This window comes from Diabrotica undecimpunctata, chromosome 7 (assembly GCF_040954645.1).
Source record: "Diabrotica undecimpunctata isolate CICGRU chromosome 7, icDiaUnde3, whole genome shotgun sequence".
NCBI lineage: Eukaryota > Metazoa > Arthropoda > Insecta > Coleoptera > Chrysomelidae > Diabrotica > Diabrotica undecimpunctata.
In genome coordinates, this window is record NC_092809.1 from 147,046,029 (window position 1) to 147,118,117 (window position 72,089).

A 72,089-nucleotide genomic window follows, 5' to 3' on the forward strand; every position below is an offset into this window, starting at 1 on the left:
GTTCTTGCAATTTTTCCTTTGACATTATATTTTCTTGGGGCTGTAAGTTCCCAGTGTCTTTGACGATTTTGATTTCTCGAGTTTTTTGGCCTTCTATAGATTTGTACCTCTGGGCTAAATCTTACAATTTCTTTAAATCTTAAAAGAATCGGAGGTGTAATATAAAGCAGCAGCATATTTTTAAATATTTGTTCCAGTTCTTGAATTCTGGTCAATTATCCTTCTCGTCTAATTAATGTTTGAATATCCGTTAACAAGCCAATATCCGCTGGCTCGTCTACTCTTAACTCTTAACATTGTGTTCTTGTGTAAATCATTCTGTAACTCTGTGCATTCTTAGTAAAACGTCCTTGTTTTATAACCTGGTCAAATTTTCTTACAGGTAGGCGAGAGTCCACAACTGAACTTCGTATAACAGTATAGGAAAGATATAACATCGTAGTAGCCTGATTTTTATGAGTATTAATAAATCGTGGCATTTGAAAAGCTTAGCCATTTTTTGAAATGCAGATCTTGCTTTCTCTATCCTACATTTTATTTCTAGGGAATGCTCCTAATTTTTATTGATGTTCATATCAAGGTAGGTGTATGTTTTTCCTCTTTCTGTTGGTTAACCATTTACACTGATTCTTTCAATTTGCTGTTCTTTTTTAGAGATCATCATACATTTTGTTTTCTTAATGTTTAGTAATGTTTAGTAAATAGTTTATCATTGATTACACTATACTTAATAATATTTGTACTGAAAATTATTACAAATATGCGATTTTTTTGATAGATTTATTGTTCAGATAATTATCCTTCTTAAATCGATACACGAAATTTCAATATTTTCTTTAATACTCTGTCCTTTCACATGGTACGTCGCGCTGAGAATAAAAAGTAGAAAATAAAAGTGATATAGTTCAGAGTGTGTGCAATAGTAAGTCTATCTGAAGTCCGTTTAAATTGATTCACAGTGCATGAGGGGTCGGACTGAAATTAAATTACAAAATCTAACAAATGACAGGCATTTCAGAGACCGTCATGTTGCATTAATGGGCCAATATTGTGATTATATTTGCCAGATATTAAACTAGGATTACGATGAAACATGGAACCAAATCGTTTTTTGTATAGGCCATAACTATTCAGGGACGGTTTTAAACAGAAAAAAAAAAAAAAAATAAACGCAAAAAAGGCGTTATAATACAGAAAACACTTTAAAATATTTAAGTGATAACTATACGAAAGGATGTAAAAGTTTATAGAAAACCAAATATGGATCATCATCTATTCTATTAATGGAAAAATTTCAAAATAGTGCTTTAAAAAAGCAACAAACATTGTAGTTAATGTATAAGAAGTAAAAAAACAGCGTCTACACAGTAGAATTAGAAGCAAAGCAATATTCCACGATAAGAAGATTAATTAAATTAATAACTAGATCTAAGTACTTATTGTAAATAGATTTAATAAGCTGAAATTTGACCTATTCCACTGTGACCTCTTTAGATCTACTGTGATCCTCTTATCCTAGATTACATTCTCTAACCTGACCCTTTTTAAAAGGTCTAATAACTTCGAGGCTTAACCTTTTTGCTGGTGACTTTTCTTAGCCTAATGTAATAAAGCGCACATTTGGCAGGCTGACATAAAATGTGCTTTGCTCTTTCTTCTTCGGGATGAGAGAATCTGTATAGTATAGATCATCATCTTCCAATTACATTAGCTTCAACTGCCTATTTAGCTTACAGTGCGTTGCTAGTAGATCTACTATGGTTTTGACTGGTCTTCTGTCTTTGCTTATTAGGTCTGTCGTAAATTTTGGCAAATGTTCTGTAATGAACTTAATCGCCTGTCTTTGTCCTGGTAAATTCCTCCACCATTCCAGATATTTGTTTTTCTACTCATTTCTTTGTAGCTGTTTTTGTTACTGGCTTTGCAAGAAGGATTCCGATTTAAGGAATGGTATTAGTGAGCCTTGTTTTACCACTTTATCTGCTTTTTCATTGCCTTTATGACCTTCATTTCCCGGTACCCAGGTTACTTTAACTTTGCTAAGGTCTCTTAATTTATTTATCCACATATTAGCTTAGAATTGACCTCTACAGAATTGAGTGCCTTAAACGCTACCTGACTGTGTGAAGATGGCAATTGAACAGTACCATCTTTTTTGCTTTTGGAGGAGCTTCCATATATGTAGTATTAATACCTCCAATCTAATATGCTAATATATTGGATATATGCCATCTGCCCTCGGAGACATATATAGCTGAAATTTATTTAGAGCCCATCTAATTCTGCTTGGTATTGCAATTTCCCAATCTGTAGAACTTAACGTAGATTTGGTCTATGTTAGTTCACCTATCTGCATCATTCAGAACTGCTGAGGCCAGAAAGTGCGTTTTAATGAGTTCTCTAAGACTTTTCTCTTTGGTCTCCGTAAAGTTGCCATTAGCATAGGAAACCTACCTCTTTAATGGCAAGACCATATTTTACCAGCAATTTATGGATTTGGGATCTGTAATTTCATCACAAAACTCTCTCCACGAATTCCTTTTGGCTTTCCAAATTGCTTTATTGTATGGCGTTAGGTTATACCAGTGGGCATCCCAATCTTAATTACTTTTGGCTTTGTTAAATAGGCTGCGGACATCCGATCTTAGCTTCTTTAAGCCGTTGTCCACCAGACTGTATTACTCTTCTTTGCATGTCCTAGTGACAAAATTTAGTTTGTTTTCTATATTGGAATAAACCTTCAGATAAGATGAAATTCAAAATAGACTCACCCCTTGCGCTAATGTTTATGCTGCCCTATATGGTGTGATGTGAGTTGGCATCACATCCTATAATAAGCTTGAATTAGGTTCCTAGAAAATGTGCGACTGTGTCGCTAATAATGCTTGGTGGACTTAGAGCCTCATCACTTGGAAAGTAGGCTAAACACACCACCAGTTTGTTCTCTCATACTTCTACTAAAAGAAATGAGAGGTAGACACGAAAAGAGACAAGCAACAATATTAAAAAAATGATGATAACGAAATAATTATGGGTACAAAAGACAAAAGCAACGCACAAGAACTACAAAATATAATAAATGAAATAATTCACCACAGCGAAATGTTCGGTTTACATCTAAACATTTCCAAAACTAAAACTTTAGTATTTTCAAAGACACCAATTAACGTACATGTGTATGCCAAGGGTCAAATAATAGAACAGGTAAAGTCCATAAAACATTTGGGAGCAAATATCAATAGTTAGTGTAATCCAAAAAATGAAATCCTATCAAGAATCGAACAAGCAAGGAAAGCATTCATCAGCATGAAAACATTTTTTACAAGATCAGACCTTAGTCTGCAGCTTAGAATCCGAATGATCAGATGTTACGTTTTTTCTGTCTTACTGTATGACTGTGAAAGTTGGACAATGGATTCTGAAATGGAAAAAAGAATAGATACCTGTGAGATATACAAACGAATGTTGAGAATTCCATGGGTACAAATAGTTACTAATGTTGAGGTACTTCGTCGCATGTGTAAATAAAAAGAATTACTAAGAATAATCAAAAAGAGGAAAATGCAATACTTGGGTCATGTGTTAAGAGGCGAAAGATACGAATTACTTCAAGTTGTACTGGAAGTAAAAGTACAGGGCAAGAGATCAGTAGGAAGACGCCAGAACTCGTGGCTGAAAGACCTGAGGAGATGGTTCGACCGCTCATCCGCAGAAATCTTTCGCGCAGGGGCTTGAAGATTATGCTAAATGCATGTGAATACAACCTTTAAACAATCATATTAATTTTAGTCTATAGAAATAAAAAATCAAAATTGTTAGTTGTTGAGTTATTTTGACAAAGACTTCACTTTAAACTCGGATACCAGTTAAACTTTCAGAATGTAATGTTTGTACAAAAATGAAGTAAATTGTATATGAACAACGAATAGTTTCAACCAGAGTGGTTTTGGCGGGGTGTTTTTGTTACTTATTTTCTGTGCCACAAACAATATAAGCGGGCATAATTTTAGTAAAAACTTACGTCCAAACTTATAATGTCTGTAATATTGTTTTAATATTATGTTTGGATTTTTGTACTTGATGATTAAAAGTCTACTTTCGAACAGCCATAACTTTGTTAATGTTGAGTTTACGGTAATAATAAAAAACTAATATTTTTGTTTTATAAGCTTTATTTTATATCCAAGCAGTTTTTCCGATAAAATTTAAATCTTTGGAGTTATTCGCGAAAAATTTGTCTGAAAAGCATGCTGTTTTCACTTGTAATTTATTAACTTTCAGTCACGAATAACTCCAAAAATATTGACTTTTCGAAAAACCATAAAAACATTTTTGTCTTAAAATTCAATGTTCTAGCGATAATCCATGTTTTTTTGATTTTCCACGCCCCTAGTTGGGATGGTAACCACCCCCCAGCGAAAAAGCACATATATTTGAACTATTTTTAATTACTGTCAAAATTTCAAGCAGATCGATGCATATAAAAAATTCAGAGGTTTACTGTCTCATATTTTTACTGTCATATCTTGAGTTAAAAACATTTCTTGTATTTTAATATCGAAAATGCAGGTATCTGCAATGTATACTGATTTGTATCATCGTTCATAAGCTTTTTATCAATAACAAAATGCTACTAACTTACAAACTACGATTTTAAATTCATTCTGATTATTTGCGTACATTATTGAAACCGTTCTCTTTAGCTGAGTATTCGATTACCCGTCCAACTTTAATAAGGACTCCTTCCTCAATGGATGCTGCAAACGTTCTCATCGCGACAATAATGTCACCCCTGTATCGAGAAGCGATCACAAAAGACTCAGCAGGCCGTGAAATTCGATGAAATGTGACAGGGGACACACATGTGACCGCCACCATCCGCCGCGTTACCAATCAACTATACTGATTTTTAGCGACGATGATTAAAGCCCGATTCAGCTGATTTTGTCGCAGATTTCCAGGCTTTGGGCTCGGCCGCTTTTTCGTTTTTAATTTTTGCTTGTCACCCTTAGCTGCCTGTACTAAATTATTGCTACTATAGCCACGGAAAGTATACGTCAGGCTTAAGTATATACATGAACGACGACTATTTTATTATAGATTTCGAATAGAAGTACATGTTTTCTTTGTTCATGGGATTTCTCATAAACGTAAATTGAAAATTATTGTTTTATGTTCATTTACTTTATGAAAAATAAATTATTGTTTATTCTTAGTTTTTTCTTTTGTTACTCATGTAATTTTTATTAATACTAATTATCATCTTCATCATCTTCATCATCATCTTTCTGTATAGCCATACTTACCAGTTTATTCTTGGGATCATTCATTATTTTGGTAAATTATCTTACCATCGTTTTCTTGTCCTTTTCGTTAGCCTCCTTCTAGTAAGTGATTTGTCTTTCTCTATGTTTGTTACTCTATCTTTACTTCCTTTAAAATATCATGGTCAAATTGAACAAAGACTCAAGAAGTCATCTTTTCCGTAAGTTTGTCGAACGCAATTAGTGTATTTCACCCCCTCTCCTACTTACTGTGTGGTCCTTGTATATGTTTTCTATCTTTTTTATAATGCTTATCGGTATGCTTGTGTCATAGAGTCGTAAGTGTATCACATCCGGTATTCAATTTTTATTTTCCTTACAAAGAATATGTGTTATATCTTTGCTGTTCTTCTTTTAATGTCTTTCGCTATTTTTTGTTGTAATTCTTCATAATTTTATAATAGGGTCTAGTAAATTTATACCTTTGTATGGATTCGTGTCTTATTGTTCTTCTTTATGTACCATATAATTTGAGAAAGTTGGTAACCATGATAGCTATCTTAATTTTATTTGATTTACTGTCACCACAAATAATATGCTTGTACCAATACCGATCTTGCAAGGTCTTCACACATGAAGTATTTTTTTGTCCTGGACTGCATTTTCCTATAGAATATTTTGTAACAACCTATATTTGGGATATCCAATTACAGGACAGTCCAAAGTAATCCAGATTTCTCTTTTTGATGCTTTTTATAATCCCAGTAGTCTTGCTGAGGTGTTCTAGTATTGTGCAGTTTAGAATCTTCTAAACCCAAGAAACTTTTAAAATTCTTCTATAGCACCATATTTTGAAAGCCTCAAGGCAATTGAAATTGCTTTTATTCAAAGTCCAAGACTCAACACCAATTAGTAAGATCAAGAAAATGTAGCAAAGAATTAGGTAAAACCGGAATGCCAATTTTAGGTCTCTGTTATATAATACCTTGGACTTCCTTTTAAAAGCGGCTCTGGTGTGCTCAATTCTGGGTCTTATTTCATCCTGACTCTCTGCGTTACAATTTAACTGATATCCAAGGTAAACAATTTGATCAACTTGCTTAAGTTTGGTACTATTTCTGTAAATTATTGATAACTTTACCGATCACAATTATTCCTTCTTGTTTTTCAGAAAGTAAATTTTTTTAAATTCTTTCGGAGTAAACGTTGAAAACCAGGGGCGACAAGAGGTATTCCCGCCTTTTTGCCGTACTCCTTTTTTAATATTAAGAGCCTGTGATTTCAAACCGTCTACTAAAACTGATGTTCGATTAAAATACAAATTTGCAATTATGCGAACGTCTCTGCCATCCAAGCCAATGTCTCCTAAAACCTCGATCAATGTAGAGTGCTTAACATAATCAAATGCTTTTTGGAAGTCAACAAAAAAACAGTATATGTCTACAGATATATCATTACATCTTTAAACAAGTATGTATCATGCATAGACCACATATATACACTGGAACAACTGTTGGAAAAGAAAAAAGTTAAAAATAGAGATATACACTTGGCATTTGTGGACCTGAGAAAGGCGTATGACTCTGTACCAAGGTCAGAACTATGGGAGGCAATGTACAAATTAGAAATACAGACGGAACTCATAGAAGCTACAAAAGCTCTGTATAAAGAAAATAAAGTGTCCATTAAAATGGGAACAAGAATCATAGGAGACTTCACCACAACAAAAGGGCTCCTGCAGGGTTGTTCTACATCTCCAACCCTATTCAAAATATACTTAGAAAAAGCCTTGACTACATGGAAAAGAAAATGCGAAGTCATGGGAATACCGGTACGGAACGAATACCTATATACGTTAAGTTTTGCAGACGATCAAGTAGTGATTGCACAAGACCAAGACGACCTCAGCTACATGATGAAGAAACTACAAGAAGAATATACCAAGGCTGGCCTAGATATTAACCTCGCGAAAACAGAGTACCTATCTACAAGTGAAGAAGACATAGAAGATCTACAGATCGATGACAACGTAACAATCAAAGGAAAGGATAAATTCAAATACCTGGGGTTTATAATCACGAAAAAGGCAACAACAGAGGAAGAAATTACACCAAGATTAGGACAAACAAGAACAGCAATCCGACAACTTAACTCAGTATGGTGGGATAGACACCTAAATATGAAGACAAAAACGCAGATTTATAAAACGTTAGTGCGAAGTATTATAACATATGGGGCTGAAAATTGGATCATAAACAAGAAAAATAGCAGCAAGATAGTAGCAACAGAGATGGAATGCCTGCGAAGATGTTGCAGAGTAACAAGAATGGATAGGAAAAGTAATGACGAAATAAAGCAAAGAACATCAATAGAAACAGACATACTAACATTATATAGAACAAAAAAGACTAAAGTGGTGTGGACATGTAAGAAGAACTAGCGACAGCAGATGGATAAAGAGAATATCCGAATGGAGCCCCATAGGAAGGAGGAAAAGAGGATGACCCCGAAAATCCTGGAGGAACGAGGTAGACGACGCCATGAGTAAGAGAGGACTAAACGATGGAGAATGGAACAACAGAGAGAGATGGAAACGGTTGAGCGAGGGAAGGCAGTGAATACTGTAGAATCCCTAAATATATATAAACAAGTATGTCCATTCCAAGCAATGCCTCTCACGGTCCAAACCCGTTACGGAAAGCAAACTGTGTGTCATTTAGATTTTCCTCAAATTTATTATAGATACGGCCATGTAATAACTTTAGAAACATTTTTAATAAATGGCAACCAACTGATGGTTCTATAATCAGTACAGATTTTTGCTGTTGTCTTCTTAGAAAGAGCTATGAACAATGAATTAGACTAATCATTAGGTAGGTTTCCGCTGGTATAAATGGTATTAAAAAACGAAGTTTATAGCCTCTACAACATTGCTATCATTTTTTATAAGTTTATAGATTTCACTTGGAATTTTATCAGGACCTGTCGCTTTGCCATTTTTTGGTGATTATATGGCTTGTATTAGTATGATGATTGTATCGCAATTAGTAATATTCGTGTCTATGCTATCTTAAAAAACAATAACATAATATTGTTCTTTTCCATTCATCAGGAATTCTATTTTGTACAGTGATTTTTTGTAGTAAAATCTTGTTTTGCATTTTTGTGCTTTGATCGGTTGGTACACTTAGTGTTTCTAGTTTAAAAGACGTATGGTGAAAAGGCTCCACCTAACCTATTTGATGTAATTAATCTCATCCAGTTCTTTCATTAATTTCAGTTCTTTGCTGTGTCCAACTATTATTCCTTTAATTCTCTTTTTTTATTTTATTTGGTCCATACTTCAAAAAGCCGGTTTAGCCTTTTGGTATTTTTCAACAGATTTGAACAACCACGACGTTTTTGACTTGCATTTATAGTTTTAGTTATTTTGTCCCTCTTTGATAAGATTCAATTTCACTTCTGCATTCAGAAGCACAAAGGCTTCTTTATCTTCTGCTACATAAAATAATTGTCCTGCATTTGATATATGAGTCCATTCATATGGTTTTTAACCATAAAACCTGTTTGTTTACTACACCTCTGCAAAGCTATATCAATTTACCGTCACTATATGTCCCAGATGAGACATTTTCCTGTATTTAACAGTCTTTTCAATTCTCTATATTTGTTTACCTTTAATCTCTATTTAAAACATCGTATTTAAACATCATCATGCAAGGAAGAGTAGAAGAAAGCAAAGACTTAGGAAGAAAGAAGAAATCTTTATGAGAAATTTTAGAGATTGGACTAACCTCAGTGTTGAACAGATATACAAGCGTTGCAAACGAGTGGATAGCGTTTAAGAGGTGATTGCCAACCATCGTTAGAAAAGGCACATTAAGAAGAAGAATTCTCTATTATCTATCTTTGTTGACACTCCTTAGTTCTTCCTCATTAGTTTTTCTCACTGTCCAAGATATCTTCAACATACTTCTATGAATCCCAATTTCCAATACTTCAATTCTGTTGGTTCTTGATTGTTTTAGTGTCCACACTTCTCCTCCATACAAAAGGACACACCAAATATAGCACTTAACCATTCTTTGCCTTAGTTCTATTCTTAGATAATTATTGCAAAGAAATGTCTTTATTTTCATAAAAGTAGTTTTAGTCATTGCTATTCTTAGTTTTATTTCTATATTTGAATCTAGTTGGTCGGTTATCATAGTGTCCAAATATGTAATTTTGTAAACTTTTTCAACTTGGACTATATATTTAATTGATGCTCTGCATCTGGATATGGGTTACGACTAATTTAATTTTGTTTAATTCATGATCTTCAATATTTTCTGAAAGAATCACTGTATCGTCCGTCTATATAATTACATTAAGTAGTTCGCCGTTTATTTTTATTCCATATGGATATCTCTCTTTTTATTTTTTGTTAAATAACTGGTCCGAGTAAACATTAAACAATGTTGGGGACAAAATGTAACCTTGTCTGACTCCTCGTTGGATGGAAATTTCGTCGGTATAATTATCTCCAATTTTTACGATACTAGTTTGATTCCAGTACAGATTTTTAAAGACACTATTGTATTTGTCATCTATTTCTATATTTTTTAGCATCTGCATTAATTTTTCATGCTGTACCTTATCGAAAACAAGAAGCAAGCAAATAATTTTTTTAACGGCATTCTTGTAATAGGATATTTAGGGCGAAAAGTGTGTCCCTAGTTCCCATAGCATTTCCAAAACCAAATTGGGTAACATCGAGATTTTCTTCGCATTTGTACCTCATTCTGTTGGGAAGTATTCTTAAGAAAATCTTAAGAGTTTAACTCATCATGCTAATTATTCGATATTCTTTGCATCTTCTGGCATTCTGTTTTTTAGGTATTGCGACAAGGATGGACTTGAGCAGTGGGAATCACTTCAGTGTTATATATTGCATTAAAAGCTTTTACTACTACTTTTATGTTAACTTCATCTACTATTTTATGTTATCAATACTAATTATATTTAGGGTAATTTTGAAACACGAAAGGGTGGTTTAGATCAGATATTGATGCTGTGTGTTAAAAATGGCGTAGATTTTTCCAGACTACGGTAAATTTATTGGGTTTATAGTTGATCGGTCAGGCCGCTTTGTCGTGTAATGAAAATGGATAAAAACGGGGGTAGAAAAAGGGGGTAACGCACGCTGAATGCAGGAGGAGACAGAGGCAGAGGCACTAATAAAGCCGCCTCGGTTTGACACCGTTTTATACACTCTATTTTGGATTTTTGTATTTGGAGTTGCGGAAGCGAAAAATTTCACCGAATTGGCTGGCAACGAACAAATATAACCTAGTTAGTTCGACGGTTAATGAATATTGGGATTTACAATCATCTAGATGGAATATATACAAGGACGCCGGTAGAGGGTCCGGGCGGCACGAACGGTAGGAAACATCATTTTTTATTTTATGAGTTTGGTGACTAAATTTAAGTATTAAAAAAATATCAATGTTGATATAATCGCTACCAACGAATATTAAGGGAAAATTCTGTTTGTTTTGGTTAATTTTGAAGTCTTTTTAGATCTAGATCTAGGGTTAAGTTAGCCTAGGTGAAAAATCTACTTACGTAGTTTAACAAAATATAGGGAGTGCAAAATAAAGATTGTCATGATGGTCCCCAACATCCGAAACGGATAGGCACACTACAAGAAGAAGGATTTTTAAACAGTGTCAAAAATATTGGCTTGCTAAGAAATGAGGAAAAAATGGCTATGGTTTACATCGACATTTAAAAATAGAGTCATAAATCTCGGCCATAACAAATCTAGTGGACAAACCTTTATATTATACAATCATCATTCAATAAATTTAATAGCCTTTAGCATCCAGCGCTGATTACAGGACTCTTCTTCGACATTTATTATTATTCCTTCTCTTGCAGCTTGAAGGTCACTACCTACTGAAACCATATTTAAAAGGCTCATGTCTTGGATTCTCCGATTGTATAATAATTCATATATAATGCATAATATTTAATTTCTAGTGACATCATGTGAACTTACTTATGTCCATTTTTAACCGAGATTAGTTTTGAAGAAGGTATTCATTATGTTTATATCGATAAAAGCACAATACAAACATATAAAGAATTGATTTAATATAATAATTAACTTAATTACTATAAAAGAGAATGTATCCTACAAGCAGCGGAAGAAGCTTTAGGTAAAAGAAAAGTTAACAGAAATAAACGGGAATATAAAACACCATGGTACGACGAAAGGGTAAAAGCACTAGCAAATGAAAAGAAACAAGCTTTCCTAACATACAAAGGAGTATAGATACCGGAGGCACGAGAAGACTACGTGAGAATCAGGAATAGAGTAAACCAAGAAATAGATGACATCAAAAAAGAACACTGGGAGAAATTTACCAAAGATATGGAATACGACCTCTATGGATCCCAGAAAAAGGTGTGGAAGATGATGAGACAAAAAATAGAAATGAATGAATTTGTACGCATAGATATCATTACGAAGGAACAATGGACTGAGCATTTCACGAAATTATATGGAGAAGGAGAAGAAGAGAACAGAGAAAGAATCATTAACGAAACTCACAATAAAGTACTAATATCAGAAGAAGAGCTAAAAGAACGAATAAAAAAATTAAAAAACAGAAAAGCACCTGGTCCTGATAAGATAAACAATGAACTGCTAAAATATGGAGAAACAACACTACGCAAATGGCTCCTAAAATTATTCGTCGATATAATAAATACCGGAGTAGTACCAGCGGAATATAAGGAAAGTCTCCTGCTACCGATACTTAAAAAGGGAGATTTGAGAAATTTTGAAAATTATAGAGCAAAAAAGCAAAAAACCGATTAGAATTACTGAGATCACAGAACAATCGAAGAACCACAAAAGTATGTCCAGCTAATGGTAATGATCTTTCATCTTTCTTGCGGCATCTATACACTCAAATTTTATTCTGGTATAGTTGGGTAAAGCCCAAAATAAGGAAGATTTTGCAGAAGTCATTGCCAACCTTCGCTAAGAACACGGCACCTAAAGAAGATAGTTGTTTTTTAAAAGCTCGAGTCAAAATTATAATATTTCTAATACAATAATTTCTCATTATCACTTTTTTTTAACCGTTTCACTATCCAAACTTAAGTTTCATTAATTATTTCTAAAATTTTAGGTCGTTTAGACTAAAATATAGATATACGCTATAGATAAAATATCTTTCAGGTGACATCGTGAAAAAATGTAAAAAGCAAAACAAACCGTACGCAGTCCATAATTTGCACTCTTCAAAGTAAAAGCACTCTTTAATTTTCTTAATTTTTATTTTAAACAATCCAATGACTGTACGCACCTGAAGTAAATAACTGTTTGCATTAATCGAAATGAGTGATAAAACTCATTCAATTCACATTGCACTATTTCATATTAAATAAAGTATATGCCTGTGTACTGATGCAAAATCACAAGCGCTTTTTTGCGTCGAATATTTTAATATACCGCCAATAAAGTCGAAATTTTCAAATGCCGCTGTCGGGTCGATAAATATCTGAACTGTAATTTAATAAGCATTTAGTGTCGACTATGAAAAACAAGCGAATACTTTTCCGATTTACGCATCTCTTTCAAAACTGTCAAATATTACTAACCTATCCACATAGGTATTTGTCTCGTATTCAATATAACAATTTTATTTTATTCTTTTACTGTATATATTATTACTTAGAAAAATAGTCTTAAGAGTTTTAACATCGCCAAATATAGAATCAGATCACTAAACTAATCAAGCAAAAACTATCCACATACCATGAAAAACGAAACACAGGCTCTAAACTATAACATAAAATTGTTGTATAAACAAAACCTAAAAGAAAAATTAAGACAAGCCCATTAACAAGGGAAGAAAATATAAACGACATGTGGGCAAAAATACAATATAACATTATATCTTCTTCTTGTTCTGCTTCTTGTTTATAAGCAATTCTGCTTGTTCATTGGCGGAGTAATACCTCTATGGAAGGTTGTTACTCCATCTTTTGCGCGGTCGCCCGATACTCCTTGTGCCGATTGGTGAATTATCTCTTGCTATTTTGACGACACGGGTCTCCTCTATTCTGCTTATGTGGTTACTTCATTCTTTTTTTTTATTTTGTGTCTATTTATTTATACACTGTAAGTTACATTTTCTTCTAATGTCTTCACTTCTCTTTCAATCTCCCAGCGTATTTTCTGTAAGTCTTTTCAGTATTCAGAGAGGAGTGAGACAAGGAGAGGTAATATCACCAAAGCTTTTTAACCTAGCCCTAGAAGACGTCTTCAAATCTACATATTGGTCAACCTATGGCATTAACGTTAATGGCAACAAGTTAAACCACCTCAGATTCGCTGAAGACATAGTGATTATAGCGAGCACATTTGAGGAACTGCAAATTATGATGGGGGAATTAGCAGCCAGCTCCCAATACGTCGGCCTAAAAATGAATATGAAAAAAACAAAAATAATGACAAACACAGATGACCCCAGATGTATAACTTAAATGGCAGTTAGATAGAGCAAAATTAGGAATATATCTACCTAGGCCAAATCCTGAGACTTGACAAAGAGAACCAAAGTGCGGAAATTACTAGAAGAGCAAGACTAGCATGGGCAGGATTTGGAACTTAGTTGAATACTCTTAAGAACCGCAAAATACCCCAATACTTGAGGAGCAAAGTTTTCAACCAATGCATCCTTCCTATCATGACATATGGATGTCAAACCTGGACCTTAGTCAAGGCAAACATGAATAAAGTAGCCACAACAGAAAGAACAATGGAAAGAGCAAAGTTAGGTATACGACTGTCAGATAAAAAGAGGAACGACTGGGTAAGATCCAAAACAAAAGTCGAGTACATAGCAACAAAAATTGCCAAACTTAAATGGAGCTTCGCAGGCCACACTGTTAGACAAAAAGACCAACGTTGGAATACTACAATACAACATTGGAAACCTTACGAAAGTAAACGATTAAGAGGAAGACCACAGATGAGATGGGTTGATGATATTAAAAGAATAGCCGGAACAAATTGGAAATATGTTGCTCAGGATAAAGACCGATGGAAGGAGTTGGGAGAGGCCTATGTCCAAACATGGACGACAGAAGGCTAAGAAGAAGAAGAAGATGTCATTATTAGTCTTACACTGACTTTACAAATTCTTGACTTCATCTCAGTGTTAATATGTCTGTCTTGCTATATAGTGCTATTAAGATCTCCTACTTCTTTGTCCTGGTCTCCATATCTAGACAGTGTAATTCCCAGGTATTTTATTTCCATTACTTGTTCAATACTGATGCCATCAATTTCAATTTTACATTTGGTTGGTTCTTTGCTGACTACTATTGTTTCAATTTTTGTGAGAGGAGATTGTCATATTAAATTCTTTTGCTCTTATGACAAATCTGAGGGCCAGTCTTTGCAGACTATCTTCATCTTATGAAGATAATCTGCAAAGATGAACTTGCTCACAGTCGGAGTTTTGGGAGTGATTATTAAGACTTTTCCACTAGTACTCAAACAAAAATAAAATTGAAGAGATGAAAAAAAGAAAAAAATGCCCAAAAAGGGCGCCACTTTATTTTGTCTGTGACTGACAAAGAAACCTCTTTGATAAAACTATTATGCTGGTAAATATTTAGTTATCTCGTACTATTTCATTGGCTGCATACTATCGCTAACACTTCTGCCCTAAGATACAATTGATCTCCAAAGCTAAACATGTTTTCAAACACTCAAGCAATAAACTATACCCCATACTAGCTAAAAAGCCGGTATGGCTGTTCTCCTTCAATCTTGGCTGACTTTATTTCTTGTGTTCTCCATTTTTGCTTTTAGGGGATATATAGATTTCTAATTTTTATTGCATGATGTTCCTCAGGATCTTCTCTAACTCACTCTACTTGTATGTACCGTTCAGTTCTTTTTAACGTGACAACGTCTTAAATTAGGTTGTGGCTCGGAGTCATTCATGAAAAAGTGTAACGCCCGCTCACGTCTGTTACAGTAAGTCACCGAACAAGAGAGAGGCCCGCCGGACCGGCGAATACCTTGCGTCTCTCTCCCACTCAAACATGATCGGTCCGCTGCGCGCGCAACACTAGAGAATTAGGCGCGTTGAATCGGTGCGTGCTTGAATCATCGTCCTATCCTCAACAAAATCACTCAAATAGAAATTAGTTAAGTTTAAGTTTACATGTACAATGTTTTAGTAAACAAAATATATTTCTATAGTTAAAATTTGTGCAATTCTTATTTTCGTTCAATTCCTTGTTCCTATTGTGCAATTTAATAATATTCATATCAATAAATATTCTACCGAGAAAAAGACGTTGTCACGTAAAATTTTCGCCCGTAAAACCGACTTTACAGGCAACCGATTTTTTTCACACTTTTTTTTCTACTTTCTGGATTTCCTTGTGTATTTGTTCTTTGGTCTGTTGGCAGAGATCAGCTTCTTTTAGTTTTCTTAGATTAATTCTGGGTATTTTGGTGGCTGTTTTTATTTTCTTTAGTTTGAGTTTCATGTCTGCTAAAACAAGGTTGTGACCACTTGCTATATCTGCCCCTGAGTAAGCTTTAGTCGTTACTATGACGTTACGAAATCTGGTATGTTATTATATTCTCGCCGTTATCTCTAGAGGTTTTCTAGATGTATATTCTTTTTGACTGTTAGTTTGCAGCAAGTGATGAAAATGAGTGAAACCAATAAAATAAGCTTAAAATGAATTTAAGAAAACAAGCAAATAAAGCAAGTATGTCTAAGCGGTGTCACGTGGAGGAATTAGAATATGAGATTAGATTGGAAAGTATATATATATATATATATATATATATATATATATATATATATATATATATATATATACAAATAACAATAATAGACCCTTCGACTTATTTTTCGGAATCTCTTTAAATTGGTCGTAAAATGTAATATTACAAACTGTAAACCTATAGGCATATACGACTTGGAACTTCTACCTAACCCTGATATATTATTCTCTCTCGTTCAATACCAAATAAAGTTTAGTGAGAATAAAATATCAATTCTTTTATACACATTTATTTTAGTTTGGTTGTTTTCTACTTATAATTCTCGTATAAGAAAAAACTCAAAGACCAACTATACCTTCTTGGCCTAATAATTAACCACCGAATAACCCTTAGTTAAATCCTTAGACAAAACATTACCGAATGGCGAACATATCTGTTTTCGCATGCAATACAGGAACCAGCGGGGGTGTTGTTGCATTATCAAGGACGTCAGAGGATATTAGAGGGTGCGATATGATTGAGGGGGTGCACGCGACCCTTCAGAACTGCATGAACGGATCTTAAATGGATTTCAAGGAGGAATTAGGATCAAATAAAAATACTTCAGGGATATTAAAATGTACAGAATATGAAAGTACATTATAAATCAATCAAGAGAATCAATAAACATATGAATAAATGTATGAATATACATTAAAAATTTCGGATAGCGTTGTTGATATTAGTAAAAGAATAAAATTAAGTCAATAAAACCATGGTTCATACGGGAAGTGAAAAAAAAAATACCAAAAAAACAAGAGAAGCATATTTAACTGCATTTACTTTTATTTTTCAAGTCCAGATTTCTGTCTAATTTTAATTGAGATTCTCGACCAAATAACGATCCAACCGCAGATTGTAGAATGTATAGATTAGACAGATTAGATTAGATTAGATTAGATTATAGATAGTTTGTTGTTTTGTATACTAGCATAGTTCACCATCAGTTATTTGTGGGTTCTACGGGGTACAACGTAGAAAACTTTTTCTGCATTTTAGCCTAGAGTGGTTGGATGAGAATTTAAGTGTAAAAAAGAAAATAGAATAAACATATTAATCTTCTTCTTCAAGTTCCGCTCCTATTGCAGATTGAAAATCATTCTGGCAATTATAATTTTGTTGGTTACTCGCCTGAATAGTTCAATTGAACTGCATCCAAACCATTCACGGAGATTGCGTAGCCACGAGTCTTTTACATCTTCCTATGCTTCGTCTGCCTTTGATTTTGCCCTGCATTATATTCCTTTAGGGTTTGTATTTTTTACCTCTTATGATGTGCGCAAATTATTGCAAGGTCCTAATTGTTATGGAATTTAAAACTTTGTTTTCCTTGATCGAAAACTTGTGCATTTGTTTTGCAATCCATCCATCATATTTTCAGAATATGCCGGTAACACCACGTTTCGAATACTTCCAGGTTTTTAATGTTGGATTGTTTCAGTGTCCAGGCCTCAACCTCATACAAAAGCGTGGAGAAAATATAACATTAAATCAGTCTTATACGAAGCATTATATTGATATTGCGATTACAGAAAAGTTTTCTAATTCTCTTAAAATTGACTGCGCAATTACAATGCAGCATCTTATTTATTTTGTTTGATTAGTGTCTTCTGTGATCTATGCTTCAAGGTATTTGAACAAAGATAACTGTTTAATTTCTGTATTATCTCGTACTAGCTTAACTTTGATGTTTTATGCTTTTGTAAATACCATTAACTTAGTTTTCTTTAAATTTCTTTTTAATCCTTAATCGCTGCAATGACTATTTAGATGTTAAGCAAGGTGTTGCAGTTCTTCTAGTGTTTCCGCCAGAAGGACGGTATCGTCTGCATATCTTATGTTATTAAGTGGCCCACGGTTTATTAATAAGCCCTTATTGGCACATACCACAGCGAATGTGGATATCCTCAGTCAGTTCATTTTTAACTTTCACTTTCGCTGGTTGATTCCAATAGAGGTTACATATAATTCTAATGTCTCTAGGGTCTATGTTTTTATTTACCAAAATTTCTTTAAGCCAATGCTGCACACTGTCAAATGCCTTATCAAAATCAATGAAAAAGCTATATAAAGCTATAAGCATATCTAGGCATCTCTACGAAAAAATACTGCAATCATTGCATCGGTATACCGACAAAAGGACGCGGAAAAAAGGACGCGGAAAAAAGGACGCGCGAAAAAAGGACGCGTGGAAAAAATGACGCGTGGAAAAAAGGACGCATAGTATTATTGAAATACTATAAATAGTTTATTTTAATTGACAATAGCAATTACCCCCGTTTATCCCCTATATATAATTACAGAAAATGATTCTACCTAACCTAAAATCGGTTACGGTAAAAGTAAAAAGTGAAAAATATTTATATGAAAAAAACTTGCCTACACACTTTATCTAGGCTTAGGACTGGCAGCAGAAGCTGGCGTGTTTACAAGTTTTTTTTAATTTTTTTTTAATTTTTTGCTTTTTTTGGAATTTTTTTGTCATTTTATTTTTTTTTGTTTTATTTTTGATATTAATTTTTTTTGTATTTTTTTATGTTTGCAACTGAAAATTGTGAGCAATGCCTCTCAAATATTCTAAAGTTGGTCTGTCAGCATAATCGGCAACAATAGCCCTTATCATGTTTGCTGTATCTTGATATTTTCTTTTGCGTGGAGGTACATTGCCCGAAATGTACTGCTCTATTTTCAAAACATTTAAATCATATTCTTTTTTTAGAGAATTAATAAATTTCCAAATATTCGGATGTGCACTATTGAGAAGAGAAGAAAAGCTGTTGTGCCATCCTTCGACAGCATTATTAGTTCGAGGTATATCTTGGTCTGCCAAATCGTAACAATTCCATACATTTGCTGGAAAAAGGGGTTGTCTTCGATTTCCTCTTCTAGCTAATCTCCCTATCCAAGTGTCTTCAAAGTAATTAATCAGCGGCACTAGTAGTTCTTCATTTTGTGTATAAAAATCGCTATTGAGCAACTCCTCGTACACTCTGACTACATGGTTGTCTGGAACAAACGCAAGAGCTGTCAATTTTCTTAGGTGAAGGGCGAAGTCAGGATTCTCAATATATCTACGTTGCAATCCGGCACTTTGAATATGGCGCCACATACACTGCGAGAAATGAAAAAAACATCCGCGGATTCTCACATTTGGGAACTCAGTTTGTGCAGCATTCATTGCCGCTCTTTCAAAGTCCATCATTATTGTTAGAGGGCGCAAGGCCGGATTCAACACCTTTAGTTGCTGAAAAACACGTGTATAAGTCTCTTGTGTTTTGTTCGTTAGAAGTGCAAATACAGTCGGGATTACATTACTGTATCGCACTCCATGAATTGTGTATATTTGAGAAAACAATGGTGGTGCTGAGTTCAATGTTCCATCGGCATACCAATGATCGCATTGTTCCATAAATCTTAAATTTCTTTGTGTTGAAAATAACAAAATACGTTCTTCTTCTGGCCCGCTATCAAATAATAGAAATAGCTCACCGCCTGTAGTTGTTTTATATTCTTCAGGAAGCACAAGTTCTTCTAAATTTCTCGGATTTGCGGTTCGCGTTAAACCCTCATTAGACCCCTTACTGGGCTGGTACTTGGGTTTTTCTAATCCCATACATAATTCTGATAATATGGAATCTAACCTGTTTCAATACCAGAAATCTTGAATCAACATTATATTAGTATTTATTATTTTACTTAAGATATTTTAGTCCTAAGCCTCGATAAAATGTGAGGGCTTTTTTTCATATAATTATTTTTCACTTTTTACTCTTACCGTAACCGATTTTAGGTTAGGTAGAATCATTTTCTATAATAACATATGGGGATAAAAAGGGGGTAATGGCTAATGTCAATTAAACTAAACTATTTATAGTAATTCATTAATAATATGCGTCCTTTTTCCACGCGTCCTTTTTTCGCGCGTCCTTTTTTCGCGCGTCCTTTTTTCCGCGTCCTTTGGTCTCGCGTCCTGTTTTCCGCGTCCTTTTGTCGTAGATTCCATTGCATCTCTTGTTCTCAGACCTTGCCTAAATCCCATTTGTGCTTTACTTATGCCTTCATCTAATTTATTATGCAATTTTGTATGCAGGGTTTTATTATGCAATGTGCAATTTATTTCAATTTTGCAATGGATTATGTATTTTATTATCTTTTATTTTGTGATATGGACGATTTATGTAATTTCTTTGTCTATAAAAAAGTACAGTTTTCAGTGACAATAAGGCATATTTCTATTCTATTCTATTCTATTCTATTCTATTTTATTCTATTATGTTCTATTCTATACTACATTAATAAAGTATCTTTAGGTAGTTTTAAAAAATATATACCATTCAACATTCTATTTTTTTTGTCCTTCTATTGGGAAATACGCCACTGGATACTTGCCCCCGGAATCTCCCGGATCAAGGGTAGGCCTCCTGGGTCAACCGAAGCCGGAACAAGCTGACGCGTTAGGGGGTGCTCTTTAAGGGTTGTAATCGAAAAATCTATGATAATATTTACCCTGCTTCCTTCTGTCAAATGCGTTCTGTATTATGTTCAAGCCTTAGCTCAAGCTGTCTCTTTGTTTGTATTTGATTTCAATCCGAAGATTTCTTTCTTTATGTATTATGTTTGCACTTCGTTTTTATTGTACAGTAAATATGCGACAAAAATTTAAGCAAATAAATGGAAATTGTTATATAAATAAATCACTGATATATAAAAGTGTGGATGAAATTTAAAATTAAGGTATAATGGGTAACCATATCCTACTACCTTCTGCCAAGAAATTTGAGACACAATTGATCTCATTTAGCATAATTAGAGCCGCTTCTTTGATTTTTTTTACCATTTGTTTATTTTTGAGATCTATCAAATTCTCTGTTTTTAATATAAGATTGATGTTCACTTATTCTAACATTTAATGGTCTTGATGTTTCACCTAAATAAAACTGTTTGATTGCTCGATTGTTGAAAATTCATTATTTCTAAACGATAAAAGATAATAATTTTTTAATAAAACAGATGTTAATAAATGTTTTTCCTCTAAGAACCAATTTTCGTTAGAACAAGTAATTTTTGCTCTATCGTATAAGGATTTAACGATTCCCTTTTTAATATTGATATTGATATTAGATATCTGTTGGTGTGTGTTGGTTTTCTATACACCTGAGTCTCATATCTAGTATCGTTCTTAGAAATTAAAACATCCAGGAAAGGTAGTGTGTTATTATATTCCTTTTCCATGGTAAATGTCTCTTCTTTATCGTTTATATAATTCAGGAATGTTGTGTCCAACAACTCTGATCCATGAGGTCATATTAAGAACGGATCATCTACATTTCTCCACCGTACTGCCGGTTTTAAATTTTGGTTAGAAATAATATTTGTTTCAAAATCTTCCATAAATAAATCGGCTAATATTGGAGATAAACTAGAGCCCATTGTTAGACCAAAATTTTGTTTATAAAATTCATTATTTAGTTGAAAATAGGTATTATCAGTAAATAATGTCAATAACTCCATTATAACTGATATATTTAGTCTTCCTTTAGTTGCCAATGTATCATCACTCTCTAATTTTGTCTTGATTATATTCAAAGTCTTATCTAATGGCACATTTGTAGCTTATTTCCATTAAAAACAGTAATTTCTATAAAGAACTGTTTCTACAGATTATACTAAAAAAAATTATATACTCGGTTATTAATAAAATTTAATACGAACACTCGCTGATATTATATTTTTTTAATTACATTCAAAACAGTTACTTCAAATTTTTATTTACTTTGTTGACTTTGCTTTCGCGTTTGATGGGGTAAATTATCGAACTCAGTAGCATATATTACTTTCATGCAATTTGCCATTCCGCATTCTGGCCTTGAAGATGTAACTGTTACGACGACATCTCCCATTTTAATATAACCTAAAAATATAAATATTGAGATTATTTTGAGACCTGGCCAAGGAATTGCTTCATAAATAGTGTGATCATGTGTTATTATGTTCGTATATATATATATATATATATATATATATATATATATATATATATATATATATATATATATATATGTATATATATATATATATATATATATATATATATATATCAATTTGTAGGGATTTTTTTGAATGCGATTACCCATTAGCTTTCCATAAGTCACTCCCAACTGGACCCTGTTGTCAACATCTCTGTTCCATTCGCCACAGAACGGTTTGAGGTAGATTAAAGGTTCAACACCTCTGTAAAGACAAAGTTGTCGTGCTACTCTAGGATATCGAGTTATAACTATTATAGGACATCGTGGTCTGCACCTAAAAAATTATGTAAAATAAAATAAAATGTAAATGTAAAGATTTAATATCTAAAGAGGTAGCAAACCTTTGGAGTTAAACATTTGCAATTTGCAATTAAACATTTGCAATGTGTTGAATCTGGTTTTATTTAAAATAAAAAACTAAGTTGAAGGTACCACAATACCATATCGTTAAGATATCACACTACCAAAAGTTATAGAACAGGTAACAAATTATGTATATCTGGTGAAAAATATATGGGTAGGAAATGAACAGATCCACAGCGATTTAATAAAAGTAACCAATTAACTATATAAAGGAAATGAAATGGCGATGTAGTATATAAAAAAATGGTCAATTTTGAAATATCAAAAGGAGGTTTCCAAAACGGCTACAAATCTCGAGCACGGTTTTATATTTATTTAAAACTCATCTATCAACACACAAGAAAATATTATGAAAAAAAAATCCAAGAGAATGGTAATACAAATACAAGACGAGCAGCGCCTGGCAACCGCAACTTGAAGGCTATGCTACTTATTTAGTAAGCTGGAGGGACAAGGTTCGATCCCCAGGTCACGTAATCGTGGTAGTAGCTGTAAAAAAAGACGAGCATTCCACTTAACTATAGACTGATAGAACTCAGAACCAATTGGAAAAAGTTGTAATCAGCCAAGACCCCCCCAGGTAAAGCTACACGATAACGATGATATCCAAGTCATTATTGCATGGGATGAATAAGACGAAGATAACAAACAGGCCATGAAATAAACTGTATAAAAAACAAAATATCTCACAATTATCAACGGAATAATAACGAATCTGACGATTAAGGATGAAGTAAAAGTTAAAGTTAACACAAGTTTAAATACCTGAGATTAAAGAGCAAATTAAAGAAAAAGTAACCTGAAATAAAAAGATACGTTAAAATATCAAAGATAAAATTAGCTCCCTCTTTAATGCAGGATTTACCAATGCCTCATTTGAAAGAAAATCATCCAGTACTCTTAGAGTTACAACCAATATACTGCTTACTGCTTCCCAAAACTCAATATCCAAAACAAAATCAAAAAAACCATCGTTACTAAACGTCATCTAAATATTTTATCAAAGTTAAGAAGACACAAAGTAAGTGTAGCATACACCACGAAAACGAACTATTTAGGGATCCACCACAACAAAGATCCAGTCAAAAGAAGACATAACTTGGCCTCATGATCTACTTTAAGACTAAGCCAACGCATAATAAGATGGATGAAATATGGCTGAATATAAGCTTACTTAGTGTACACCCACCTACGGAAGAAAAGGAGGATAATGAAAAAGATGAATTATATGACACCTTAGACAAAGAATATGATCGATGTCCACGTCATGACGTGAAAATCATTGCTCTGGACCTTAATGCAAAAATTGGCAAAGAGCAATTTTTCCAGCCAACTATAGGACGTGAGAGCTTACATGAAGAGTCAAATGATAACGGGTTGGGACTAATAAACTTTGCAAGTACTAAAAACATGATAGTAGGAGGAACAAGATTTCCCCATAAAATGATACACAAAGGAACATGAAAATCCCCTGATAACGAAACCATTAACCAGATAGATCACATCCTGATAGATGCAAGGCACTCTTTCGATCTCATAGACGTCAGAAGCTACCGAGGCACAAACATTGACAGTGACCACTTTCTTGTAATGGCAAAAATCAGAGGAAGAATATCAAACCTAAAGAACGATAAACACACGAAACAAGACATAATTAATGTTGATAATCTGCGCATTGAAACCGTTGCGAGAGAGTATAGGAGACAAATGGACGAGGAAATGGAGAGCCTGGAGGTGGGGGAAAATGTAGAGGAACTGTGGAGAAAATGTAAAAACATAATAACTGAAAAAGCAACAAAAATATTGGGGAAAACCAAACCAGTTAAAGAAAACGTATGGTTTGATAAGGAGTGCCAAGAAGCAACAGATAACAAAAACAGGGAATACCTAAAGACAAATCAAGCTGGATGCACAAGAAGAGCAAAGGAAGAATACCGGACCCTAAGAAGAGAAGAAAAATGATTACATAGAAGAAAAAAAGACAATTTGAGCAAAAGCAGTTGGAAAGCACAGAATGGCTAAGAAATCAAAATGAAACTCGAAAGTTCTACAGAAATCTAACAAAATGCGCAAAGAGTTTAAGCCAAGAATAAGGAGCTGTAAGGATGTAGAAGGAAACATCCTAAATGATACGGCCTCAATCCTAAACAGATGGGTTGAATTTTTCGATGCAAAATTTAATGGCCATCATATCGAAGAAGCAGATAACACCCTAGCAAATCGAAATGATTGGAATCCTTTCAACCCAAACGAAAGACCACCTACCATCGAAAACGTTGCCCAAGCCATTAAAAAGCTTAAAAATTATAAATCACCAGGAATTGATCAAATTTGCAGTGAGCTCTACAAGAATGGTGGTGATGCCCTACTACAGACACTGCATAAGCTTTTACTTCTTGTTTGGCATAATGAGACCATGCCTTGTAAATGGGCTCAAGGCGTGATATGCCCGTTACATAAAAAAGGTGACCAGCTCCAGTGTGACAACTATAGAGGTATAACCCTGTTAACAACTGCTTACAAAATACTAGCAAATATTCTCTACGAAAGGCTGCAAGTTTACACAGTGGGCATAGTTGGTAAAAATCAAGCTGGATTCACTCCAGAAAAATCAACAATTGACCAGATTCATTCAATAAGACAGATTCTCGAGAAAACATTAGAATCCAATATTGAAACCCATCACCTATTCGTCGACTTCAAGGCCGCATACAACAGTGTCAACAGTGCTATACCAATCAATGCATGAGTTTGGTATACCAGAGAAACTTATCCGACTAACGAGAATGACAATGTCTAACTTAGAAGCCACTGTTAGAATACAGGGAGAGAATTTTCTAGATCCTTTTAGATAACGGATGGACTCAGACAAGGGGATGCTCTGGCTTGCCTCCTATTTAATATTGCCTTAGAAAAGGCAGTCCTAGATACACGAATTAGGGATGGCGGTACTATTTACAATAGAGCGATACAAGTCTTAGCATATGCTGATGCCATTGACATAATAGGACGTAGCAAGCGAGATGTTGAGCAACATCTCCTAGAATTGGAAACAGCGGCGAAACAGGTCAGTCTAGTCATCAACGAAGACAAAACCAAGTACATGTTGGTTACAAAGGATCCGATAGCAAATGAGGAACGAGAAACAGTCTTTGGAAGTCATACCTTTGGACGTGTTGACAACTTCACATACCATGGGTCGCTATTGACTGCTACCAATAAAACAAGCGAATAAATCAAAAGACGAATAAATCTTACAAATAGGGCATACTATGGACTCCAAAAGCATTTCCACTCAAGAAACATTCAAAGAAGAACTAAAATATTTATATACAATACATTGCTGAGGCCGGTCCTCACATATGGAGCAGAAACATGGACTTTAACACAGAAAGATGAAAGACTTTTGGGAATATTTGAGCGTAAAATACTCCGCAAAATATTTGGAGCTATAAACGACCAAGGGCAGTGGCGCAGAAGATATAATTTTGAATTGTATCAGCTCTTTGATGAGCCAGATGTCATAACGTTCATTAAAACACAGCGACTCAGATGGGCTGGAAACATAATACGAATGCCAGAAAATACGATTGCTAAAAAGCTAACCACAGGAACACCTGTAGGAAGAAGAAGCAAAGGCCGACCGCTAATTGGGTGGTTAGATGGAGTTGAAACCGACTTACGGATATTAAAAATCAGAAGATGGCAACATGTTGCCAGAAACCGAACAGAATGGCGACGAATCTTAGAGCAGGCCAAGATCCACAGAGGATTGTCGAGCCAAAGATGATGATAAAATATGTCTGGGAGACGTGAAAGTCTTCCCTTGCGTTAAAAACTAGAACACATTAAAATGTACATACCTGGATATAATTCTTGCAGTTCTACCCGAAGAAGTCAGACACACGATAGCGGCTGCATTGCTACTTGAAGCTGCCTCCACAACAGAAATCCCAAGGCTGTATATAGGTTCCATTGGAGCGGGAAAATGACTTACTAGGTCGGAAAACAGTTGCTTTTGATGAATTGCTGGTTCTGCTTCTTTACAAATGATACTAACAAATTTAATAATATCTTTATTGTTTGTATTTCGTGGTAGAAGTAGGGCATCGGTACCACTAAGGACTGAGTTTGTGATATCAATTACTTCTGATTTTGAAATTTCTGTAGCGTTCGCTACGGATGATGTGCTAATTATTGGTTTTCCTAGAAAATATAATTTGGTATTAGTTGGTTAATTTATTGCTTTTGTGTTAAAAAACAGAAAACTAAGGTAAGGCTATTAAAAGTAGTAAGCAGAAATAAAAAGCAAAAGAAACATTAATAATTACACTTTCAATAGAAGATTTAGATCTGTGTTGGTTAAGAAAAATTCGTAGGATATATGTATTTTACAAAAAAGCTTATTTAAAATAATTGTGTACCTGCCAAATTGCATTTTGCTGCTATAGATTTCTGGATCAAAAACACTTTTTCCTTAGGCAATTCAATAACAAGTCGATCGGCGTCGATTAGTATTCCATCTGCAGTTTTGATTATTTCGTCGATATTTTCTACGGCAATTTCAGTGTCTACCTTGACTACGATTAGGATGGTGTTACCACGAGACCCGAGAATATCTTTCACATCGAGAACACCTAAAATATGTAAGATATAATTCATTAGATTTAAACGGATTCTACGCAGAGATTAATAAATTACGACCAATGATTTTAAAAGAACACAGAAGGATAAAACTGCGTTTATGGATATTGTTTATAAATAAAGGAGAAAATTTTTGTTTTTTGATCAAGTACAGGAGGATTTACACGGAGGAAACTAACAAAAGACTGAGACAAACAGAGCGCCAAAAAGAAACATGGACAATGGAAGAAAGATGGAATACATACAGTGAAGTATTAAAGACAACAGCAACTCAAGTGTGTGGAATCAAAAAACATAATAAACAGTTGAAAAAGACAAGATGGTGGAATAAAGAAGTGAAGACAGAAATAAAAAAGACGAAAATAGCATGGAAAAAATACATCGAAACGGGACTAGAAGAACATAAAGAAAAATACTATAGGCAGAGACGATTGGTCAAAAGACAGTCACACAAGCAAAAGCAAAAACATGGAAAGAATTTGGAAAAGAACTTCAGGAAGAATATATAACAAATAATAGGAACTTTTGGACGACAATACGATACATAAGGCAAGGAAAACGAAAGGAAATAAACGCAGTAGGAGATACTTCAAACCAAATACAAATAATCCCAGAACAAGTAGCTAGGGTATGGAAAGAATATTATGAGAAAAAATTTGATACCGAAGTGATAAAGGAAGACAATATAATCAATGAAGGCGAAGAAAACACAGAGCCAGAGCAAATAAGTAGAGAAGAAGTAATAGAAGGATTATCAAATATAAAAATACGCAAGGCAGATGGAGATGATGAAATTGAACCGAAAATGGTAAAATACATGGTAGAAGAAGGAATAAACTGTCTATAAAAAATATATAAAGAGGCGTGAAAAAAACAAACAATCCTTAAAGACTGGCAGAACATGTAAACTGTGACAACTATAGAGCAATTTGTCTGTCATCGGTATGCTTTAAAATATATACGAAAATAATAGAGAAGAGAGTGAGACAAGAAGTAGAGATGGTATTGGGAGAAGAACAAACGGCATTTAGATCGGGAAGACAGACAAATGACAACATATATATCATTAGAAACCTAATAGAAAGAAGCATAGATACGGAGGAAAAACTAGTATTAGCATTCATAGACCTAAGAGCAGCATTTGACACGATAGAAAGACATATTATAGGGAAATGCTTGAGGAAAATAAACGTACCTAAAGCTTTAATAAAAATTATAGAAAGTACTTACAAAGAGGTGAAAGGAAGGGTACAAATAACAGGGGAATGATCGGAAGCATTTAATTGGAAGAGAGGTATTAAACAAGGAGATAGTCTCAGCCTTTTGCTATTCATAATATTAATGAACGAATTGATAAGAAACACTAGAGTCAGAACCAATCAACTACAGATAATAATAGGTTACCGCAGATTACAACCGGTAACACTAGAGTACTTAATGTATGCAGACGACATAGTACTAATAGCAGATTCCGAGAATAAAATGCAGAAACTTATGGATATATGGGTAGAACAAATAGAAGAACTAAAAATGGAGATAAACGAGGAAAAAAGTAAGATAATGATAATCAGCGGCAAAGGAGAGGAAGATAATCAAATAAAGATAAAATGTAAAAGCTAAGAATTGGAAATAGTAACAACTTACGAATACCTGGGAAGAGCAGGATACCATAAGAGCAGGATTAACGCAATGGAGATGAGACATCTAAGAAGGATAGTTGGAAAGACAAAATGGGATAGATTAAGCAACGAGACTATTAGGAGAATGGCCAACCAGGAACCGATAATGAACAAAATAGCAAAGAGACAAATGAACTGGTATGACATGAGGACTGATGAGGACGCAATCCAATAGAATAACAAGAAAAGTTTATGAAGCAAACAACATTGGAAAAAAAAGAGGCAGACCAAGAAAAAAATGAATACAGCAAGTACTAGAGGCGGGAAAACTTAAACAAAAATCACTCGAGGAATTGAAAATAATGGCAGAAAACAGAAAAGAATGAAAGAGGTGGGTAAATGGAAATTAAAATAGCTAGCCTAAATCTGACACCCCAATAGGGTAAAAGAAAGGGGAGAAAGAAAGAAAGATCAAGTACAGTTCTTAAAAAATGTTTTAAAATGACTTTTAATATTTTGAAACAATTTTCAAAAAATTATTATAATACACCAAATAATCTTATTTTTAATTAATTTATTACTAATATATTTGGATTTGTCTACTTACCTTGTTTGTTCTGAATGCCGGATACAAAAAGGTACTCAACACATTCTCCAATAGCCATTTTTAAAAGTTCTTTATCACTGGCCGATATCGCCGGCAAAGGTATCGTGGCATTCGGTACTGTTACTGAGGCGTTACTGATAAGCATCCCTGAAAGAAGGTTAAAAAATGAGCACCCCATCAAGTAAAAGTATTAAAGTGATGCTATGTCTTCTATACTACATGAGGTCTATCAAGCACTAAACAATAATCTTTATACTGGTACTGTTTTTTTGTGACTATGCCAAAGCTTTTGATTGTGTAAATTACGACACTTTGATTACGGAATTCGAGGTATTTCTTTGAATTGGCTCCAATCTTACTTAAGGAATAAGAAACAACTATTTAGAGCACATGATACTGACTCTAGTCACAAAAGCATTATTATCACAAGGTTCAGTATTAAGTCCTCTACTTTTCCTTATCTTTATAAATGACATCACTAAGTTAAAAATCAATGGAAACATTTTTCTTTTTGCTGATGATACCAGTATCACCTGGAGGAACTCTAATATTCCAACTCTTGATATAACTCGAACTTCTGGTCTACTTAAAATAAAAACCTGGTTCGACTTTAATTTACTCTCTTTTAACATGGATAAGACAATAACATTATCCTATAAAGGAGCTCTTCAACCCTTACTTCTTAATAACAGCCAGATCAGTATCGTTGATTCTGTAAAAGGTATTTTTATACACAGCAACCTTAAATCAATTCCGTCCACTCCGTTCATATCGATTTGTTAGGTAAGAAACTAGCCTCAGCCTGCTATGCAATAAGATCTGTTTCGAAGGAAATCAATTTAGCATCTTCCAAAATACCATAATTACACTACTTATGGTATATATGGAAAAATATATACAAGGCGTGTTTTTTAAGTAAGTACCGTTTTGGAATTAAAAAAGACGTGCAAAGATATGGCAATAATTTTATTTTTACATGAAAGCATGTACCTTAATTTACTTTTCTACATAATTTACGTGAATATTGAGGCACTTGTCATAACGTGGCACCAGTTTTTGAATACCCTCCTGATAAAATTCTGCCGCCTGACTTGTTAACCACTGCATCACAAATGTTTTGACTTCGTTATCGTCTTGAAGACGCTGACCGTCCAGGTGTTTCGTCAAGTGCTGAAACAAATGGTAGTCGCTGGGCGCCAGATCAGGGCTGTATGGAGGATGATCTAGAGTTTCCCATTTAAATGATTTGATAAGATCTTTGGTCTGATTAGCCACATGTGGACGGACATTGTCATGCAGCAAAACGATACCCTTACTCAACTTGCCACGTCTTTTGTTCTGGATTACACGACGCAGATTTTTCAATGTCTCACAATAAGACGCTGCATTGATTGTTTCATTACGATGCAGAAACTCCACTAGCAATACTCCTTTTCTGTCCCAAAAAATTGTGCACATGATTTTCCGGGAAGAAATTGTTTGCTTAAACTTCACTCTTTTGGGTGATGATGAATGTCGCCATTCCATGGATTGTGGTTTCGATTCTGGTGTGACGTAGGCCACCCACGTTTCGTCACCAGTAACAATTTGGCCTAAAAAATCTTCACCTTCACTGTGGTACTGCTCAAGGAAAGTCAATGCACTGCCTATACGTTGGGTTTTGTGCAAATTCGTCAACATTTTTGGAACCCAACGTGAACACAATTTCCGTTAATTCAAGTTCTCGGTAACAATGCGATACAAAACACTACGAGAATACTGAGGAAAGCAGTCAGACAATGATGAAATTGTAAAACGTCTGTTTTCTCTCACCTTTTCGTCCACTTTCTGCACCAAATTTTCCTTAACGACCGAAGGACGCCCACTCCGTTCTTCATCATGCACATTTGTGCGGCCATCTTTAAATGCTCTTACCCATTTCCTTACCATTCCATCACTCATAATGTTTTGTCCGTAAACTTCAACGATCTTACGATGAACATCGATCGGTTTTACGCCTTTAGCACTAAGAAATCATATAACAGCCCGTACTTTACAATCAGCGTAACTCACGGTTGTTGGAGGCATCTTAAACACTGGAGTAAACAAGTATACAATGAAGAACCAGACTGTAATGGCGTCAGTGCGTAGACAAGAGATGTAGGTAACCAACGCTCATGCGCGGAACGCTGACCGTAGCACTGCGGCGGCGAAATCGCAAAACGGTACTTACTTAAAAAATATGCCTCGTACTTTATACCCGCTTTGTTTACAATACATCTAAGAATGCTTTCTACACAATCTAGAGAAGATACTAATTTAACAGATCCATTATCCAACACAACTTGGTCCCAGCCAGAACAGCAACAGGAAAGTTATCATAGTCAAAGTATATCATATTATCTTCGTTGACGAATGCTTCGAAATTTGGTTGTATGATCAGTTTAGTCTCTTTTCCTTTCCCATATGTATTTAATTCTCTTTCAGTGGACTGATTCTTATCCTTATTCTTTTTATTGCTAGACCCAATAGAACTACCCGTCTTATTTTTCTACTTAAGTTTTCGACCATTTTTTGCACATTTACTAGTAATTTTTCTTTAATTTATCACGATCTGGATCTAACCTTATTCCTGCAGCTAATAATTCTTCAATAGTGTTAAAATCTATATTTGGAATGATTCTGCAGACGGTCTGAATAGATTGAAATTTTATTGGGATTGATCTTTTGTTGAGTTCGTAAGATAATCGATGCTACTTTAAAAAACTGCTTTATACTGATTACTAAAAACATTTTTTGCTTCATTACTCTTCTACTTCTTTAGGTATCGTCTTCTGTTAGAAGGTTGGTAATAATTACTGCTATCTTTACTTTTGCTACTGTAGCTAAGAATAAAACTACAGATCTGCATTTATACCACTTGTACTATCATCTCTAACAAACAAATACTCATCTCCTCTCATCACATGACCTTTTACTACTCTTAGAATGTACCATTCACGGTTACTTAGGATGTTAATCTTGCGCTCTCAGTGATTCTTATTTAATTAAAGTAATTCATCTAACTTGTGGAAATGAAAGGTGACAAAACAGCAATGAATATGGATCTAAAAAACTAACAAAAAACATAAATAAACCTCAGGTATCGGCAATAAATTTGGCACAGCATCAGGCCAAGATTAAATTTGGTGATGATAGCAAGGAAACAACAACAAAGGATAACATAACGTCCAAAGGCCAAGGAACAAAAAAATATAGAGAAAGCAAAAAAATATATTAACAATAGCAACATAGAATATTAAGACGTTATTAAGGACTGAAGAAAAAATGAAAGAAGTAGCAAGCTAGTTAAAAAATATACAATAAACATCGCTGCGATACAAGAAGTAAGATATTAAAAACAGGATAAATTATAAAAGAAGAATATGTATTTTTGGGCAGTGGAGATGACAAAAAAGGCAAGCATGGAGTGGGGTTTTACATAAATAAGAAACTCACAAACAACATAACAAAGTTCAATCTGATAGACGAAAGGATCGCCACATCCAGACTAAAAATGAAATAAAGCACTATATAACATTAATACATATACGAGTATATGCTCGTTTACTGAAACATCCGATTCAACAGAAAAATATGAATTCTAAAATCTAAATAATGCGTACGGTAAATACCAAGAAAAAATATGCTATATTACTGGAAGACACAAACGCATAACTCGGGAAACAATGATACTTAAAAAACCTATTTGGAAACGGAATAGGAACTCTATACGACAAAACAAATGACAGTAGCTACAGAATCTGTCAACCCGCAGCAACGCTAAATATAACTATTCTATCAACAAAATTTGAGTATCCAAAAAAAACATAAGGCAACCTGGAGACATCCATATGGCAGTGAAAATCAAACCGATATGTCCTAGTTACCAAAGAGTTAGTACAAAAAATACTGAACAAATGATTTAACAGAAAGACAAAAGCGGACATGGACCACTTTCTGGTAATAATAACAATGAGCTCGCCTAGATGGAAAAAAGATATCAAGCTAAAACAAACTCTAATAAATGGAACCTAGAAGCATTAGAAGAGACTTGAATAAGAGAAGATTAGATAAATGAAAATATATTCAAAATTATGAGTCAGCCCAAAAAAAACCAAAGATGGCAAGAATTAAAAACAAGATAAATGAAACAAGAAATAAAGTAATATGAAAGAAACAAATAACAAAAAGGAAAAAGATTGGTATGAACTGGTTACGTGAAAAGCACCATAAAATAAAACAATTTTACAAAAAAAAGTTTGAGCAACAAAAAATTCGCCCAGCACAAAACAAAACCAAAAAGAAAAAACATTATTTGAAGGTAAACAGATCAGCAGATCATAGGAACAATATTCTGAAAAAATGCCATTCACTACGGAGAAAATACTGTAATGAAGAAGTAAGACCAATAATACAAGATACGACGAAGCAAAAATTCATACAGAAGAAGTACAAAAATAAATTAAATACCTCCAAAACAGCAAAGCAGCAGGAGAAGATGAAATAGCAGTGGAATTAATAAAATACGGAGAAATAAAATTACACAAAGAAATAAACAAGGTAATATAACAAATATCGACACAAAATACAGTACCAGATGATTGGAACGGATGTGTTACAGTGACTCTTATAAAAAAGGAGAATGGGAGGAGTGCGAGAATTACAGCATGAGACTTTAATCATGCGCTGAACGAATATTAGGAGAATATCAGAACGTGTTCAGATCGGGGAGATTAACAATTAATTCCATACATACACTGAAGCAAATGATTAAAAAATTGAGAGAATAGAACAGAAAAATACACGTTATATTCATAGATTTCAAAACCCGTTTTGATACAATTAATCGGACGAAAATGATGGAAGAGCTAGAGCATCTTGGAATCCCAAAAAATTAAGATATGTTAACGGTCAATTTCTTTAAAGATAAGACTTCTGAGATGCTGTGTTCTCCGTATTATTTTATGAGTTGGAGGCTTGGACATTAAAGAAATATGTTTCGGACAGTTTAGAAGCCTTCGAGTTATGGGCCTACAGAAGGATATTAAGAATAAGTTGAGTGAATAGAGTCACGAATGTCGAGGTGTTGAGAAGAATGGGAAAAGATAAAGAGGTTTTAAATACAATCAAAATCAGAAAACTGCAATAACTGAGACATGTCATGAGATGGGAGCGTTATAACTTGTTACAATTAATAATGCAAGGAAGAATACAGGGTAGAAGGAGTCACGGAAGAAGACGCATCTCCTGGTTGAATAATTTGAGAGCTTGGTTTAACTGCACTTCTGCTGACCTCTTTAGAGCAGCGGTATCGAAAGTGCGAATTGCCATGATGGTTGCCAACCTTCTTAGAGGAGATGGCACATGAAGAAGAAGAAGATGCTAACGGCGAGTCCATCTAAAGAACACAACAACAAAAATAAGTTTCAAGGAACAACTTCCAAGGCATGAAACAAGGTGTCTCTATCTTCCCGGCACTGTCTGATGTTAGAAGCAATAATAAGGAGGACAAACTTAGCAAACAAAAATAATATTACAGATCAACTTCAAGTAATGGCATATGCAGACACTTATAAGAAGACACTTATAAGAGCAATTAAAAAATTAGATAAAGAAGCAAACAGAATGGGGCTAGAGATAAACAAAATACATGACGATAGGAAAGGACGGCACAATAACTCAGAAATATCTAATAACTCAAAACCATAAATTTAAAACTGTCTCCACCTTTAACTACTTGGGAGTAACAATAGAAAAAAATGAAAGAGAGAGAACAAAGAAAAGAAGTGTGAAAGGAATCAACATATGAAATGAATAGAAACCTGCTAAAAAGCAGAACTTTAACTAAAAGAATAAAGATGGACCTATATAAGATGTTAATAAGACCTGTTGTTTAATATGGGGTAGAAACAACGACGATTAACAAGAAAGAGGAAGATAGCGTTCTGAAATTTGAAAGCAAAATAATGAGAACAGAAAAATGGGGAGAAAGTAAAATAAAAAAGAATGAAATTAAAGAGAGAAAGTATAGTAAGATACATAAAATCTCTTTACTGGATGGAATGGATAGGAGATATTCAGAGACGCCCACACTCATATATGACGAAAAGAATAACGATCTGGATACCACTATGGCCCATGTGTAGAGAAAGACCTAGAAAAAGATGGCTGAATAATGTAGAAGATAATAAAAGAACAATAAATGTTAAACACTGGAAAGGTCAGTGCAAGGACAGAAAGAAATGGAAAAGAGTCACGACAGCAGCAAAGACAGACAGCAAGCTATAAATGACATAAAGGAATAATTCACCTCACCTAAGAATAGAATTTTAAACGCCATGACGTTAGCTATAATTGCTAGGAATTGTAGCACTTTATGAATGAATATATTTTTAAAATAATAAGATAACGAGATAAATCCGAAAGTATTCTCCAAAACAAAAAGCAGCTACTGAAAGCGGTCGGTTCTGGCTATGTAACTAGTCTTTAAAATAAATCAATTGGCAATACGACATGTTATTCCAACAAATGGTTATAAAAAAAAAGGTTATCTAAATTAATGAATAGCATTTTCCAACAAAACCATATATGGGATTCAACTCTAATAAATGGAAAAAAAAGTAGAACAATATATTGTTTACACCTGCTTTGTCTACAATGCATCTAATAATGCTCTCGACACAATCCAGAGCTACCAATGTAACAGATCCATTATCCAACACAACTTGGTCCCCAGGTTGAACACAATTGGGAAAGTTATCATAGTCTACGTATATCATATCTTCGTTGACAAATTCTTCCAACTCTGGTTGTGTGGTGAGTTTAGTCTCTTTCCCTTCTTCCATATATATTTGTTTTTTATTTCCTTTCAGTGAACCAATTCTTATCTCAGGCCCTTTGATTTCTAGTCCAATACCCAATGGAACTACGCGTCTAATTTTTCTACTAAAGATATCAACCATTGTTCGCACTTTTACCAGTACTTCCTTTAATTTGTCAAGATTTGGAGCTACTAATACAGCTACGCGCATTCCTCCAGCTAGCAATTCTTCAATAGTATTTAGGGATATATTCGGATTGATGCTACAAACAATTTGAGTTGATTTGAATCTTGCTGGAATTGATCTTATGTTGAGTTTCGTAAGGTAATCGATGTTACTTGCACAAAACGCTGCTTCGTACTGGTTATTTAAAACATCTTTTGCTTCATTGCTGTTAAAATCTATCATCCATGGTAGTTTGGGACAATTTCTTAAACAGTCCATGTTGGTACTATAAATTTTGAAATAAACACAATATTTTAATAAAAAATATTATATATCTTGTCAATAAACGTCACGATTTAACAGTAATTGACATTTTGACTTGTTTTCCTTTTTCGTAAGTCATTTTTTGGTTTTTATTAAACATAATATTGGGCGGATGGATTTTGACGCAAAAGGACGATTTCATACCTACAAGCTGAAACTTATATTAATCGATAGATGATGATGCCAGTATGCTATGTTTAAAAGTTTATTAAAAATTTTCCACAGGACCTATTTATTTATATTACTACCTACAAATTATAAAAAATTGATTGTTTCGCTTCAAAAATTGGGCATTTGTTGAGACGAAAATTATTCTTGCGATTTTTCGTAAAACGTTTTCTTTAAAGCTTGAAAGTTCTAAATATATTGATTATTTTGTACCCACAAGCTGACAGAGTCAAAAAAATTGGATGCATATATACTGCAAAAATGACAAACGCTACGGAATTTAGCATTTTGAAACTGCCTGACTTAAACTTTTGTCTTATATTTTTTGATTTTTTTTTAAATTTCATTTTTAACCTATCGAAAAATGTCTTCGAAAAATGCTAAAATTAGCCTTTTTCTCGATATTTTAAATTTTGTCTTTGCATTTTACGCTTAAATTAAACGTTTTACGAAAAAATCACATAAATAATTTTCATCTTAAAATATCCCTCATTATAAAAAAAAGTATTGAAGCAAAAGACATTTTTTTTTTAAACTTGTTTGAAACAAGTTATAAATAAAGAGGTTCCTGTGGAAAACTTTTATACATATTATATTTGCATCATATTCTATCGATTAAAACAAGCTTGTAGATATATAGTTAACCTTTTTCGACAAAAGCTGCTAGGTACCAAAAAGTCTTGAAAAATGACCTCATTTAACATAAGCAATCACTAGACATTGCCGATGATTAAGATTTATTAGAATTTGCTAAAGTGGGAAATGATTCTGTCCAATCTGACGATTCTGTAGCATCGATTCCTCAAAATACTCCTTCCAATACTCTTCCTATAGCAACAACGTCACAGATTCGCAAGTTCAGCCAATGTTCAATTAGTGCAAGAATTTGCGTACCCAAGTAATCTGCATAGAATTCAGCCATAACTACCCATGCAATCTTCGTCCACATCACAGTCTTCTTCTTCTTCTTTTTATATAGACATGACTCTGTCTGTTTTTCAATGTACCTCCAGTAAGTTGTCGTTCCATCATTTTCGTAGTCTTCCTACTGATCGTCTTTCTATTGGGGAACCGTCTTTTGTAGTCTCTCCCTATCTTATCTATTTGTTGTCATTCGACTTATAAGATCGTTTCATTCTACTTTTCTATTTCTTACCCCGTTCTTAATGCTCTCCACCTTGCATCTACGTCGTATATCTGTACTTCTAGCTCTGTCTCATAGTGTCTTACTATCAATTTTTCTAAGTGTTTTCTTCTCTGCTGTTTCTAACATCCTTTTTGTCCTCTTTGTGTCAGGTATTGTTTCAGCCGCGTATGTCATTATTGGTCTGATGACTGTTTTGTAAATTTTGCCTTCCGTTTCTTTCCAGATATTTTTATTTCTCCATGTTGTTTCATTAAGGCAGTCTGCGGCTCTGTTTGCTCTATTCACTTAATCTTCCACTTCAGTTTAGAGCTTTCCGGAGCTAGATAATGTGAGGCCTAGAAATTTAAACTCCATCACTTGTTCTATCATTTGACCTTCCAGCTCCAATTTACATCTTAGTAAATTTGCAAGGAAAAATCCAGGGAAGCAGAAATCCAGGCCGTAGAAGAATGTCCTGGATGAGAAATTTAAGAGAGTGGTTTGGCTGTACCACTACCGCATTATTCAAAACAGCAGTAAATAAAATTAGAATCGCCCTAATAATATCCAATCTCCGATAGGAGACGCACTCAAAGAAGAAGAAATTTGCTGTTGTAACCATAAATTTTGTCTTTTTTGGGAAAATTAACATGTTAAATTTTCTGGCGGTTATACTAAATTGGTGCAGCATACGTTGTAAATCATCTTAACTTTGAGAGCGTAGTATTGCGTCGTCTGCATAGCAGATTATTTTAGTTGTTTTTCTCCCATTTGGTATCCTTTTTTAGTTCTTACTTTTTTTATTATTTCATCCATAATCAGGTTGAACAATAGAGAACTCAGGGAATCTCCCTATCTTATCCCATTGCCAGCTTCAAAAGGGTCGGTTAGTTCTTCTTCTACTTATACTTTTATTGTGTTGTGTTGGTAGATATTTTCGATCGTTTTAATTATTTCTAGAGGTATCTCTCTTGCGTACAATAAGTGGATAACGTCTTTTAATTTGACCCGGTCAAATGCCTTTGTAAGGTCCACGAAACATAGATATGCCGGTTTGTAGTATTCCATTGATTTCTCTTGCACTTGCCTCTTTATAAATATAGCGTCGGTGCATGATCTTTCCGACCTAAAACCTTGTTGTTCTTCTGCTAGTGTTATAATTTTATTCAATTTATTTGTTATCACTTTGGTAACAGCTTTAGTGTTGTGTTTAATAAATTAATTCCTCTGTAATTTTCCTGGTCCGATTTGTCTCCCTTTTTGAAGAGAGGTATTAGGATGCTTGATATCCATTGTTGAGGAATTCTGTTTTGTTCTATTATTTTTTGGATTAGTCTTAATAGTTGTTTGGTCAGATCTTGTTCTCCGTACTTTAGGAGTTCATTCGGTATTCTGTCCTCTCCTGGTGATTATCTATTTTTTAATTTTCTTAATGCTTCCTTTATCTCTTCCACCTCAATATTTATTTCTCGTTTGTCGTCACCTCTGGTGTTAGTGGTTCATTATCGTCACCTTTAGCAAATAGGGATCGAAAGTACTCTACCCACGTTTCCTTCTGAATATGGTTTGTTTTTATTTGTTCGTTCATCTCTTTTCTTTGTCCTTTGATCATTCTCAATATTTCTTTTTGTGTTTCATAGAAGTCGTGTTCTATCTGTTTTGAGAAACTCTGCCAGTGTTCCTTTTTTATTCATCTAACTAAAGTATTCGTTTCATTTCTGATTCGTTTATAGTGGTTGTATGCCTGCTGTGTTCAACGTCATCTCCGTTCATCATAGTCCTCTTAAATTTATGAAAGACAGCGGCCAACAAATGCTATATGTAGTTTTCAATAAAGTATTTCAATAAATTTATACTTACTTCAAACAAATGACCAATCGTTCTTCTGCAAGTATGGGTTAATAATGCCAGTTGCACCACTTTTTTGATAAACTTTCTTTTATTTTACTCAGGATGTAATTAAATGCGTCCAACTTCATCTCCATGTATCTAAAGAATCGTTAACTGTTCATTTTTAGCTGCGGAAAGAGATAGTGGTACTCCCTGAATTCCCGTCGTTCACGATTAATTTCATGTACGCCAACATTCCTTCTATGTAAAGTTTTTAAGTGGACATTTTCTAATAAAAATATTTGAATCTTCAGTTTCGGAATCCAATAACACCTTTCACCACGATAATTTTGGAACAAACTGATACTCATATACAGCTTTTTACTTATCTACGCAAACGAAGGCAAGCGCTGAAAATTAGCGCTGGTCACCACTAGGGATAAGCGCAGATTCCTACCCTAATTGACTAATTTTAAATTTAAGGCTTATTTATAAATATCTGTTTGCATAAATGGCATACGAAATAATTATAAAATTTTGGCCTTTAAAGTAAAAATGTATTTTTGACATTTATTTTATCTTTCTATTTTATCTATTTAAGTTTTTTCTTTCCTCCGTTATTAAATTAAAATATTTAAATATTCTTATACATTTTTATTTATTTATTCCTTTTGTTTATTTTTTATTTACTAACTGCTATATCAGAACTTCTTTGAACTTCTACATGAAGTATATTTGAAACATTTTTGATAAAGTGCCATTTTTTGTAACTCGAAATGTCTCGAATTGAAAATTTTTCCCCGATCCAAAGGAGAGCCATCATTTTTTTATTGTAACATGAGAATTGATGATTAGCTAAAAATCAAACTGAAACCCAAACACATTCGTCAAATCAAGTCCGGTGACAAAGAGGACGAAACTCACCCCTGTACGTCGACTACCCCCTTCGAATGGGGTGAATTTCGGGTCGAGCCGTAGCACCGCACTCTCGGAGCTTTTGGCCAGCAGGGTGGTTGCTCAGTGGGAACGTTGTGGGATACCCCAAGGCGATGGACGCCACGCGCCCGGTTTTCCATACGATCAGGGATGGACTTGGTAGGATTAACGTCTTCAACAAGTCTCTTTATATAACAACTCTAGATAGCAGAATACATTTAAAAGTAAATAGTAAACAAAATTCAATATAAATAATTTATTTGGATTTTTTTATTATTTCTTCGTTTGCTTTTGAGGATTTTATTTATTTTTTGTTAATAAATTTCTGTAGCTTTGTCGTTTTTTTATTATTAAAAAGTATTTTTATAGTCTGACTGTGAGTTTTGCGTTATCTTTGACGTACTTTTTTAGTTTTTATGTACAGGGTCAATTTGTTATCATCATTTAGCCAATCGCGTCTACTGGTGGACATATGCCTCCTCAGTCTCTTCCCATGTTCTGTACACTGGGCCGCTTTTATAGTTTCTGGGTCTCCATTCCCATCCATTTTGTGTTCTAGCCAAGTGTCCTACCCACTTTGACTCAATGAATATGACATCTTGAACGCCTGATCTTTACCTAATTTGTTGGTATGTTATGTGGTGCTGAAGGTTTACGCCCAGAATTGCACGTTCTAGGCCTCGTTATATAACTCTGAGTGTATTTTCGAATCTTTGCGTCAGCGTTAAACTCTCTGCTTTATAAGTTTGTACGGGTAAAATACATTGGTTATAAAGCTTTGGCTTGAGCCACATGGGAATTAAATGTCTTATAATATTCGAATTATTATTTGAAATAATAAAATTCCTTAGAGTATGTGGTAGAAATAAACGAAAGATTTGTTCCACAAAGTAGGACAGAGATCTTACTACCATTTAGAGCGTACTGAGTAATGTAATTAATTGCAATTCAAAGGACCAATCACTAACATTAAATAATACGTAATTTAATGATTAACTTTGTTATTACAATTAAGTTAAGATATAGCCAAAGTTTTAGCGCAAAGTTTTTGCGTTTGTGACATGAACCAAGGATGTTACCTTCAGTAATAATATACTTGATGAATAATGAGCCTTTAAACTATAAGCTATATAACAATTACTAGGAATACTCAATACGCGAGAGTCTAAACTCTTAAACCAGAAATGCGTCGACCCCTTTAATCGAATACTAAACTGACACTGACTAATATGCGAGAGTTGAAAACTCTAACCTAGACGCGACTATCTAAGCTGGGATACAATGTGACACTAACTACGTGACTACTTTTAAATTATCACTGCCTCACCTATTAGGGGCCAGGAGAAATTTCCTCAAAATTTCTATTAGGTAGCTAAAACCTCCTTATAAATGATTGCTAACCGAGGATTTTCAAGGTACCAGTTTTCGATGGTTAAAAACAGCTTTTGAATGCTTTATACCAGCGATTTCTTTGAAATTGGCTCGGAGAAAGTTACCTTGGTAGATCTTATAAAATTAGAAATTGTTTGCTACCAGTAGCGTAGCAACATTAGCTATCCAAATGCTGCCCATGTCAGGCTTACTGATAGTTTTTGTATTTCTTGTGTTTGATTGCCTCCGCTTATTTTGATATGTAAGTGCACGTGTCCCAGATATTTGTAAGTGCATGTTTCTTGTATAGTATTATTGTCGAACGTTATATTTTCACTGATTACGAGATTTGTCAAACGTTTAGTTTTCTCAAGTTTATTTGCCCTTTTGCACTAAATTTTAAGCGAATGTATCGTGAAAATTGTGTCTTGTGACTTGTTTGCGATAAATACAATGACATTCGCAAACCTGATATGCTTTAGTCCTTCTCCACTTATACTAGTGCTCATATATTACCATTGAATGTTATAAAATATTAACTCTAAAGCTGCTGTAAACCATTTTGGTGAAATATTTTGTCCTTGTCTTACTCCTCGACCTAAAATAAATTTTTCTGTGTTTTTATAGATGTTTCTGATTACTGACGTGTATCTGTAATCAATTCGGCTTTGTTTTAGTGTTTTCAATAGTTTTTTAAATTCCACAGAATCAAAAGCCCTCTCGTAAACAACAAATGCAAGGACTAGTAATATGTTTTACCCGATGCATTTTTAAATTACTATCTTTATGGTATGTAAATGGTCATTTGTTCCATAATCCTGCTCTCTAAAGCCTTCCTGTTTGTGTCATATCCTTCCTGTCAATTTGTTATATATCCATTGCATATAGGGTCTTCACAATTAAAGTTTTTATGATCTTCCCTACTTAAATTTTTCATGTGATGTGATGAAATGGATGAGCTTATCAACATTTTTCTCTTTCTGTATGGTAAACCTAATATTTGGCCACTGAAGCCACTATGCAGTTATGGCTTAAACTCTTAATGCTTGCTTATTGTCGTTTTCCCATTTTCTTCCTGGATTCCGTTTTTCCTCATTCCTCTTCTGTTCTGTTGAAACTATTTTTGGCTCATATTTCTATGATGTATTATATTTATCAAAAATTATGTTACTTTTCGTTTTATTTTCAGCACAGTCTAATAGTAAATGTTAAAAGACGACAAAAAGACCTATTAAGGGTAAAAATAGTAGAACAAATGATTTTTTATAATATGAAAGGAAGTTTTTGTTTATCCAATTACTGTTAAATAGCCCAAGAAAGATGTCGAACCAATATAGAGATTAAGACAAAGAAAAGGACGATTTAAGCAATATATCATTTATACTTTGTATGATTGTAATGTCTTTTATAAACCTTTTAAAGAGTCAGATCTGATTGTTAAAAAAAATTTGTAATTTTTTGCTAATATTGTATAATTTCTACTGAATTTCCAAGCGTTTGTAAAATTGTAGGTGACTATAAATCTGAATGTGGTTAACGTTTTAATATACCTTCTGATTTTTCTCGCAAGTATATACTTAACTAATTGTGTGTTTCATTCACTATTGCTTTTGTTTTGATCGCTATTGTTGTTACCGTCAAAGTCCGGTCCTTTTGATTTCCAACACAGCCTCAGTTGATGCTGCTAGTTAGCTCTCACGGGGTGAGTCATGTGCGAGAAGACCCCATGGACGAAGGATGCACACATTCACAAAAGGCGACTTGCCCCCGTTTACATGTGAACAGGGGTTGCAGAATCGGGAATTATCAAAAAAGAATAAGTAGAGATGGATGAGATGGAAATCCGGATGTTGCGAAGTTATTTGTTGAATATATGAAATAGTTATTTATTGATGTTTGGGTTTCCACACGAGTTTATATGCGGTTTTCCAAATACATTACGTCTTCTTCGTTGCTCAATCCAATCCATTGACAACGGTTATCAGATGGTTGCACTTTTTCTAACTTTGCGCTAATTTGTTCGTGATCGTACTAGATGTTGTTGCTGCCAATACTTGTTAATATAATCTTCCTTCTACTATACGTTCAGGATGCGTTTATCACATTAACTCTTTCTTATGGTTGTATTGTAGTACAATTATTTCTATACTTTTAATTTATTTTATTACGTCTTTTCTAATTCTGTATCTTCAAAAAATACTTAAGAAACTTCTGATTGGATCCATCTTTACTGCTTTCAATTGTTTTTTGTTCTTCTCATTAGTTTTCCACGTATAGGCGCCATAGAGAAGAGTCATTATATTCTTACTTAAAAATCTCTATTTTTGTTTTGTTTTAAGCCAAAATCTACAGTTAAGATTAACTATAAGGCTATAGATCTTCTGTGATAAGAGCAAAGAAATAAAGAAACAGAACAGGCATCATAAACGGGTATAGAATTAAAATATATCAACAACAAATTGAGATTGGTGAAAAATTTTACAAATATGGGAAAACTTTCTCTGTAGTTGATCTAGATGCAGTATAAAGATTATTACCTACAGATTTATAGAATTATTATTTAACCTAATAAATAAGAAGCACTAAATAAATATTTAATAGAAGTGTAAAGAAAAATCAATCTAATTGATAATGAAAAAGGACAACTTACCACTACTTTTGTATGAGTCGAATTTGAACAAACAGCCTCGTCATCTTCCATAGTTAAACCAAGCACAATTAGAATTTGTAAAATTCTAAAACTCCCCACATTCAATGGTTAAACAGCATGGGAAACTTGTGGTTTTCAATTCGAGGCTGTAGTTAGAGCAAATGGCTGTACTGAGAAAGAAACCACAGTTTTCTTAATAGTGTCTCTTCGAGACAGTCAGCAATTGCCTTGCAATTCCTTCCCCAGGATGCACCCAGCAATACCTCTCTCGTTTAAACTTAAGAGAGAAGATATGGCGAGCAGCTTCTAAAGAAGGTTTTTCCAAAGTCAGCTGAAAGTTCAATATCAAAAACATAACGAAAGCCTGCAAGAATATAAAGCCAATATTAAAAGATTACTGAATTTGACGTACTGTTAGGCACATAACGATTTTACGGAACCAACTGGTATACAGACAGTCATAGATGGACCTCAGGATGTTTAAATACAACAAGCTCTCAATAAGGGGTAAAAAGTATTTTCAGCAATCGCCCAAAATTTAAAGAAATAGCTGAGCAAAAACTTATTTTATCTCAAATGTTAAGCATAATGCAAAGTCTTCAACAAAAACTTTAAAATGAAAACAAATGTTTTAATTGCGCAAAAATGGGATATTCGCAAAATAAGTGCAAAAGCACGTATCCACCATTTTTGTTTATTTATTGTTGCTCTAGTAACTTATTAATCAACATTTTCAACATAATCAACGTTAAACGAATTATCTGTATTATTCTATCTTCTAAAATGGTTATATGGGCAACGTGGATGCGCAAGTGCGCTCAAGCGGCTTACTCTCTACCAGGCAAGGAAAGAGGAACCAAAGAGTGAGGTCAGAAAGTACTCTAGATCGACCTTCAGAAGCTTGTTACATAGTCCTACTAGAAATACTAGTACTAATATTGGTAGTAGTATATATATATATATATATATATATATATATATATATATATATACTATGGATTATATATATATGGATTTTTTTATTTATTTTTCTTTGGTTGGGAAAGAAAAAGTATATGTGAAAGTATTCTTACGGCATCAAGTTGACAAAAGGAGGTCCTGGTGTCATAAATAAGTAGCTGAGTTTGAAGAAGTGAAACAGGTGTTTTTTGTGTAGTCTGCAGGAGGTTTGCAGAGACGTTAAGAAAGAGCCGAGGTGCAAAGGAGGAGAGATCACATCGTTAAGGAGACTGGACTTTTCTGGGTATTTTCCAACATACAACTCAAGAAGAAAATAAGCTGTAAGTGTTTGTACAATTGAATTTTATATTTGTGAAGGATCGTTTCGACATCATGGTCATTAGCATTCAAATTTAAGAACTGAGGTTTTGTTAGGCTAATCAAAAGTTTAAAGTTTTGTTGTTTCTTTTTTCAAGTAAAGAAAATTTTAAGTAAAATTGGTTTCTCACGTAATATAAATGTATGTAGCTTTATAATCTTATTATTATAAAAATTTGATTTATTTTCTTGTATGCTGATTAATAAGATAACGACAGAATTTAATAATTGTTTTATTCGTTCATATAAAATAAAGAAACGTAAATCTTTGTAATGTAATATTTTTTTTTTATTATTATCCTTTCTTCTCCAGCCCGATAAAAGACAACTAGAAAATCTTTGAATCCATCGAACACAGGTAATATAAGGAGTTTATTTTACTTTTGATAACAAATAAGTTATAATTTTTTTATTGGCTCAATAAACTAAGATTAAAGTCAAAATAAACAATCATAACAAATGGCCCCCAACGTGTAAGGCGTAGAAAGTATTTCTAGTTAAAATTTAAACGGATAATGAAGGAAATGCTACAATAATGAGAAAAATCGACAATTTTATAGCCACCGTAGGAACACCAAGAAGGATTCTTCTAGACAATGCAACATATTTTAGAAATTATCGTTTCAAGGGACAACTTCGAGAACGGGGAATAGAGACAAATTTTGTTAGCATCAGACATCCACAGAGTATTCCTTCGGAACGTTTTATACAGAAAGTGACGAAGTTTCTACGGATTACAACAGAGGGTCAACATCGACGATGGGATAGGAAAGTCGCCGAAGTAAAAACGTATCTAAATACCATCCCGAGCACTGTAACGAAAGAGACCCCAGAATATATAATGAAGGGTATAATGCCACTAAGGCCATGGGAAGATAGAGAACAAAAGGAATACACACAGATAATGGAAAATGTGCAGAGGAGATTGCGGAGAGCAAACGAAAAATATATCCAGAGGCAAGACCAAAATAGGAAAAGAAGACCAGTTACTTTCAAAAAAGGTGAGAAGGTTATGGTGAGAGCATTGCGCGTGTCCAACATACCTAGCAACGTGTGCGGAAAGTTAATGCCTGTTTTTGAGGGTCCGTACATAGTAAACAATGAGAATGGGATAAATAGTTATGAGTTGAAGCACATAGAATCAGACAAGATTAGGGGAATTTATAATATCAACGATATTTACAAATATTATGAATAAAATGCTGGTATTGTTTTTACATAGAGAAAAATCCCTGCATAATTCAGTAATTTTTATCATATGCAAAGGCAAGGAATTTTTCATACTTTTTCTTTCCCAACCAAAGAAAAATAAATAAAAAAATCCATCGAAATACAATTTCAAGATATCATTATAAACAAAAATGTATATATTAATTTGAGATAAGATTTAGTGTAGATAAGAATAGAAATTTGTTTGGCAAACGACCTTTTTCCGTTTCAAACAAAATTATCAAAAAACGTTTGTTTAGAATTAGAAGACATTTTACCTGTAAGTTAATCTTTTCATTGTTTGTATAGTCGAGTATTAAATGACCATATTCTAATCTTTTGAAATATGTATAAATGATGTATTGAAAAAACCAATTTTAAAGTAAGCTATTTAATTTTCTCTGAAACCGAAATTAGGCTTTTCCAAAATCATGGTAAACACAATTTGAGCTTTTTGATTGGACGGTCGTTTTTAAATGGGAATTTGGGAGTCGATCATGAGACAGGAGGAGTTAGTCATATTTTGGTCATCGGAAGGAAACAGTCGTTTGTCTCAAGATAGGGTGTGGTTCGTGAGTTTGGATACCGGCGTAACGAAAAGAAGTGAATAGTTTGAAGAAGGAGATAACAAGTAGATTAAAAGAGGTCCTTGTATCTACCGTGGGCATTTTATAAAGTATATGTGAAAGTATTCTTACGGCATCAAGTTGACAAAAGGAGGTCCTGGTGTCATAAATAAGTAGCTGAGTTTGAAGAAGTGAAACAGGTGTTTTTTGTGTAGTCTGCAGGAGGTTTGCAGAGACGTTAATAAAGAGCCGAGGTGCAAAGGAGGAGAGATCACTTCGTTGAGGAGACTGGACTTTTCTGGGTATTTTCCAACATACAACTCAAGAAGAAAATAAGCTGTAAGTGTTTGTACAATTGAATTTTATATTTGTGAAGGATCGTTTCGACATCATGGTCATTAGCATTCAAATTTAAGAACTGAGGTTTTGTTAGGCTAATCAAAAGTTTAAAGTTTTGTTGTTTCTTTTTTCAAGTAAAGAAAATTTTAAGTAAAATTGGTTTTTCACGTAATATAAATGTATGTAGCTTTATAATCTTATTATTATAAAAATTTGATTTATTTTCTTGTATGCTGATTAATAAGATAACGACAGAATTTAATAATTGTTTTATTCGTTCATATAAAATAAAGAAACGTAAATCTTTGTAATATAATATTTTTTATTATTATCCTTTCTTCTCTCCCGATAAAAGACAACTAGAAAATCTTTGAATCCATCGAACACAGGTAATATAGGGAGTTTATTTTACTTTTGATAACAAATAAGTTATAATTTTTTTATTGGCTCAATAAACTAAGATTAAAGTCAAAATAAACAATCATAACAATATATATATATCTAAAAAACAGATTTCCTACAACTGACCACAGAAAAAAAACATACGTTAGAATCTGAAGTTGCGCATTTAAAGAAGTTAGTAAAAAGTAAATTAAATGTTTAAGAGAACAGGTGTCAATTTTGCAAGACGAGGGTAAGGTAACTCAAAATAATGCAAAAACTAAACATGAGAACGGAAGTTCCAAACATGAAGCGACTATTCATTCTCTATTGATAAGGATCACCGGTAGACAGATAGAGCTTCCCCAAGATCTTATTTTTACATATTATACAATATTGTATTCATGTATACAAAATATAAATATTATAATTATAAAAATATCAAATAATTAATTTGGTCTGTCGCTTTTCAATAGCAAGTTAACATACAAGTAGTAGTAATTAAGTACTGTAAGTTGTTAGTAAGTATTGTAATATCATTGGCTGTTTTCAATAAAGTGATTTTAAAGAAGTTAACATTATTTAACAAAAAATAAAACTTCCAAACATTACATATGTGATTTTAAAGAAGTTACCATTATTTAACAAAAAATAAAATTTTCAAACAATACATATTTTTCGTGGACGCAATTTATGACAAAGAAAAATGATTTATTTGATTTTGCGTTAGATATAATCTGTGCTATCATGCATTTACAAATCGAGTATGAGACAGATACCTCTAAAAAATATTTGTATAAAATATTTGTTCCCGTCTCAGTCTGTGGGTTACTGAAATATACCGAATACCGAAAGACAATTTCACCCTTCGCAGACCACCTCTACACAGTAAAAGAGGGGTGTAGTTAAAAAACTGATTCCAACATTTGGAGATTTGAGATTATGCGGTATTGTTCGAGTATTAGTCGGGATAGTTTGATTTTTGTTATGAGATATTTGAATGGCATCGGAAAAATAGGGTTGACAGTGAATAATACAAACTTTGAATTAAGGTTCAAATTACTTTTTCAACAATTAGGTCTGTTAGAATCGATGTTATTCTATGTTACACTATGAAAACCGAAAATAATTTGATTCGGAACGTCATTGAAAAAACGTAGACGAAAAAATAAGGGAAACAAACAAGTGTTAGTGTTTAATATAGGGGCAACCATAACATGGCGAACAAACATAAAGAGAATTAAGCATAGAAACTATTTATAAAGAAAAATACTACAAAAATATTTTGACTGAGCTAGATTCAAAAAGTCTAAAAACCGATAAAGAAAAAGCACATAATTACAACTATAAGAAGGAACAAACAACATTTCAAACTTTTTTCACGAAGTACTACTGAGAAAAACTATTGGAGTCATTAGAATTCTTTATATTTAATGAAACCTGATTATGTATCAAATAATAAAAAAAGGGAAAACTAAAAAGGATACAAAATGGGTGAAAAACAATTTAAAATAATCTGATATGCAGACGACGCAATACTAATCTCTCAAAGTGAAGATTATTTATTTATAATGTATGCTGCACTAATTTAATATAACCACCAGAAAATTAAATATCTTAATTTTAGCAAAAAAGAAAAAATGTATGGTGATGTAGCTTAAATATCTGGACATCACACTACCTAGTTACAAGGAAAGCTCGAAACAGAAGTGGAAGATCAAGTGAATTGAGTAAACAGAGCCGCAGTTTGCCTGAATGAAACAATGTGGAGAAATAAAAATATCGGCAAAGAATTGAAAGGCAGAATTTACAAAACAGTCATCAGACCAATAATGACATATGCGGCAGAAACACGACCTGACACAGAGAGGACAAAGAGGATGTTAGAAACAGCAGAGATAAAAATCCTCAGAAAAATCGTTGATAAGAAACTCTGATAATGATTAATATTTTTTCTATAAGATATAAAACAGGATTTCTCCGATAGTTGCTTTACAGAGCACTGGCTTGAAATCAACAAGCTTTTTTTTGTAGAAAAATATACCACAATTGCTAGATATGCTTGTCCAATTTAAGCTCATGGTGACATTTTAATTCTTTCTACAGAGTAAAGCTTTCTTTGAGTTTTCCTTAGTTTAAAATAAGAATCTTAATCTTTACATTCTTTGCACTTATAGATCACCTGACTTCCACGGAGATAATCTGCTAAATAAAAGCAGAAAAATTATATGCGGTGACTTCAATATTAATTAACCTGCTGATTATGCTACCCAACTGTCCTTGGTCAATATATTCCAACATTTTGTCACAAAATCAATTCGGCTTTTTATCTAACAAATGCACTAGTGATGCTATGTTTTCTGTACTACATGAGGTTTAATAAACACTAAACAATAATCTTAAAACTGCCAGTGTTTTTGTGAATATACCAAAGTTTTTATAGCAATAGTTTTTTGTAGCAATAAAGTTAAACATTTAAACAAAAATCCCAACTAGACATGCAATAAGTAAAAACAAACTCGTACATACGTATTTGCTCTAAGTTACCTGACTATAATTACTTGTTTTTGCAGGACAGGTTCTTGTGGCACTTAGAATTACACAAAACACTTGCTTTTTTACATCTGTAGCGATTTGCATTGGCCACTACAATTGCAGTGACGGAATTCTTGGCCACCTAAATTCGAATCTCTACGGGCGCATTCCCTGAGACTTATTTCAGTAGCAGGTACATTATTGACTGAAATAATTGTTTCCTTGCAGGTGATAAATTCGTTTCTTGCATAAAGTTGGTTTAAAATACCATGCTTGGTGCCTAGCTTATACAGCCTTTCATCTTTAGAGGAAATAATAATGGCAATAATATTTCGAATATCGGCCTTAGCTCTATCAACTTCTGGAATTCACACTTTCACCTACTTTTGCAACAGGGAATCTATCATTAGAATGCTTTTATTTATGCATTAGAATCTCTCGAATTTTCTTTGAAGTTTTCTCAACTTTAGTGCTATCTTCTTCGTGTCCCTCATTTTCTTCAACTCAAATTGTCTTGTTTTCCCCATTGTCATTGTCTTCACCATTGACAGCAACTATTGCACATGCATTATATTCTATTGGGCTGTTAGCGTTACCGGGATATTCAACATTCGCTAATTGTAAATCCTTGATTGTACCGTTAACATCCAAATTTCCACGGTGCTTTGCTCCATCGAACTGAAAAATAATTTTCAGTTCGTTCCACATACTGCAGACTTCTTCAATAATCTATTTGCGAATTCTCGACCATTATTACTATGTAAAATGTGTGAGCTTCAAATATGGTAAACACTTCCAACAAATGGTACGCAACTTCTTCGGCACGCTTGGTTTTTAATGCACTGAGCTGGACAAATTTGGTAAGATGGTCTTGATAGACCATAATAAATGTATAGTCACCATCCGCTTGTGACTGCATGTCAATAAGATTGACTTCACATTTTGAATTAAATGCACTACTTAAAATTGGCTTCACAACGAGTCCTTGTTTTAGAATACTCATATTTTTTTGACACGGTACACAAAGATTTAAGTAAACCTTGACAAACTCCCTAGTGATGTTCTTATATTTCGTCTTAAGTTCTTTCATCATTCTGTTGCGCCCCCATGTCCAATTGAAATATGAGTCTCGTGAATGATATCAAAAGTTTCCTCCATAAATACATAATAAACAATAGGATCTCTGTCGTTTTTTACTGGCACAACGAGTTTCTCGACATTACCAATTTTTACAATATCATACCGTGATAACCGTTGATATTCTTCAGGTGTTTTTTGAGAAGTCTTGTCTTTGGTTGTTTTAAATTTCATTAAAAATGCATAGTACTCATATCTGGTGAATAACTGATGATTGTTTCCTTTTCCAGATTTAAGCGTATCAATTTGATCGCGAGATCGTGCTTTCATGGACTCGAAATCACATTGTAAAATAAGTTAGTAGATATGCACAGAACACTCGAAACTTCACACCGCTTGTTCAACTAAACAAAAATGTTTTACAACGACACAGAACCGCTTCCGAATACAGGTTTACTATCCTGTGGTAATACGCGCGCCTTATTTTAACACTGGTATGTCGCAGTGCCTAATACACTTACTTCCCTTCACCCCGCAAGCGTCTAAGAACTTATTGGTATTCAACATTTATCACTTTTACCGTTTGAATACGGGATTTATTAATAATAATCGGTCAATGTGATTATTTCTGGTATATTTATTACTTTTACCTAGCTATTCGGGTTGTATTAATAGCAGCCAGTAATTATTAATAATTCCCATTTAATCATATTTACCGGAACATATACATTACTGCATTTCTGCTGAAAAATATTTTTAGCACCGAACGTTTTAACTTATATAAGCATCACAAAGAAAGAAAGATCTAAGAAAAATATTTACCAATCTTTCATTATAAACAAACATATTGTGCCCACTTTTATTTGACTTCAAAACCCATGTGAACCTACCGTTTTCATTAGCTTAGTTGCAAAAGACGAAAACCATTGAAATCGTTCAAAAGCCAAACATGTTAGACTTTCTAACGACTTTATCAAAACGACCAAGTACAATATCCTTACAATCCTCCAAGACTATAAATTTCCCTTTGTATTATTCTCTTCCGTTGACAAAAAAGTTCGATAATGTGTCGGTAACGCCTTTTGCTCAAACTAAATGGTTCGAATAAACAAAAATTTCACATCTTTCTTTGGCGAGAGGCTCGAAGCACACCTGAATTGTAGAGATGTCATCCTTAAAATAAATATTTGAGGATATTCGATAATAAATCTCATTACACTTGTGGTTGGATTCCAGCGACCATTCATAAGATTTTTCTATAGTTTTCGCTTGGACGATATCCAGGTAAGGTAGAAACAGTTTATACGAAACCATATATGACTTACATTATAACAATAGAAATGTTCAATTTTTAGGATCAGTGTAATAAATAATAATAAATAATTAAAACATAAAAAAAATAGAGTTTAAGAGGATTTACAAATTTTCCCAAGACATTTAAAATATCTTTTTTTTACGTTTAAACAGAACATATTAAGTATACCTGTCCAAAAACACTATACTTACCTTGGCGTCACACTTGATACCAAATAAACATTGAAAGAACATATTAATAACTGTTTAATTAAATGCGAAAAAAGTCTAAATGTTTAAAAGGTAGGTCACCAACGGGACGCTGATTCTAAGGTTAATCTAATGTTTTATAGGGCATATACAGGTCAGTTTTTGACTACGACAGCTTTTTATGTCTGCTACATATGCTAGACTTAAAAAATTAGACCGAATCCAGTACAAAGCTCTACGTTTGGTTTCAGGTGCACTTAAATCTATACCTACTGAAAATCTATTAGCGGAATATATTCCTCATGAGATTCCTCTTCCGCAATGTTCTTTAATCTGCAACTGTTTCTCCGATTTGCGGCTGAAAGTTTCTATTTTAATCTAGTCATTTTCTTTGTTGTTGTTTGTTAATTCATCTTGGAATCACTCCCAATAGATCTTTTTGTTAAATTTCATCCATCAAATAAAACTGTGGAATATATTTAATATCATTATCCAACATTTGAACATTATGTTGAATATATAACCTTAATTTAAGTAATTCTGTAATTATTGTAACAACTAAATTTCTTGGAATTGTTTCTTTTTAATATATCTTATAATATGAACGATACTTTTTGGTATTAGTTTTATACTAAAGTACAAATGTCTTAAAAATAATCCTCTAAAATATCTATTCAAAATATTGTAAAAATTTAAACTGGCATCGTTTAGAGTTTCGTTAACTCTATAATTATTATAGTGTACTCCTGTCTTTTTCACGAAAACTATCATAAAATTTTAGGTAATCATCTTTTCCAAAATCATCTTTGTTGTCACAATAATAAAAACAGGATGTATGTATCTGAAAACTAGAGCAAATCGGTTCCAAAAAATGGTCATTTAATTTCATTATAATTCCTTATGTTTAATATAAAATGAAAATGTAAGCTCAACAGAATCTACTACAGAATCTGTATTAGATACAAAGTGCTAAGTTTCATAAAAATTTTAGTTATTCTTCTGTAGTGTTTTGTACCACAATAAACCAGTGGCGCACCCAGAATTTGTCTTAGGGGGGGGGGGGTTTTGAAATTTTTTTATGCTACCTTCATTTTGAGTCCCTAAAATTTGGATTTTAGTTTAATTTAAAGTACTAAAGATAGCGGTGCCAAAGATTCAGGTATCTATTATCCTGCCTAGCAACTAAAACCACCCTCTCTTACTTGTGCGCAGTTGATTGTCGCACGTACCGTACTCCGAAAGTGGGGTGGCCACTGTAAGGCTGACGACATTTTTGGAACACTCCCTTCTCGTATCTAGATCTTATCTATTGTTCTGAAGCTATTTTCTTGTGGCATTTTAAAGTAATCACTATTTTAATGGGAATAAGCCACAATTGAAGGTTAAAATAAGGTTATTGACGTTTGACATTAATCCAACTTACAATACAATACATTTTGGAGACGGCTATCGCCGTATTCCCGTTTTCCTCCGCCAATCCTCCCGATCCAAGGCATGCTTCTCCTCCAAACCTCTCGATTCCATCGCTCTTTTAATTCTTTCATTCCATGATCGTCGAGGTCTACCTCTTTTGTTCTTCCAAGGGGCTTCCATTTGTGAAGTTTTTGGGGCCAACGTTCGTCAGGCATTCTCAATAGATGTCCAAACCATTTTGAACCTCTTCTTTCTCTTCTGTCAATGACCGTTTCTGTAGCATTCATGTTATTTCTTATAGATTCTTTGGTCTTCCTTTCCTGCCTTGATGCTCTAGCACTTCTTCTCAAATAATCCATTTCAACTGCCAACAATCTTCTCTTCAGGTCTGCATTAATTGTCCATACTTCAGAGCCATAACAAAGAACTGATTCAACCATGGTTTGCTCTATTCTTTTTTTGTTCCTTTTGGAAATGTTGTGATCCCACCATAAGGAGTTCAGACATCCTACAATTTTACGTCCCTGATTAATTCGTGTTTAATTTCGGATTCTTCCAAGCCGTTCTTAGGAATGAGTGGACCTAAATATTTAAAATTTTTCACTTGTTTGATTTCCACGTCCTCGTCTATCAACACTTCAAACCTTGCATCTGAATTGATAACTAAGTAAATATTCTGTTTTCTTCATGCTGACTTGTAACCCCCATTTTAATTATTCTCTCTATAGACGCTTTATCATAAATTCTAGATCATAAGAATCTTGAGCTAGGATGACTTGGTCATACGCAAAGTTCAGGGAGAACAGTACGTCATTTTCTATGGGGATTCCCATTCCCTGGCAGGGGTTTTTCCAATTTTGGAGGGCTACCTCAATATATAAATTTACAGTTATAGTATTATCAGTTATATATATTATATTTAAATAAACAGTTAGAGTAACATACTGCATCCTTGTTTTAGTCCTATAGTTACTTTTATTGGCTCTGATAGTCTATATCCGATTTTTAGGTAAGTAGTGTTATCCCTGTATACTTCTGAGATTATTCCTATGTACTAATGTCGAGTTGTTGTTAAGCTTGCCACAATTTAAGTCTTGGAACTGTATCATATGCCTTTTCTAGGTCGATAAAGGCTAGATGTACTTCGGTACTAACCGCTATTCTTTTTTCTATTAATTGTTGGAGTATAAACAAATTATCAGTGCAAGATCAAAGATCAAAAATTCAAACGGCAATAAACTTATTTTAACCTTCAATTGCTACTTATTCCCATTAAAATAGTAATTAGATCTTATCTCTGTCGTTAGCTCGGTTGGTGTTTCTCTTCTTCTTCTTTCTTTTTATTGACTGCTCGGATGTAATTGTGAACACTATTCCATCCCTCCGTATTTCCCTCATCTTCACGATCATCTCTCTTACAATCACAGGGTTCATACCTATTTCTTTATACATTCTGTTTCTCTCCACTGTACATCTATTACACTCCAACATTGTGTGAGTAACAATGTTGGAATATTCGCAGTATATGCATTTATCTGTATCTGTCTTTCTAAACCTATGAAGATACGCCCTAAAACAGACAATCTACCCAGTCCCTTAGGCTCGGTATCAGCATCTTTGTCCACTGAGCAACATCTTCCTTGTTGTTCCACTCTTCTTTCTATCTTTCCATTGATCTTTCCCTTTCTTCTTTTTTTTATAGCTGTTGTCAAATCCTTCCTTCTCCTATAGAGATGTTCCTTTTCTACTGCTAATACAGGCAGAGGAACACAACCCATGATAGTCCACAAGGCCGCCGTAGATACAGTCCTGTAGGCGCATGCTACTCGCAACAGACTCGTTCTGTCTACTTTTTCATAAGCCTAATATTAGGTATCGATATCTAAATATAATGAAAAATATTATTAATTATTGTGTATTAATTATTGTGTATTTATACAATAATACAATAATTATTTTGTTCTACATATTTAAAGTGGTAATTTAATTATTCAATCAGCGTTTTGGATTTTTTGTATTATGTGTGAAAGACAAATTACGTTTTCCTACTATTCTTTATATATTGTTTACTTTATATGCCCTGGGGGGGGGGGTTTAACCCCCAAAACCCCCCCCCCCCTGGGTGCGCCACAGCAATAAACAAACATTCTAACCAACGCCATATTTAGTCAATTTCGTGTTCTGAAAAATTCTAATTTTATATTATTTTTAATAAGAAGCATCAAACTAAAAGACCGGATGGATTTACATTCACTAGGCAAGTCAAATATAAACGAGCTGAACGAGCTTTTGTATCTCAAATATTTATATTGATGTGTTGGGTAGTACCTTAGTTTTGGACGTTTCTGTAACTTTTTAGAACGTTTTTATATTTTGTAGAACACATAATGTTCTATTCTACTTTGACAATATCATACATTTTGATTTATTAATTTCTTTGTTCGATATTCGGGGGCTTATGTGGTGTGTAGCTGGGCTTTTTAACTTTTGATTTCATTCATAAGAAACGTAGGCTATGGTTTGAGTTTTTAAGTAAAAAAGAATGGAGAGAATAAGAATTATTCCTTGGTTAAAATTGATAAAAAAAGTTATTCTTTATAAAAAGTTTCCCAGATGGTGCCTTTTTGCACACTATATATATATATATATATATATATATATATATATATATATATATATATATATATATATATACGTATGTGTGTGTGTGTGCTATGAATTTCTGTGCTATGTTCTAATATACCACATTTTAAAACATTCCTCAGGGGATTCAGAGATCCTACTTTAACTCATCACAATTTGCCATTTAAGTTAACTTGAAGATACTTTAATTTTTAAATCTGTTTTATGTGATGAATATAATTCATCGTCCTCTAGCGCATCTGATATCTTCTTTTCTCTTCATTAATGGGGTCTATCATATTGACTTTCAGCTTAGTTCCTTTTATCTCTTTCTTTGGCTTTATTGTTGTCCATTATGATGATGTTCATAATTTTCTTTAATGCGTTTTGGTCTGTGATACTTTTGTCTGCTGCGATTTCAGTATTTATGTCCATGGAACATAAGCTTTTGGCTATTGAAGCCTCTGAGCTCAATGTTCTTGGTGTTTTGGGGGTCTTCTCCCTGATCTATGCCATTTTTTATACATAGGGAATTTTTTGAATCTTCACTAATATATGTTCATTCGCCTTTTGTTTGGTTTGGATTTTTTTCTTGCCTGTTTTTTACATTTTACTTCAGCTATTTTCTTCCTCATATTTATAATGGTATTGTTTAGACGATTATTGTCAGTTTTTGAGTGAGATTTTTCTTTATTTGTTTGTTTTTCTCATCTTTTACGACTTTTTTTTTCTTTATTGGTCCTTTCAATAATTCTATTGTCAGTTAGTTTGTATTTTGAGAACGATTTCCGAAGAGGAAATTGAAACGACAATAAATTCTATTGTCTCTTGATTTGATCCTTCGTTTCTCCGAATTTGGTCCTTAGGTTTTTGATTTCTTTCTTTATTTTGCTACTCTGGTTTAGTATACTCTGAGATCTTCATGATTCATCTGATTTCTCACCCGGTATTGAATATGCTTTTGAGACTCCCTCACTGCCTTGATAAATTGATTATGTACGTTTATGTATATTTTTCTAATCTTATCGTATCTTATCTTCAACGGAATAATTAAAACAAAAACTATGTCTGACTCGGTTTCTGTTTGAGTATTTTTGATTTTCTTTTCTTGGTGTCTTCTATTTTCTGGTACTGCCTTCAGGTACTATTTGCCTTTAAATAGTTAGTTTTCAGTTCTTGTTTCAGGATGTACCTGATACATATACAAAAATTGAAGTCTCAGAACTGTCTTCACTTGAGGAAATCAAACAAAACCCACCTTGGTAGTAGATTAGATAATACCCAACAATAAAACACATCTGAGTTGCCCGTAAAATCGTATGTTCAATAATGTAGAGGTAAAAAAATAATAGTTAACATGATAAAAATCTCTCTTTTGTTTTCGTTACGTCTCTGAGGTCCGTCAGCATCAGAACAAACACGTAACTAAAATGGGAGTAAAAAGGTATAAAAATCGATTCATTACACGAGTGCAAAGCCGCCAATATTTGCAGGGGTTGATTGACCAGGTAGGCTAACTTGATTAGCGATTAGGCAGATTCTGACGCTGCTGAGGACTTCCAAAGCCTAATTACCATGCGAGTTTGTCAAGACCCAGTGGCGCGTATCTGCTGATTTTATCATGGAATGAAAGATTTAGTAATACAGAATGGCTATCAATATTTATCTATTTTTCCTTTGACTGTGTATTTACGCCCCATTTCAGCTATCATTTAAGGAATTCTTGTTTTTCAGAATCTATTGTTTTGTAACTTTTCTTTCCACTAATATGATTCTTAGTTATATTTGACTATTCTTCGTAATTTTCTCCTCTCGTGACAACTGGTTAAATGTTCTCGTTTGTGGATTTCAATTTGTACCAAATTATTATTTTTCTTCGTTTTTATCTCACTTTTATTTATTCTATTTTCCATTTTCTCATTTATTAAGTACATATTTAGTTCTTGTCCCACGTTTTAATTTTTTTATCTACACACAAAAATCTAATTTCGCCAGCTTAGATTCTTGTAAAATTTCTTTGTGTTATTAACCAACTGTAATATCTACTTAACAAAATAGATGTGATTATTTTCTTATAAGATTTATCGCATTGTATCTTTACCTAGTACTTACTAAATTAGAAAATTATAGACCCATGAAATTAGTTATATTGGAAAATTAGTTATATTGGAAACAAAGGTTAATTAAAGTGCAGGGTATAAAACTGTGTGTGTAACACTATTTAGTCATGGTTAAACATAGTTGTGGTCATGAAAGCTGGTTAATTAAAAATGTAGGTGATAATAAAACCTTTTATGTTGAAAGATACCATTTGGTACCTGGACAGAAGTTTTTTGGTTGGTTGGGTGTACAGTTGTAGTTAAATGTTATGGAAATCATTGTAAACTGATTTATGTAAGGCTGGTTGAATTATGAAAAAACCAACAAAATTGATGTCTGATAGAGAAAATTATAAAGCTAAAGAACAATTTGTAAATAAATATTAGCAAAGTAAGTGCTGAAGTAATTTAAAAACCAAAAAGGTAACTAAGATCTTCAGAGCTCCAACCACAGACCACCGAAGAATGTGTGACAAATTATAATTAAAACTGCGGAAAGGTCAAAGTATGTTTTTAAACATACTTTTCTTTTCTTAATTGACAAATAATGTTTGTTAAAAAAATGTATCTATGTATTTTTATTCCGTTTCTGTATAGAATTTTTGACGTGAACAATACTGTACTGCAAATATCGCACCTTGAAAACCATATGGCAATATCTGCAATTTTTTCATGAAATGACCTTTTAATGCAGTCTAATAGAAAAAAAAATCTATTTTTTAATGCTATTTAGCAGCATCAGCAACGAATTTTAAATTCGGCACCAGAAAGATACGTCCTTATGGCTTTTGTAAAAAATCTATTCATCTTTTTATATCATCAGGTATTATCTGCAGTTGTTGCTCTATAGTTAGTTCTAAAATAAGAACAAAAACTCAGATTTATCTGGCAATATCAGCAGTTAATGCCAAATGGTTTTTCAAGCCTGTAATTACATTGCCTGTAACTACTTTTATCTGTTGTGTTTTGAGTAAACAATCGTTTTTAATTTAGTTAAACGTAACATCCCGTAGTAGCAGCTTGCCTAGTACTTCACGAGTACTTTTAGCACATGATTTTGACATCCACTATGAGAAGGTAACTACTTATCCATTTATGCCACTGAGGAGCACGGGCGTCTCTCCCTCAATTACGTGAGGAGATGGAGTTTACACGCCTTCTTTTTGTATTGCATTTTATGCGCTCCCTCTAATATAACGTTCTTTAAATCAAAATTGTTATCGGTTAATTTTTTTCTTGCAGTATGACTCAGTGGAAACGAAGAACATTACGAGTAATTTAATCACTACTATACTTGAGGAAACGAGAGGAAATGAGGGCACCAACGCGGTTATTAAATCATACAACATTGGTGATCAAAATGAAATATCTGTTTATAACGATCCAAGTGATATTCAACTGTCATCAAAATCAAGTGATAATGAGGAAATATGCTCATCTGAGTCAATATTTGGAGAACTCAGTGACGACGATCGTACCTGGAACCCACAAACCAAATCGAATTCACCTTCGGATGACAACACAGATGAGGAAATTTGTCCAAGACTGAATAGTGTTACTGATTCCAATACTCTTAAAAATAAAGGTGTTGTGGAGATAAGCCCTCAAAAGAAAAGTAGAAAGAGGAAATGTCAACCGGAGGAATGGGGCAAAAATAAAAGAAAGAAATTACGCAATTCAGGAATGGATTATGTTAATGGCAAAACTATGGAATGGAAAAACTAATGTGAAATATAGTATAGTAGTAGTAGTATAAATATATATAGTAGTATAGTATAGAGTAAATCCAGACAGTAATCGTGAAGCAAACTATGCCTATTTCTTCGAAGTGGAAGGCAAGAAACAGAGTGTGTCAGCACAGTTTTATTGCAACACTGGGAATAAGCGACAAGACTGTAACAAATATACAACGTCGTACTGTAGATGGGTTTATCCCAAAAGACAAGCGAACAAGACAAGAGGAACTCACAAGAATGGAAAAAGAATCGAGGAAGTCGTGAAACAAAACATAATCAGTAACATCGAATTCATTCCTAGAGTGGAATCTCACTACTTAAGAAAACAAACTACCAGAGAATTTGTCAGTGGTGACAAAACTCTGGCTGATATTCATCGCGATTTTATAAAATTTTGCGAAGAAAAAGGTTCGGTGTTCGGAAAATACTCTACGTTTAGGACCATATTTAACACGGAATTTAATATAAGTTTCTTTAAGCCCGAAAAAGACCTCTGCTCGATATGTGAAAGTTACAAAAATTCATTAGATAAAACTACATTAGAAGCAGCCTATAATACTCACCGTCAAGAAGTGGAACTTAGTAGAAAAGAAAAAGAAAATGACTCAAAATCTGCAAAATCCAATACTTGCATTACTGCTTGTTTTGACTTACAAGCCGTATTACCGACAACTTCAGACGATGTCTCCTTATTTAATTGCAAGGAGATTATCAACATTTAATTTCACAATTTTTGACCTGACCACAAATGCAGGACACTGCTACCTTTGGTTCGAGGGAATTGCTAATCGTGGTCCAAACGAAATAGCCTCATGCCTGTAACAATTTCTGATCCAGAGAACAGGAAATAATATTATATTCAGATAACTGCAGTGGGCAAAATAAGAATAAGTATATTGTCTGTATTTATCGCTATGCAGTACAGAAATTGAACATACCTAAAATTACCCACAAATTTTTGATAACAGGTCACTCCCGAAATGAGGGAGATAACATGCATTCTTTGATTGAGAAACAAAAAAAGGGCATTAAAAGGAGGACCAATGTATGTGCCTGCGCAATGGGTCACAGTAGTTCAAACAGCGAAAAAAACAGGTGAACCTTATAAAATTAATGAAATGTCTACATCGGATATATTGGACTTTAAAAAATTATGTAAGGAAATGGGAAACAATTATAATATTGACGAAGAAGGAAATCGGTTCGTCTGGAATGAGATTAAGATAATCAAGGTGGAGAAGACACTTAAAAATAAGTTTCAGGTTAAGACAAGCTACAATGATACAGAGTTCAGAACCATTAATATAAGGCGAAGACAACGAGGGTTGGTGACTACGCTAATATGGAACTAACTAAAGCATATTCACATCCACCAGGAATATCCAATCTAAAAAAAAACAAGATCTGCTCTCACTGTATAAGGCTAATGTTATTCAAGAGCACTACCATAGGTTTTATGAAGATTTGCATGTGAACAATGGAACAGTAGAAACCGAACAAACAGAATACAATATGCATGATTTTGATTAAGTGTTAAAACCAAAAAATTGTAATAAATAAGTACAATCTTAAATAAAAAAACTTTTATTTAATATGAGTTTTTACAGCATCATTCTCCAAAATTGATATATATTTTAAAACCATATGGCCGTATGTGCTAAAATACCTATTTGCTGAAATAAATTTCACATACTCCTTACTGCATATAAAAATATGCAAATTTAAAGACAATTATGCCAAATACCAGATGTGTAGCTTAATTTTTGGAATAACAGTAAATAATATTAAGTTTAAAAAAAATTGAAAAGCTCATAACTCAACATTATGATTTTTGCAGTTACTGCCCTATGGTTTTCAAGGTGCGATATATTCTAAATTTTAGGATAATTTATTTATCTCTACTTCTAGGTAAAATTCTATGCAATAAAATTATTGCAAATCCCTCGTTTTATTGGGTAATATAAGATTGGTAACCCGGTAGCAATAAAAATCCATTGTATTCTTTACCTCTGTGGTTTATTAGGTACTTTATCGGTTTCGGCGAGAAGTTCAAAGAACTAAAAGATCTAGCGGCAAAAATCAAAATGCTTTTATATAGTTTACTCAAACTGGATTTGTGGAATACTGAACCTAAGGGTTGTAAAGTACTTTTTCAAATTAAGAAACTAACAAATTTTATAGCCCAAATTGTTTTGCTGTTATTCTCTTACCTGCTTTTTTACTGGAAAAAAATCAAAAGAAGTCAGTCCAATACAAATTTCTGGTTTGATCCGATCTAGCGATTTGGATTAGGCTGGATGAAATTTTTATTTAAAATTTTAAAGGGAAATTCTCAGTGGTTGGTATACCATAGTTATAAAAAACTTACTATGAAGGAAAAACTTCTTGAGAATAGGGTTGAAAACATTCTGAAAACTTATAAATCCATTTTGGACCATTTTTAAAATTTTTAATAAATTTTATACCGTTTCACTTAATCCTTTAACGGTCACACAAAATTTGTTAATATTTCCGCAAACAATTTCTGGCTAAATATGTAACCACATACTTTACAGATGACAATGTCTGTATTCCTTCTGTTAAATGAATTTTATCGCGGCAGTCGAGTGTTGTAAACGATCTGTATCCAAATGTATAAGTACTTAGTCAATACATAATAATATGACATCAGAGCTTACAATCGACAATGTATAATAAGAGACCAAATATTTAACCACTACAAGATAGTGGCTCATTTAACGCCTAGTATTTCTATATAGAGTATATTTTTCTAAGATTTTGTGTTTAATTGGAATAATTGTTAAATTTTGGTTTGGTTACGAATTTTGCTTATTAATAAGATATGTACTTATTCATAAAATAAGTTTATCTTCTTAGAGTGCCGCCTCCCTACGGAGGTTGCCAATCATAATGGCTATTTTTATTTTTAAACTTGCTGCTCTAAACAAGTCAATCGACCTGCATTGATACCAATCACGTAGAACCTTCAACCATGAGTTCTGCCTTTGGCCAACAGATCTTCTTCCTTGAATCTTTCCCTGTATTATAAGTCTCAAAATTTCATATTTTGGTCCCCTCATCACGTGGCCTAGGTATTCCAGTTTTCTGGTTTGTATAGTGGTGATTAGTTTCGTTTCTTTACAAACCCTCTCCAGTACTTCTTTATTTGTAATTCTATCAGTCCATGATACTTTTAATACTCTGCGGTATAACCAGAGTTCGAAAGCCTCGATTCTTTTTAAATTGCATTTTTTTAACGTCCAAGTCTCAGCTCCATATAATAATAAGTTTATATAAGTATATAAAATTTTATTATTTTCACAGACAAATTTCACAAAACAGCAAAAAAATAACCCTCAAATTTAAAATATGGTGTAACATCTTTTTTAAAAGTTTTTTGTTAATTCTGCTTTCATAAATTGTTTTTCAAAATTGTAGACTTAATAATCTTTGTTAAAAAAACTTTAAAAAAATATTTTTAAGGTAACTTTCGCTTATTTGAAAATTAAAATTTTTAGTGACAAATTCATATCACAAAATATTTGTTTCTCAGTTGTTTTAATAATGAAACCTAAGTATACATATGAAGAATTGCAAAAGTTGGATGATGATGATGTGAATGAACTTTTTGTAGAAATTCTCGACGATCAGGCAGTTTATTTGGATATAGTAGTGGATAGTGATACTCAAGATGATAGAACCATTTCCACAAGTACAAGTAGACCACTTAGCACCCGCAGTTTCTGTGGTTATACAACAACTAGTAGAGAAAAAGAAACTATAAGCGTAGCTCCAAATATTAGTGATTATGACTATGATAACAGTATAGCTGATCCAAATATTTTACCCAAAAATATAACAGAAAAACGATATGAACACGCCAATTTTGAAAATGATGATACAAGTAGTTCTTCTTCAGAGGAAAGTGACGATTTTGGTTTCACCAAAAATAGCCAAAACCTTATGCTAATGTCTCATTTTGACAGACCTTTTGGAACTAGAGTTGAGGTAGACGTATCTTCACCCATCAAAATATTTTTAAATTTCTTAGGTCCAATGTTTGCAGTAACAACGAAAGCAACCAAAGAGAGTGGGGGAGTGGTAAGAGGCGGATTAAAATATCCCATATTGGTATTCACTTTCCTATCAAAGGATCATGCAGGAGATGCTCCTACTGCAGCACAAAAAATAACGTTAGGCGTTCAAGAGTTTGTTTTCATTAATAAATTTCTTAAAAAGTATCAAAAATTGTGTTTTTTAGCAACCAACAAATTGTGTATAAATATTCTACCACCAAACAATAATTGGAATTTAATATGCCTTTAAACGGTTAGTGGGCACATATTTAACCACCAGAAATAAGCTATTTCAGGGTGCTGGTTACCGATATGCCTCTATAATTATTACAATTCTTTTTGTCCCCCTTTTTGTGTATTGAGGACATGTATGCCGTTCTCCATTGTTCTGGTACTGGGTGTCCATTTAGACACTGATTGATCACATAAGTTAATATTTCAAATAGTTTATGAGTTCCATTCTTAAGCATTTCAGCATAGATTCCCTCAGGTCCAGCGGATTTACCATTCTTTAGGGTCATTACAGCCTTCCTTACTGTTTCGATATCTACCCTCGCTTCCTCTCCTTGTATATGTACTGACTGTGTTGGGGAGTTCGCTAGGTATTCTTGTCTTGTCTCTGTCAGCAAGCTTTCATAGTGATCTTTCCATTGTCTTGGTTTTATGGTGTGTATGTGTGCTTTGTCTTTTCCTGTATTTTTTACTGATTGTATAAAATTCCATACCTCTGTACATTGCTTCCCTCCGATGTATGTATTGATGTCTTGACATTTCTGATCCCATGTTTTATTCTTTTCTTGTTTTATCATTTTTCGTAGTTGTCTATCGGCTTCTTTGTAAGCTTGATGGTCTTCAGTATTTTTTGTATTTAGCCATTTTAGATGCTGTTCTTTTTTCTGTTTTACCATATATTCGATTTCTTCGTTCCACCATATTTTGTTACTAATTTTGTTTTGCTATGTCCCGAGTGTCTCCTTAGAGGCCTGATGTAAACTAGCAATAATATTCTCGTAAATATCTGAAAATGTTTGTCTCTCTATTTCTCGTAGTTTTTCATCCAGTCGTCGTTGGTATAGCTGTTTAGTACTATCATTTATAAAACTATTGAAGTTGTACTTCGGAGTATCTACTGTCTGCAAGTCTTGCTTGTCTTCTAGGTTTTGGTCTCCGTGTATTATCTTAAGTGGGAACAAAATTTTCGCTCTTACATCATTCCACTGCAATACAGATTTTTGTTTACTAATAATATAATCGATGACTGATTTTAGATTGCGTGTTTGTTGAATCCAGGTATATCTATGTATGTCCTTATGTTTGTAGAATCCATTGCTAATTTTAACTCATAGCTCTCACATAAGTGTATAAGTCTACCGCCATTATCATTAGTTGCCATTTCTCCAAAAGGTCCTACTACTCTACTGTTTTTCTGATATCCCGTTCTACTACAGACTGTATGAACGAATTTTGAGAAATATGATCGAGGAAGAATATAAGCACAATGAAGAGGAAGAACAAAACGGGTTTCGTGCAGGAAGATCGTGCACCGATAACGTATTTTGTCTTAAACAAATAATAGAAAAAAGATCGGCTAAGAATCTAGAAACTCATATTACTTTTGTAGACCTGCAAAAAGCATATGACAACATCCCCTTAACAAAACTGTGGACAACGTTGAAAAGATCTAACATCAACCACACATTAATAAATGCTGTACAAGAACTATATAGAGACTCAAAGGCACAGATAAAAACAGGAAAATATCTAACGGAAGAATTCCTGGTTACAAAAGGCTTGCGACAGGGATGCTGTATCTCACCAACCTTATTCAAGATATATGTTGCAGCGGCATTGGAAAGATGGAAAAGAAAGGTACATAGGGCTTAGCAATGAATGTATATATACACTCCAGTTTGCTGATGATCAGGTAGTGCTAGCGATCGACAGGGAAGACATGCAGTACATGCTAAGAAAACTGATAGAAGAATATCACGACTGGGGAATGAATGTCAATACAACAAAAACCAAATATCTTTGTATTGGAAACGAGTCGGATAACATAGACCTCGAAAACGGACAACATATATCCTGCTGTCAGAGCTATGACTACTTGGGTGTTGCCTTTGATAATACAGGAACTGATACACGGGAAATAGAAAAACGAATCACTCAAGCAAAGAAAGTCTTAGGATGTCTCAATGGTATACTGTGGAGTAAAGAGATAACGAAAGGAAGGAAATTTAATATATATGAGACCATGATTAAAACTACTCTTCTTTATGGCGCTGAAACATGGAGAATTAGTGAAAAGAACAAAAAGCGAATAGAAGCAGTAGAGATGGATGCAATAAGAAGATCTTTAGGTATTTCCAGACGAGACCGAATCAGAAATGATGTAATAAAACAACGTATGGGAATAGAAGGAAATGTAACTCAAGATATAGAGAAGAAACAATTAAGGTGGTATGGGCATGTTCAACGGATGCCAGCATCAAGACTCCCCAAAAAAGTAATAGAATGGCAACCGATAGGTCGACGGAAAAGAGGAAGACCCAGATTAGAATGGCAACACGGCGTAAATAAGTCCATGAGCGAAAGAAATTTAACAACAAACGACTGCGAAGATAGGAAGAGATGGTGTTTAGGTATCGGACAACGTCGAAAGATGTTCTAAACCGATGTATATATATAATAAGCTATTTACAACACTATAATGCACATATTTATAAAGTTAATTAAAACGTAATTATTTTAATACAAAGTGATTTACATAGTTGGTCTGTTAATTTCCATAAAATAAATTGGACCATTCAGGTACTTTTCTGGTGGCTACATATTTAGCCATAAAGCGTTAAAGGGTTGAAGTTTTTTACTTCGTAGTAACCTTTTTAGGTTAAATGACCTATACATCACAAATATATCGTGACGTGCATTTCAAAACCGTTTATTTGGCTAAAATTTTTGTTACAAAAATGTACTTGAAATTGAAAAGAACGATTTTAGCAATTAACAATTTAGATTTGATAGATCTCTTATTCTAATTAGTATTATATCTGGCAAAAACATTGCTTCTTGGAAGATTTGCTTTAATTTTCTTAAAAACAGGCGGATTGTAGCATGAAAACATCAAAAATCATAATTTATAGTACAAGCGTGTTACTGTTTGATATTTGTAAGAGAGTAATTGATGTATAACCTACTTTTTAAATTTACAACCCCTGTAAAATAAAAATTCTCCACGCGACCGATATACAATTGCATTCTCATCCCAATATTTTAGGATTTCGAAAATATCATAAAAGTTCAGTCGTTAAAGTTTCGTTCCGCTCAGCTTCAGATTTTATAAACAACGTTTTGGTACTGTGGACAGAATCGGTGTCTCATGCCTACAAAATACATAATATTTAGAAAAATATAGTGAGTATAACAAAACATGTTGAAGCTTTGTTATTTATGACCTTTTTCATCAATTACAATAGTACAAATAGGTAGTTTTAACAAAGACAAACGGTGACTAAAAATAATAAAATGATACGGATAAGTATATAGCTTTTAAAATAAACTACAAAGTGGTGTATATTCAATTTTTTTTAAGCCTTGCTTTAAAAACGATTGCGCTGAAAAGGGTTGAAGATGATGCTAAACACATGTGAGTAGAAATCTCAGACAATCATTACTATTTAAATGGGAATAAGCCACAATTAAAGGTTAAAGTACGTTTATTGACGTTTCAATTTCCACTTCGAAATCGTTCTCAAAATACAAACATTAGTTAATTAAACCAATTTTGTTTTTTTGTTACTTAGTGAAAAATTCTTCTAATAATTTAATTTTATCTGACTCATTTATATTGACAATTCAGACATACATTATACATTTTAAAATAGACGACTTTAAAATGATATTGCTAATATTGTTGAGTTGTGTTCCTGGGACGACTTTACTTGAGGGATAGTTGATTCGATTATATGAAATCAACAACTTGAGAATATCCGTCAGAAAAAATCATAGCATGTAGGGGAGAGGTGGGATGGTTGATCCCTGTTTTAGTGTTTAAACATTATTTCAGACCATATTAGTTATTTTCTTAATTTCATTAAACAGGTTTATAATGTGGTTATCTCCTTCCACTGGGGGTTTACCTAGAATCTCTTTCTTATAGAACAAATAAGGTAGATCAGTTCTTGTAAAACACTAGTACGGTTCAAGAACCCCTGTTCATGAGGGATACTTGATCCCCGTTAGGGGGCTACTTGATACCTGGGATAAAGTATCCCACCTATGATGTATAGCATAAGTAATCAATTCATTGCAAATTATGAAAGGTAATTAAATTAAACAATGAAACAAATTAAACTACCTACTTTATTAAATAAAAACATAAAATACAAAAATAAATTAAGCCAAAAAAGAACAATTATTTAGAAAACATTAGCATCAAATCTATGGTTAAATTTTATAATGTCAGCAGTCCTGGCCGTTCTGCTGACGGGCGGCTGCGGCAGCCTTTGTACGTCTGTCCGGTCCACTTCGCTGACGTCCTCTACTGTTGGAAAAGTGAAACAGCTTCCTTCTAGTCCCTTCCGCCTTAAGAATTTAACTTCCAATGTATTTTCTTTCAGGCACAAAACTTTTCCAACATAAAACTTCATTGTTTTTTAAGTACAAAACTTGACGTAAACGTAGTCGTCTGGCTCAGGATCCGTGTTATCAATAAGCTCATCATCTAAAAGGAAATCAGAGCCGCCGCTGCTATCTTGAAGGCTGGGAAGATCATCCTCCTCTTCATAAGTCGAATTGAAAAGTTCAATGTTTCTAAGTGTTGGAAGATTTTCTGCTCTTTTCTTATTGATTACGGCTTTCTTAAGAGCAAGTTCTTCAATTTCCGCTTTTTTCAGGGGTATCAGTTAGGATGCAAGAGCTCCCCCGTTTTCTACCTCGAGAAGATTGGGCACGAGGTGCTGCCTTGCAATAGGGCACGATGTCTTGTGGAGAAAAATGTTTCACAGACATTATATCCGATGTTGGAGTGCAACGTCGGATAGGCTTGGCTGAGCGAAACGAACAAAGTATTCCAAAAACTTCAGAAAACCAGAGCAAGTCATCCATCCACTGGGATATGTTGTTGCATTGCTGCCAGGAGGTGCTGCCTGGTTTAGATACCTGTCCTGCAAGTTTTTCTGGGAAATATCATGTAAGGAGGCATGTGACCCCCTGCAGAATTGATGCCAGCACACACCGTAACCAGTTCGCCTCGTTCTGCAGATGTAATTTTGCCCACGTGCTTCGACCCTTTCACAGCAATTATTTTAGCAGGTTTGTGTACTGTAGTGAGGCCAGTTTCGTCAATATTCCATATACGTTCAGGAGGAAACTGGTACCGTGTATAAACATTTGTTAATTGATTAAAGAATGTACCAACTGTGTGACGATTAAAAGCTGAGCTTCGTGTCAAGCTTGTGGCTTCTGGTGTCCTTAATGACAGCGTAGGATTTCTATCAAGAAAACCTCGGTACCAGTCGCGGCCAGCTTGCTTTGTTTTATCCCAGGTAGGGGGATATGATATTTTATTTGTTGCAGCATAGGAGTAAGCCAATTTGCGCAATTGCACTACAGTAAGACCGTAATACATCTTGGACATATCTTTCGAAAACATACTATGTTCTTTTTCCTGTTCAAGTGAAAAAACCTCGCGCACCTTGTAGCTTGGGAGAGATATCACGTTTTTTCTGCACAACCTCTTCAATGTCATGACATTTATTCCGAACTGCCTAGCGGATGCTTTGTAGCTTCCTCCATTTTTTACCGCATTTACAGCCGCTTTAACATTTTCTGCATCAAGTGGAACTCTTTTCGTTGCTTCTATTTTAGTTGAGTACTTACGTGACATCTGAAAAAATAAACATGAATAAAATTAATTACATTAAACACGAGATTAAAAAAAAAACAAAGTGGGATACTTGTTCCTGGGATCAAGTATCTCCCATTTAATAGGATAAACTATCCCTGCAATGACATTTTTCTAACAAGTGCAAGTTTTAGCTTAAAACAGTTACAATTTAAATATCAATGTTTTAGTATTTAGTGGATAAAAGTACAAATGTTACACTTTTTTGGGCAGTATAATTATAAACTAAACTAATTAAAGTTGTTATAACTTACCTCGCACGCGTAAAATAAACTTTCAATGTCACAAAATAGAATAATCTTGATTAAAATGTTAAGAGTGTTCTGAAGTAGCAGCCATTTGTCAAAACAAAGTAAACAGTATGGGTCTCTACACAAGTGGGTCAACAGAACAGTAATAGTATATTATTGAGGCCAAATTTAAATGGGGATCAAGTATCTCACCGGAATCAACTCTCCCACCTCTCCCCTAATTCGTTTTTAAAAAGACAAACACATGCCATGATGACAGTAAAA

At 33.6% G+C, this 72,089-nt stretch overlaps 1 protein-coding gene across 1 annotated transcript; it reads right to left on the reverse strand.

The window, feature by feature from the left end:
- Nucleotides 1-21,806: 21,806 nt before the first annotated feature.
- On the reverse strand, nucleotides 21,807-36,746 carry LOC140447028 (pyruvate kinase-like). The gene is made up of 6 exons (XM_072539616.1): nucleotides 36,049-36,746; nucleotides 29,385-29,531; nucleotides 26,939-27,151; nucleotides 26,378-26,720; nucleotides 22,253-22,425; nucleotides 21,807-22,033 (listed from the first exon to the last, which is right to left on the reverse strand). Exons 1-6 carry the CDS (start codon nucleotides 36,668-36,670, stop codon nucleotides 21,888-21,890), a joined length of 1,644 nt encoding a protein of 547 aa, XP_072395717.1. The 5' UTR covers nucleotides 36,671-36,746; the 3' UTR covers nucleotides 21,807-21,887.
- Nucleotides 36,747-72,089: the final 35,343 nt, after the last annotated feature.

What these genes read in the sequence shown, in the direction of transcription:
- LOC140447028 (XM_072539616.1), bottom strand. Translation starts at nt 36,670, where the DNA reads ATGGACTGTTTAAGAAATTGTCCCAAACTACCATGGATGATAGATTTT. An exon ending in CGGCATTCAGAACAAACAAG is followed by an intron (nt 27,152 to 29,384) that starts GTAAGTAGACAA and finishes TACATATTTTAG; the next exon opens with GTGTTCTCGATGTGAAAGAT. An exon ending in ACTGCAAGAATTATATCCAG is followed by an intron (nt 22,426 to 26,377) that starts GTATGTACATTT and finishes ATAATTTTTTAG; the next exon opens with GTGCAGACCACGATGTCCTA.